This window comes from Ruditapes philippinarum, unplaced genomic scaffold (assembly GCF_026571515.1).
Source record: "Ruditapes philippinarum isolate M1 unplaced genomic scaffold, ASM2657151v2 ctg4643_1_1_1_1, whole genome shotgun sequence".
In the NCBI taxonomy this organism is placed as follows: Eukaryota; Metazoa; Mollusca; class Bivalvia; order Venerida; family Veneridae; genus Ruditapes; species Ruditapes philippinarum.
In genome coordinates this window covers 28,249-100,337 of record NW_026863858.1, presented here as the reverse complement: position 1 = coordinate 100,337, position 72,089 = coordinate 28,249, and the positions used below count along the sequence as shown (strand labels likewise).

Below are 72,089 nucleotides of genomic sequence, written 5' to 3'. Positions count from 1 at the left end.
TAAAACAATTTTTCATGGAAATTTATGTCATTACACCCGAAACTATTTTCTTACAACGGAGTATGAAATTATAACTTCATTCATAACGGCAAAATTACGTCATCCTAAGCATGTTTTCGTATAGCACGCGACTCATCTGGCACCCCCCTCACCTAGTCAGATGAAATTTCCAGCATGGGAAAAACAAATGGAAACACCAGTCTGATATGCAAGAAAAAAACGAAAGGGGAATCTTTTGTTGAGTGAAAATAACGAGGGGTGGGTGGGGAAGGGGAAATTTTCAGGGGAGAGAAAATAACGGAAGGGAATTAAACAACACAAATTATTATAGGAAAATTTTCCGAGATAACAAGTCACTCAGGTGAGTGAGTAATTGTCTTGGACTCAAACAAAAAGCAGTTATTTCATATATGATTTAAGAAATAGTTAAAACAGTTTCTGACTATACCAAGGGTCTATTACAGGGGTCTTTTTGTAAGTCTTAAAAATAAAGAAACATCAATCTTCGGCGTCGTAGTCGGCCCATTAAATATTTGAAGACAAACGGAATTGTACTTATGATGCTGGGAAAGTTCTAGGTGATATTGAAAGAATTTGACGTTTGACAAATTATAAAATTATTTTATGTGTCCGATGTGACAGCATTGGGATATCGTTTACAATGATATACATAACGAAGTGTTATAATAAACTTTTTAAGAAACCAATTTGAACCATTTTAACTGAACAGTATTTATTTAAGCTCAATCTTTAACAAGAGGGTCATGGTGGCCCTGAGTCGCTCACCAGAAACAACTGCTTCTCAGTGTTGCAATGTCAATATATTCTAATATTAAATTTGAGCATAGAATATGTTAAAACAATAATTTAAAGAAATGCCATGACCTGGGGTATTTAAGCTTTAGCTTAAACGGGGCTAATCAAATAAATATGAGCAAACTTGATAAAAGACTACCTAAGAATGCTACAAAGTTCGGTGATCATCTATCAATTTCTTCAGTAGGAAATGATGTTCGAGGTTTTTTTCTATTTTTAGCTTTAGTGGCCCCTAAAAGGGGCTAATCAAATTAATATAAGCAAACTTGATAAAAGAGTACCCAAGAATGCTACAGACAAAGTTTGGTGATCATCCATTAATTAGTTCTGTAGGAGAAGATGTTTAAACGTATTTCTATTTTTAATTTTAGAGGCCCCTAAAAGGGGCCTATCAGAATAATATTAGCAAACTTGATAAAAGACTACCCAAGAATGCTACAGACAAGGTTTGGTGATCATCCATCAATTAGTTCATTAGAAATAGACATTTAACGGTATTTCTATTTTTTTAGCTTTAGCGGCCCCTAAAAGGGGCCAATCAAATTAATATGAGCAAACTTGATAAAGAATTACCCAAGAATGCTACAGACAAAGTTTGGTGATCATCCATCCATTAGTTCTGTAGGAGAAGATGTTTAAAGGTTTTTCTATTTTTAGTCCTAGAGACCCCTAAAAGGGGCCAATCAAAATAATATGAGCAAACTTGATAAAAGACTACCTAAGAATGCTACAGACAAAGTTTGGTGATCATCCATCAATTAGTTCTCTAGAAATAGACGTTTAAAGTTTTTTTTATTTTTAGCTCTGCTGACCCCTAAAAGGGGCCAATCTAATTAATATGAGCAAACTTGATAAAAGACTACCCAATAATGCTACAGACAAAGTTTGGTGATCATCCATCCATTAGTTCTGTAGAAGAAGATGTTTTAAGGTTTTTCTATTTTTAGCTCAGCTGGAATGACATGAGCAAATTCAAGTGTGACTGTCACAAGGATGCTACAGACCAAATTTGAAGTAAATTTGCTTAGTAGTTTCAGAGAAGAAGACGATTGTTGACGCATGACGACGGATGACGGACGCCGGAGCATCCCCCTTTGATACGAATAGCTCACCCTGACCTTTGGCTCTGGTGAGCTAAAAACAGCGCACGGTTAGGGTTAGTGTTCGGATCACCTGAACCTTACCAGTACAGGTGTTATTTGAAGAAACATGATTGAAATGCCAGAGGGACTGGAACCCAAGAGCCCTTGAATGGTTGATTATGAGACAGATTAACAGAAAGACAACTGACCCCTTTAATTTATGAAGTGTTTATAAGAAGCTACGTAACGAATGCTGAAACTTACAACTTGCTATTCGTATCGAAATAGTATTCACATTAAATTTAATTTTAAATTTAAATCATAATAACTCAATATACGTTGTCGGTGTAACAATGTAAAGCAAAATTTAAAGATTATATAACTTTGAGAAATAAATACATTAAATGAAATAGGAAATAAATAAATAGACAAAAAAAAATAGAAACAGAAACGAAACATTAAACGCAAATAATACATAACGTAAACGAATATTGCCAAATATTTATGAATTAAAACAACAAACAAAATGTGAAGTCAGTTAAAAAAAACAATATATTAAAGTTGTTGAATTATATAAAGCTACCTTTGAATAACTGCTATTTTGATCCTGTATATATTCATATATGAAGGTAAATTATCCTTGCATACAATTGGAAAGTTGTTTCACTAGTAATTTTACTAAATAATGAGAAACATTTACCGAAAGGAAATATATTAAGTGTATAATATGACTTAGTTATTTGATCTAGTAACTGATTTTATAAGTATTCGGAAAATGTTCACACTGTTTAAAATTGTAGTACTTGACTATAGTTACAGTATGTCTGAACCAGGTATACGTTTTCCAACGAACGCTTGCTGCACGCTTGCTGCAACAGTAACTGATAAACCTCTGCCAAGGCCTGCGTGACTAGGCTTTATACTATTGGTATATTGCCGACTTTTTTAATTCCCAACATAGATGTATAGTAATGTTATGCATTTGTTTCCGTTTCGTTTATTCAATATCGCAATTTATTAATTATAGCGACGCTATACTATTATAGAAGTGTAATTTTCTGGAGTAAATGCATGGCTAAAGCACAGACTGAATAAGGCCATTACAAAGGTGTCCCCATTTCTTTTACATGCACGCCATAGAACACGATACATGGGGACCTTGTCTTTTAAAGCAGCATACCAGATTCAAGCTGATTTTCATGAAAATTAAAAAAAAGTTATTTAAAAGTAAAGTATTGTGAAATGAACAAAGAAAGGTCTTTATTTACTTATAATTGCAATCGGCGCTTAAAATCGACGTAAGTTACAAAAAAAGAAGAAAAAATAGATCATGTACAAAAATAGCCCTCAATGCGTAAGTCACGCAGTAGAGATAAAACATAATATAAAGACTGCACAATCAGTAATTTATCGCACATAATATGTAAATTAGTACTTGATTCTTGGTTCATTTCTTAAAATTTTAGTACACTTTTCTCAAGGTTGTTTTCCTTGAAATATTTTGACTTATCTGTAGGCGTGTAGCTTTAAAGTATCGTTCGAAAGACCATTCCTTTTGCTACTAGAAGAAAGGAAGATAAAGACATGAGACCTCAGGATTACTAGACCGGTGCCTATCATTGAACCCTAGATCTAGATCCGCTTTATGTTTGGCTTATACAGTTTTTATTTTAGTTCGATTGTGTAGGAAGCTATAAGCTTATGGCCAAACAGAACTGAGCAATGAGTGTAAAGTTTCTTGCTCAAGTAAACAACGACTTGCCCCTGACGGGGTTTGAACCCATGTGGCTAGCAATCATAAGATTACTGATCCGACGCGATAACTATTCGGCCATGCCGCCCTATGTTTCATACATTAGTATGATACATACATAAGTATAATAATACTTAACCCTACATACGTCATAGTTGACTGTTGAAACATGTCATGTATTCTATATCACTTGAAATACATCCTGTGAACACTTGTCTTCTCCGGATATCATTGCAGCCTGTTGATTTATCGATTAATATCTTAACTGGAGATTCAATAAAATCAATAAATGATCCGCGTCACGACAAAACCAACATAATGGGTTTGCGACCAGCATGGATCCAGACCAGCCTAAGCATCCGCGCAGTGTGATCAGGATCCATGCTGTTCGCTATCAGTTTTCTCTACTTGTAATAGAGTTGGTAAGCGAACGGCATGGATCCTGATCAGACTGCGCGGATGCGCAGGCTGGTCTGGATCCATGCTGGTCGCAGACGCACTGTGTTGGTTTTGTCATGACGCGGCTCAATTACGTTTCTTATTAGATTTAAATAAATATAACGTAGATTTTATCATATGAATAAAAATACTGGCAATTTCGTAATGTTTGAGTATCCATATTAGATGGTTTTTTAATCAACTGAAATATATTATACTGAAAAGTTGATTATATAAATTAACTCAAAGTAGATTTTATCCCATGTACAAGCAGGTTATTGACGTTATGACGTTATAGATGACGTCACTTTCGTTCGAGTGCCTGTTAGATTCTACCAAATTAAGAAAAATATTTTGAAGAGATAAAAATCAAGTTTATTAAGTGTAAAATTGAATTGGTTTTAACGGAAGAGTTGTAACATAGAATGTCTCTGCTATTTAAAACACATGAATATTGTATGCAAATGAAATAAAATGTTCTGAAACAAATAGGTAGGGTTTAATCCCTTTATAATGATTGATTTTGTGCATGCGCCATTCACTTTCATTCCCTTTTTAAGGCAATTTATAACTACCAAATTTATTTCATTAAAGCATTTTGGATGTTAACTGTGTTCTTTTTTAAAACTTTAAACACTTGGTTTTTGGCAGCAGATGTATAAATTTTATACAGTTTAATCAAATCTGAATAATTATATGGTGCTCTCTCGGTCTAACTGGATTTGAATTGGTCTGATAATTTGATCATAAATTTGCATGCTTTCACTTTACTATACTTAAGGAATTAAATCAACCGAATCTTCTGATAAAATTATAAAAAAATGTTATCTTGTTAGTAAAATTACTTTATTTCCTTTCATTCATACAATCCAAAGATGTATTTGTATCATTACTTTGCTACTAAATAATGTAAACTTTGATAATTATAAGATGTTTAATTTTATTTGAATGTATGTATTTTGTCGGAGTGAAATATGCTATGTTTTTTATTTTTATTTTTTTATTTTTGTACAGTTGAGGAATGAGGACAGAATAACGTAATATTAATTTAAGGTCATTATCTATCTGTAAAACAATACGAACCAATCCTTATCTAACTGTGCCAATGTTTTTGTCTGTACACAGAAATGGCGAATAACGGAGTTTTATTATACTTACTTATAGCTATAGCTTTAGGTAAAATTGTTTATAAGATTTACGAATATTGTATACTTAAAACATTTCTATGAAACTTGATTGGAGCAATAAAGTGTAGAATACATTATTTTTGAAGTTCTTTTGATACCAATGCGAAATGAATTTAAGAACTTTCAAGGTTATCTAGAAACCACGTCATGGTGATTGTTCCGTTAAATTTCACGTTGTTACCTGAATACATTGTGATCTTATGAAATCATAATCATAAAATATAGTTCAGTGAATATGGAATATATAGAGTGTAAGTTCAATACTGAATTTATTGAAAAAGTTCTAGCGAACATAAAACTATTTTATTCAACAAGTTCAATTATTTCAGGAATGAACCTTCACGAATATAATGTTCCTGTATTTATCACATACCCAAAATAAAGTTTGTTTAAAGTGAAAAAGAATCATTTTTCAATGGCGCACCTATAGTGTAACGTTATCATTTAGCGCGTTTGTATAACGCAAGTGACGTCACGCCAAATTATATGCACGGGCGTGCAACACCATTTTGACGGACTTCAAAAACGACACGGGTATGTGATAAATCTCACAAAAAGACGCACGCAGAACAATGTTGAAAATAATGAAAATATTGATAAATACTGATGTCGTATTGTAAGATATGTTTAAACAAAGGCAACTTATTTTTTAATCGTTATTTGTTCGTATTCCATAAGTATATTGTTTTTTATATATATTAAAACTAGTCTGTAGTAATACAAATAATAGGACAAAGAATGCGCAGTTTCTTCATATCTATATGACATTTCCATGACGTCATGAAAATCTATATTCCGTTTCAAAATTCTATATTTCACTGGGTTATATAAGAGTTATATCTAATCGATATAGTTTAGTATCTCACCAAAAAGCATACAACAATATCTATCTACTATAGGCCAGGTTTATTCAGACTGTCCGAAAGGTTGGATACATCACGACGAATCCTGCTATCTCTTTAATCCTAAAGACAAATATAACTGGATTGAATCTCAGGTGTGTATATCCTAAAGACAAATATAACAGGATCGAATCTCAGATGTGTATATCCTAAAGACAAATATGACTGGATTGAATCTCAGGTGTGTATATCCTAAAGACAAATATAACTGAATTGAATCTCAGGTGTGTATATCCTAAAGACAAATATGACTGGATTGAATCTCAGGTGTGTATATCCTAAAGACAAATATAACTGAATTGAATCTCAGGTGTGTATATCCTAAAGACAAATACAACTGAATTGAATCTCAGGTGTGTATATCCTAAAGACAAATATAACTGGATTGAATCTCAGGTGAGTATATCCTAAAGACAAATATAACTGTGTGTATATACTATACTTTTTAAAAATACTTTGAGTTATCAAGGGTTTGTATATAAAATATTAATAATTATTCCAGTAGTGTATATAATATACTTAGTTATTAACAAACATGTTTATGAAAGACAATCACAATGCAACCAATGTGCTTCCAATCTTATCAATTTAGCCTCGTAATAAATATCTTGCAATGTTCCCTAAATTGATATATACGTAAAAACAGTCTACAGATTTGACAAAATCTCTCAAATCGATTATCTTTTAAATGTATAAATTTCAAAGTTAAAAGTTGACTAGAACATTTTACTGTTTGAAAGATGTGGTATTTTTCGAAGGTGCATATCAAGTTTGACTTAAGGTATGAAATAGTTTACCCTCTTTTCTTACAGTTGTTATGTGCCGGACATCAAGCATATCTAGTCCATGTAGAGGACAATGCTGAAAATATTTTCGTTAAAGGATTAATTTCGCAAGGACTAGGCGGCGGTAAGCTCATAAATTAATTCAGTGTCAAACTTACCTACCGTATCATGGAACGAAATATTTAAAGAATAGTGCAACAGATTTTGATTACGTCGGTGTTAGAGCTTGCTTTGACTTCTCCCATACATAGATAGCTCAATCGAACCAAGCCCGGTCTTTCTCCCATTCATAGATAGGCTCAATCGAACTAAGCCCGCGATTACAAACAATGATTTTTATTACAGAAGAACAGGACTGGTGCAGTTAAACAAGTATATGTCACGTTTTATATAAATATCTAATTATTTGTCTTTTGAAATTTAAATAACAAAAAAGACATTTTCTGTAATACGGCAAACGCGTACACTCTTATTTTAAGTCGAAAATGATATTGATTAAAGAAAAATAGTTCTGACCATGTTCAGTATGATAAATTATGTTTCGAGGTAACAATATGTCCATCGAAAACAATATTTCCCTTAAATACAATATTTCCCTCGAATACAATATTTCCCTTGAATACAATATTTCCCTAGAAAACAATATTTCCCTTAATACAATATTTCCCCTTGAATACAACATATTTTCCCTGGAATACAACATTTCCATTGAATACAACATTTCCCTTCATTACAATATTTCCCTTGAATACAATATTTCCCTAGAAATCAATATTTCCCTTAAATACAATATTTCCCTCGGAAACAATATTTCCTTTAATACAAAATTTCCCTTAATTAAATACAATGTTTCCTTCGGAAACTATATTTCCATCGAAAACAATATTTCCCTTTTAAATACAACATTTCCATCCAGTATCATTTTACTTAATGATTTTTACTTTGATGGAAATACAACAACGTCTCCAACTCTTTTAAACAATATTATTATAATGACAGTGTCTGGGGCCAGTGTCTGGATGGGCGCGTCAGATGACGTGGTGGAAGGTCAGTTTCTGTGGTACGGTACAGACGAACCTGTCACATTCACCGACTGGGGACCAGGTGAACCGAACAGTATCCCCTTACATCTCGACGAGGACTGTCTCACGTACTGGGGCGACTGGAACTGGAAATGGGCGGACTACGATTGTCATCAACAATGTAATTATGTCTGCGAAAAACCGTAAGTTTGATTAATGTATTATTTTTATTTAAATTACAGTTTTCCGTAATTAGATATAATCTCAATAATTTTGACAGAGTAGCTGTGTGACGTCTAGGGTCCATAACCACATCATAATTTGTGATCACGAAAAAACATGCTAACATTTCTTATTATATGACGAATATGTGAATATTAAGGTATTTGCTATCGTGCATTTATTTGTTAATTTAGTTTCCCACAGCAGAGCTTGCAGTGCCTTAAGCTTCTTACTTGCGTTTGGAGTTGAAGAAAAAAAAAAACATTTGTTAACACGTTTGTAAATGGACCGACGTGCATTTAACGCATTCACCAACACTCATATTATTTTCAAAGCTGCTTGTTTTGTAGAATACATGAAATTTTAGCGAAATGCCTAAAAATGGAGGACATAAAAACTATTTAGTTTTTCATTGATTTATTTTTCAAACACTGACATAAACGAACCATTTAAATACATGTATTGTAAAACGACTACATTAACATTATTAATTGCACATGACGAGAACAATGAAAATAGACATAAGTTATATTTTATTTTTTCAAGAAATTGTAAAAAATGATTAACAAAGTAATATCAAAAATAGTTCGCTAACTACAATATTGATAATTGTAAAAAATGAGTATAAGAAGTTCGGACTACTTAATTTGCGCCAACTTACATATCAATGCCCCAAATACAGATGTCATCAATTTGCACCAACAAGAAATTCAGTTCGATATTTATTCAGTTCGCTTTTCATTCATTTTGCTTTTCATTCAATATGCTATTAATTCAGTTCGCATTTAATTCAGTTTGCTATTTATTCAGTTCGCTTTTTCATCCAGTTCGCTATAAATTCATTTCGCTATTAATTCAGTTAGCTAATAATTTAGTTCACTATTCATCAAGTTAGCTTTTCATTCCGTTCACTATTTAGTCAGTTCGGTATTAATTCAGTTAGGAATTCATTCAGTTCGTCATTTATTCAGTTAATGTTTTGAGCTTCACTCTAAAAATAATTAATGGTTTAGTCCATAATGAAGTACATTTAAGATATCTAGCCTGTAATGGTTAAACTTTCAAATATCTTTATTTCAGAATGGATGATGGCAATGTGATAGTAGGATAGATGGAATAATATATGAAACTATTTGTGTTTGTGTTATAACCACTGAATGATGAAAATAAAACCTTCAATTATCATATTGACTTTTGTTTCTAAAATATACCATATTTACTTTTTTTGACCTTGTTGTCAATGGTTTATTATATACTTAATGAAATATTGAGAAATTGTGATGAATTAAAATGCGTAGTTTTCATTTTTCGTATTTTCACTATAAAAATATATGTTTCACTGCAGTGAAACATATATTCAGTATTTTCACGGGTGTCTTGCCGGACTGCTTTCTCTTAAATATAGCCAATACACAAAAGGGGAAGTCTTTCAAATTGTAACATAAAAAAAGAGGAAATGTATATATTAAACAAAAAATGCAAGTATTTTTTTCTATAAATACAGGATTTATTTTCATCTTGTGGTATACAAATTATCATATTTCCCTTGTGGCTATCGCCACTCATGAAATATATATTTTCATCTTGAATTTATAGAAACAACTTAAATATCCTCTTTGTATATTTTTTTCTCTTTTTTTGTGCGTTATTTCTGGGTAATCTTTAATTGTCTGAATCTTCTTCTAATGTTACTAATGAGAGAACATATTCGAATTATACGTCACCAGTCTAACCAAGTTCTTTCATTTAGTAAAAAGGAAATAACATAAGAAATTAGCAAAATAAAGTGAATTGTGAGTTCTATAATTCGATAAAGGTTAGTCGTCTGTTTAGCTCAACAAATCCGATTTGTTATCCGTTTGATCCTGGGACAAGGGGAAATTATCTCCGTGACATCTGATCTCATACTTATAAATTTATCATGCAGAACACGAACAAAACAACCATGCTGCTGCTCGTATATGTAAAAGAAAGAGTCAGGACGGTGTGTTACCGGAACCGAATCATTATCTCATATTGTCCTCAATATTTTATGGTAGAAAAGAACAGTAACTCTGACAGAATTGGCTAATAAATACCGCTGTGTATTAACGTTTAAACTTTAAACAGATAATGATCAAAATAGCGGTGGATTATATGCTAACTTTTATTTTAGTTTTACTTTCGGACCTGTTTAAACTGTTTAAACATCGGCTCGGAGTTTTATCTAATCACTGATAATTTATGTGTATCTTTAAATTTATGTGATAATGTATAAATATTTAATCAGTATGGATTCATACTGGACATGTCAACCTACCAATTAGGCCGACTGGATTTTCATATGACTGACGTAAGTAAAGATTATGTCATTCTTTCATTAGTAGAATTAAACGGAGTAGAACAAATACGAAGTAACGATCTCATTGAAAGTTATGTCGCAAACTGTTTGCCAACCAGGAACTACATTTGAATAACTTCAGTAAATTTGTTCTCATTTTTGACCTTACTCACAAGGTTCCGGTTATATTTACGGTGTTCCGTTAGGGCCATCGCCGATAAATGAAAAATATGAAACGCGAAAAGTAAAAAATACGATCGGTCGAAGACGAAAACACGAAGTGACGAAGACGAAAAACACAAAGAGGCGAAAACGCGAAAGCACGATGCGAAAACTTGACAAATTCAATTTGATAATAATCGTGTTCCCGTCATCATGTTCCCGCGTTTTAGTCGTCGTCCTTTCGTGTTTTTGCGTTTTCGTCCCTTCTTGTTTTCGCGTATTCGTCTTCGTCCCTTCGTCTTTCGACTTTTCGCGTTTCATATTTTTCTAAGGCGATGGCCCTAACGGAACACCGTAAATATCAGGGCGTTAGATTCTGCGTTGTAATATACTGGTATACCGAAATAAGTCTAGATGTCAAGAAGCCAATTGGTTACACACACAGTTATTAATATATACATACATGAATACAATCTCTTCTTATCCGTTTATAATTTTATACACATATGTATATAATCAAACTTATGTATCATGGTGAGCCTTAAACCTCGTGCAGTTATCATTTTATAAAGACAGTGTTAGTATAAAGACAGACAGTTAGTAAAAAGATAGGGAGTTATCGTACAGACAGGAGGTTTGTATAAAGACATGAGTTAGTATAAATGTATGTCATTCATAACTGATTCGTAAAGATACATCTATGCGATGATGTAATGAATTTGTGTAGATTAACTACGTTACTTTCCAAATATGCATAATTTACTTCCACTTTCCTGTTACTCATATACTTAATGCCTTAATTGTCCGTCTATAAATATATATCCAATTCGACAAATCTACGTTATTTTCCGTTTATGCATGGTATGTCTCAGAAAATTTTGTCGGCTTTCTTAATTTCCATGGCTACCTTATTATCGGTAATCGGTTACAAGAAAGCATGATTTGTGGTTCTAGTCATTTACTGTTGTTGTTTTTTTGTGTGTCTTTTTTTTTAAATCTGAGACTAAAAATTGCGATAGTAAACCGATTTTCTTGAATATATAATTGTTGGATCGGTTATAATATGGAAATATTTTCTAACAAATCATCGCACTTTACTTTTTACATTTTAATTATAGGTTTTAATTTTGGAATAATTATATCTTCTCCGACAACCACACATGTAAATCATAGCTACGTTTACCTTGTAATTATAACTTAAAGCTGCAGGCCTCCAGATAAGCCAAAACATTTTAAAGAAAATCAAACTTTAGAAAAATTTAATAAAATGAAAGAGATTCAAGATTCAAGTAAAGATTTATTATTGATTTTGCAGTATTTATCACCATGTTTTTAATGCGTGACTAACGCAGTGAGGGCTATATTTTTGCATAAATTGACCACTTTTTTGAAAAATTTACGTGCATTGTAAGTGCAGTTCTGTTTCAATGTCTAAATTACTTTCTTTGTTCACTTCAAAATAGTTTAACTTTTAAATACATTTTTTAAATTTTAAATTTAATTTCTAATTTTTTAAATTTCTTAAATTAATTTTAAGACGGGTTGTCGCCCTTTGATGACGCCATTGGGGAATACGTTGGATAAAAGACATAAAGATCTGAATCCTTACTAAGATTGAAATTGCCTAAATTTTATATTATTGTATAAGATACTACATTAAAATGATTCAAATGTATGGAAATATTTACCATTATAAACGTAACGATCTGTTTCTTACCATGTTCTCCTAATATAAGCTTAAACTTACCAGGTGCTTTTAACTTAAAGTCAATTCATTTTAGAACATTTTAGAAACGTACTATATGAACTTTTGAAAGTTCTAAATGTTGCTTACTTAATGACCAACGGAAAGTGGAAAACCAAACTGTTTTCGTTTTATAGATTTTTGCCATTCCTACTTTTGTATATTTATTGTGTCTATACACGAATATACTATTTTTGGTAAAAAGCTGCAATATACGATATTTGAATTAAGCATACTTTCAAACAACAATCATTCTAAAAGAATCGTGTTTTTTACTTACAAATATCTTTCAAAAATAACTGAATAAATGAATCTGTGAGAAATAAGTTTTTTGTAAAATTTGAATATTCAAACAGGTCATACAAATATGTTATAGAAATTTGACTTTATGTAAATTGTTTTTTGAGTGGGAGCACCACACTAAATATGGTATTCCGGTATATACCGGACAAGGCGCTTACAAATATGATAAAATGTTTAAATCTCGTCGTTTAACCCAACGGAATGAACTTTAAAACGTCTAATTCATCTCGATTTATATACGATAATGAATGAAAAATGTAAGCATCGTTTAAAAAAAAAACAACAACAACAAAAACAACAACAACAACAAAAAAACGATATTTGTCTATTTTGTGATCATGTTTTCTGCAAGTGTCTAGAGGTTACTGTTATTATTAGAATTTCGACTTTATTCGTTAGAAAACGAAGTACGTTACGATAAATGGCGAGATATGGCGATAATTGTCGATTTCATGAGGGGTCTTATACCTTAAATCCTTTTTTTTTAATTTTGCAGAACGATGATCGAATTTATCGAGCATACCGTGTTTACAATTGTCCTTGCGGTTCTTATCAGCATATATTACAAGAAAGGTCCGCAACAGTTCTTCAGAGTTATTGTCCTTGCTCTTAAAGAGTTGCCTGGAGTAAGGGCGATAATTGATCTAGTCCTGAAGAATGAGGTATCTAGTTTCGTGAATACAACAAGCCTAGCCCAAGATGTTGTTAAAAGCAAGGCTAAAGTCCGTATTCCGGAAAAAGGTAAGAACACGTATCTTAGATAGGCCTATTACATCCCACTCCCTTGGTTTGGATAGATACTGTTGTAAGGTTATAGTTATATTAAATCCTGGATATGAATAATATAGTTATATTAAATCATGGTTATGAATAATATAGTTAAATTAAATCATGGTTATGAATAATATAGTTATATGAATAATATTGTTATATTAAATCATGGTTATGAATAATATAGTTATATTGATTCATGGTAATGAATGATATAAAGTTGTAATGGCTATTATATATGTTTTATTATATTTATCACATAATTTTGTCCCTGATTTGGACGAATCATTGACGCTGGCGCAGCGGGTATTAACAAGACATATATTATGTGCAGTACAAGCAAATATAACGTATAAAGCATCAAATCTTTGTTGATATGTATAAACGAAAATGTAAGCAAAACACAAAGGTTAAATTTTCATGTTTTTTCACATTTCATTAAATTATGCAGAATCAAACTCAGTTATCGTAAATATAAACAGCTAACTGTATTACTTGGTTATTAAATTAGCAAACAAACTTCTTTAAACCTTAAAGCAATTTCTAAATCAAGCATTATAAAGTTGTATTATTTCGGTGCAGACAGCTATAAGTGTTTGTTTTCATCAGGTAAACTCACCAAGAACAATTTCTGAAAAACCAATTAATTTTACCTTTTTAATTAGCAAGCTATTGTGAAAGGCTATTTACCACTTTAAACTAACTTTATATTTTTTTGTAACAGGATTTAGCGCTGAGGATATGCGTGTACAGATGAAAAATTTACAGAAACGTAACGCTAATCCCGAACGTGACGGCAACGTCTTTGCGTACCAATACACGTTGTGTGACGATAACTACAGGCTTCAACAGGAAGCATTTGATATGTTTTGTGGTAAGTTTAAAGGCCCATATATGCCTAAGATAAATAAGCTTTTATTTTTATTCCTCAAACGCTTTTTAATTTTAGTGTCCTTTTGTAGTTTCCAAAAAGATACTCATTGGCCAATAGCCTTACCTGGACAATCTTTTGTTTCTGTTGCTTTTTTAAAATAGGTACAGCTATAATGAATTTGTATTGTGCATGGAAGTCAAATACTATTTTGTTTACATTTTGCTACCTTTATGACAAAAATGTCATATTCAGTCTGTATTCTCTTGGTAATAAGAATCTAACATGCTCTAAAACCATTATTTAAACTAATGTTTGACCTTTCTATAATAGTTAACATTTATTCATTTCTGAGGCATAATGTGCCTTTAAAGCTTCTCAGCTGTTATATTGTTATCATTACAAGGAATAATCTTGTACATTGTATCTATGTGCACGTTAGCAGTTTTCAATGGTAAGTATATAGCTGTGTAGATACCTCTTAAAAACTGAACACATTAAATTAATATGTTTTCAGGTAAGTCCATCGTAAAAAGAATGGGAAGAGCTTCAAATAATTAGTGAGAATTTCAAGTAAAAACTTTCAGGGGTGGGCAAGTTGCAAAACAAAATTCCCTTTAAAAAAAAAAACGTGCCCACTGAAAATTTCATGGATTGCCTCCCCCTTACTTAAATTAAAAATTGAAAAAAAAAGAATTAAGGCCACTGATACAAATTTAAAAAGCTTTTAATATAAGTTTTTAAAAAACTATAAACTGAAAAGAATCCAATATAACACATTTTTCCCAAATCTCTCGATCAATTTTAAAGCGTCTAGAAACCGTCTAGTAGATTACCAAAATTTAGAATACACCACTGAATTTCAGAAAAAAAGGGGCCCAAACATAGAGCAAGACGAACGGGAAAAGGGAATTTTTCATAAATTTATGCACGAAAGGGCCCTAAAACCCAAATCATATTCCCTTTTTTAAGGTAAAAATTTAGAGACTCAGCAAAAAAACTGTAAAGATTTACAATAAAGAAAACACCCATTTTAAGGGCTTATTCGCTAACCACGTAGGACTGGCAAATTATGTGTCTAAGAAACACTGCAAAACGTTTGTAACATGAAATGAATATTGTGAAAGCAATTGGTAGATCTATTGTTCACTGTACAAAATGATATATTTAAAAACGCTGATTTAATTTTACAGTAGCTATCGGCCTTTCGGTCTTCTTCATCGGCATTTATTATACATTCAAGTACATTTGTATATTCAGACAAAACAAAGGATTGATTGTATGTATATTAAAATATTTAGCATTCATATATATTTATAATTCTCTTTCAAAACTTCAATCTATGACCATGTTTAATCAAAGCTTGCAACATTTCAGTTTTTGCTGTTCTTAAACGATTATTTTTTCGTCGCTATTTCTGAAAAGAAAATAAATTAAAAAAAAAAAAAACAGAAAAAAATTCTATATAATTCAAAAAGCAAACGTTTCAATGTTTAAAATGTAACCATAGCTAGGTGCCAGATTTCCTGCGAATGAAGAACAATCAAATATTTCACACGGAGTACCAAGTTCAAACTAAAAACCGAGGTTTTCAAGACACTGCGAACAATTCTTCATTGATGTATATAAATATTCAATTTCACGAGAACCATCTTTTTATGTCAAAATCTTTATACTATTCATATTAGAAAATAATACGTAAAATCAAAACATGTGATATTTTTTCATACTAGAACCATTCTCTCGGTTATGAAACAAACCACAAGTTAGACTTGGCAATCTTTTTTTCAAATTCTTATCTAACCAATCACGTTGTTTCAGTACAACGTGACTTACAATCCTATTTTTTCAGTAAATCTATTGTGACATTTGCTAGAAGCTTGTATAATTCCCTAAAGGTCGATTGACAGGGTTAAAAATATGAATATAAATGAACAAATGACAGATGAAAATAATCACGATCAAAAATTCATTGCAACTTTATATTACTCTTGCAGAACAACAACAACTCTTAACAGTTCCATTGACGAACGGATTTTTTAGTTGCAGACGACAGTTCAAAATAGAACCCGTCTGCGACATGTTTCTTCATGCGACATGTTTCCTCATTTCTTTTAAAGATCAAACTTTTTTATTTAGATTAATGGAGACAGAAGTTGTTAGTATGACAGCTGCAATGTTAAATGGTAATAGTGAAGTCGTCGGGTTTCTAACTTCCGGCGGGACAGAGAGCAACCTAATGGCGGTAAAAACCTTCCGAGACATGGCGCTAGCGACAAAAAAAAAATCAAAAAAACCAAATATTTTACGATTAAAATTATATTCATTTTTTTTAAAAACTTAAAAAACTAGACGTTTACTTTTGGGTTTCAAAAATATATACCCTTTCATAACACGGGGTAAAAAAATTCGATAAAATTTATATTAAATAAAAAAACACCGTTGACCAGGGAAAATAATTAAAAAGCGGAAAATTTTACGTTGTTTAAATGTGGAGACTGAATAGTTTTACTTGTTTTCTAAAAACACTTGGTGAATGTCGAATTTGATAAACTATGCCTTGTTTAATGATTAAAAGGCGCGAGATAAAATCACTGTTAGTTTTTGAGCCTAATTCAGGTAACTCTTATAACAGTTTAATTTCATCATTGCGCAATGCACACGATTTCAGCAATTCAAATTAAACAGTTAATAGAATGCATTAGATAATAAATTTGAATGTTTGCAAGGTAGCCCCTAAATAACTTGTACACCCGAACTATAGATAAAGCGGCTCATTTTTCGGATTGGATGTAATACATACACCTATGGCTTCGGACTTTCAGGGCTGATGTGAAAGCTATGGAAAAGGTTTTATATCTTTCTAAAACTTCTCAAATACCTACCGAATTAGAAAAAAACATCCATGATAAAATTATACAAAATCCCATAGATGCAGCAACCTTTTTTTTCAAAAATATTGCAACGTATGTTTATTATACATTTTGTTTGTAATAATAGTTAATTACACATTATGCCTCAGAAACAAATAAATTTATACTTCTTTAAAATGCCAAACATGAAATATATGATGTTAAAAATAATGGTCTTAGAAAATGGTAGATGCTTGTTACCTGGCAAAAGTAGGGATAAATATGAAAATTGTTGTCATAAAAGTAGCAAAATGTAAACGAGAAATGTTTTGACTTCCGTATAAAAAACTTGTTCACAATAAATGCACTTATTGCCAAAAAAGAAACAGATAAACAAGATGGTTAAGGTAATTGGCCAATGGGTAACTCTTTGTATACTATAAAGTACACCAAAATTTAAAAAAAAAAAAGCTTTCAAGATATAAAAATTCAAATAAAATTCTAAGGCATAATGGGCCTTTAGATATTTGCACTGGTAAAGTTCAACTTTATAAATCGGTTGTATAATATGAAGGTTCGTTGAACTGTTTACGATAAAGGAAAATAGTCACAGACATGCTAATGTGTTTTCTACCAACGGACTGACAATGTCAAAGACCTTCTTAAGTTTATTCCGGTCATATATTAATTTGGTATTTCGAAATTGCATAATTGAATTTTACGTAATGAAAGCTACTTTCAGGGGCAGGTAACTAAAGAATAAAGAATTGGGAGCCCCGTTTGGTTATGAATTTGTTTAAGTTATTATTTCAATCAAAGTTTAAGAAAATTCTATCAGCTTGTTAGGAAATTATTTCTTTATTTATGAAAAAAAATTTGGAACTATAAGATCGCAGATAATGACAAAATTGATTCTGCTTTGTCCGTTAGTCCCGTTACCCCGTAAACAGTCGGAGTTTTTTTTTTTTTTATCTAAATTCCATTTCAGTTCAAACTTTCATTGCAGTTAAGTATATACATGCATCTATCATGATGAAGATATAGTTAGTCCAAGCGTTAAAAGTTTTTATCTAATATCCAAAATTCTCAGTTCGCACAATTTAGAACTAACTTATCCGTACTTACGCTAGGGGCTATCAATAACGTCCAAGGTGAATTCGGGCACAGTACTACTTCAAGTTATCGGTACATGAAATATGTATCGGATTTGAAAACTGTAGTAGTATAAGTTTCAAATAATCAAATTATCTGTGACTATACTAAATACTGAAATATAGGCTATCAATTCGGACACCGTTATGCTTGTAGCGTCGGCTCCACAATTTTATCAACTGTAGTACAAGTTTCAAATAATCAAATTATCTGTGATTACACTAAATATAGGCTATCAATTCGGACACTGTGATGCTTGTAGCGTCGGCTCCACAATTTTATCAACTGAAGTACAAGTTTCAAATTATCAAATTATCTGTGATTACACTAAATATAGGCTATCAATTCGGACACTGTGATGCTTGTAGCGTCGGCTCCACAATTTTATCAACTGTAGTACAAGTTTTCAAATAAATCAAATTATCTGTGATTACACTAAATATAGGCTATCAATTCGGACACGGCGATGCTTGTTGCGTCGACTCCACAATTTTATCAACTGTAGTACAAGTTTAAAATTATCAAATTATCTGTGATTACACTTAATATAGGCTATCAATTCGGACACCGTGATGCTTGTAGCGTCGGCTCCACAATTTTATCAACTGTAGTACAAGTTTCAAATAATCAAATTATCTGTGATTACACCAAATATAGGCTATCAATTCGGACACTGTGATGCTTGTAGCGTCGGCTCCACAATTTTATCAACTGTAGTACAAGTTTCAAATAATCAAATTGATTGTGATTACACCAAATATAGGCTATCAATTCGGACACTGTGATGCTTGTAGCTTCGGCTCCACAATTTTGTCAACTGTAGTGAAAGTTTCAAATAATCAAATTATCTGTGATTACACCAAATATAGGCTATCAATTCGGACACTGTGATGCTTGTAGCGTCGGCTCCACAATTTTATCAACTGTAGTACAAGTTTCAAATAATCAAATTGATTGTGATTACACCAAATATAGGCTATCAATTCGGACACTGTGATGCTTGTAGCTTCGGCTCCACAATTTTGTCAACTGTAGTGCAAGTTTCAAATAATCAAATTATCTGTGATTACACCAAATAAAGGCTATCAATTCGGACACTGTGATGCTTGTAGCGTCGGCTCCACAATTTTATCAACTGAGTACAAGTTTCAAATTATCAAATTATCTGTGATTACACTAAATATAGGCTATCAATTCGCACACGATGATGCTTGTAGCGTCGGCTACACAATTTTGTAAATTGTAGTGCAAGTTTCAAATAATCAAATTATCTGTGATTACACTATATATAGGCTATCAATTCGGACACGGCGATGCTTGTTGCGTCGACTCCACAATTTTATCAACCTGTAAGTAAAATTATTTAAAATTATCAAAAATTATCGTGAAATTACACTTAACATATGGGCTATGCAATTGGGCAGACCGTGATGCTTGTAGCGTCGGCTCCACAAATTTTGCCAACGCTGTCATCGGACCCTATAGAGGAAATTGCTGGCAACTGGCTCTGAAAAAAACGACTACCTCTACATGTGGACGTTGTTTTGTGTTTTTATGTTTGCCAGGAAGTATAATTAAAATTTTTTTTTCGTTTAGTTTTCGACAAGATTTGAATACACATAGTCAAACAGAACATACACACATATGCAATGAATATGGCCATGTAAAACCGACGATCTACTAACATAAATCGTGTTTAAAATAATTTTTACGTTCCATCAAATTTTAGTACAAATTTAAAATGACATAAAATAAATTTTTACCAAAAAACAAGGGGAGGAAAACCCCAAACCCAAAACGGGCCCAAGATTGCAAATCACTTTCGACTTTTAAAATTTTTTTAGTATATTTATTAAATTTTTTTTGGGGCGCAGACCAAAAAAATAAAGGTAGGGGAAAAATTTTAGAAAATCCCAAGCTGTTTTAAATTGGGAAGTGCCCAAAGTAGTCCGTTTTTTTAAGCCCGGGTTTCTTCCCCTTTTATATTTTTAAAATAACGCCGAAAAATTTAGGGGGGAAACACTGCGTAAAGATGGTAAAGACAGGCGCATTAATTTTTTAACAAAATAAAAAAAATTCCCCAAATGGTCGAAATTTTTAATATTGGGTTTTTTCTTAAAAGATAACATTTTTAAGTAAGCTCCATCATTGTTAAAACAACAGTTAGCGTCGTTACAAGCCCTAATATAGAATAATATAGTTTTCTTCAGGCTGTAAACAAATAACTTCACCGTGGCCGAGGGGTTTGCGCGCTTGCTTAGGAAGCGAGAGGTCTGGAGTTCAAATCCCAGTGAAGGCAACTCATTTTTTTCAAATTGTTTAAGTCAAATAAACATTGGATTGAATATCAGTGTTTAAATTAGTCTTATAGCCAATTTACTACAGTTAAAACGCTGGAAAGCATTGGTGGCACTTTACAAAAACAAATTGGTTTATAATCTTATAACCTTCATCTTTCTGACATTCTGAGACCCAAACAAATTCAGCACCTTCTGTGCTTTGATTTATAATCCTTTGCGGATTTTTTTCTATTTAAAGTGATTCACTTGACCTGCATAATAATAAATGATGATGATGATGATGATAATAATAATAATAATAATAATAATAATAATAATAGTAGTAATAATAATAATAATAATAATAATGATAATGATAATAAAAAAAATAAAAATAATAATAATAAAACCCGGTAATAATAATAATAAAAATAATAATAATTATAATAATGATGATAATAATAATAATAATAATAATTATAATAATATAATAATGATAAATAATGATAATAATAATAATGATGATGATGATAATATTATAATGATAATAATAATAATAATAATTATTATTATTATTATTATTATTATAATAATAATACAATAGGAATAAAATAGGTTTTAGGCATTTTGACGTATATAGCACCTTTGGTAGAGGTAAAAATATTAGTAGGTTTATTTATACATGTAATTAAAAGTCTTATCTTTTTGGTTATCCCCATAAACAACTCTAGTAAAGTCGAGTTAGATCTTACATTTTACATGTAAGTTTTATTTTTTATCTATTTTTTTATTTGTTTTGTTATTGCTATCAAGAATCAAATAAAGTTATAAGTGGTTTGATTTTGTTTGCCATGTTATGTCTATAACAAACGACATAAATTTTAGGGTAGAGAAACTGGGGTATCCTGTACCGAAATTTGATTTCCGGGTTCCAGGTGTGACTTCAATGTCTGCAGATGTTCACAAATATGGATTTTGTGTGTGAAGGTATGTTTAAATAAATTGAATACTTAAGAACAATAGTAAAAATATCAGATGTTTAAATTGGGGGCCTAGCGGCGTGGAGTTAGCGGCCTAGCGACCCGGCCTCATAACAGCGTGAAGTTAGCGGTATAGCGACCAAGCGACCTAGTAGCGGTGTGAAGTTAGCGGCCTACAGCCCCAGCGACATAGCGATGTGAAGTTAGCGGCTAGCGAACCAGCGTCATAGCAGCGTGAAGTGGCGGCCTATCGGCCCCAGCGACCTAGCGGCGTGAAGTTAGCGGTCTAGCGACCAAGCGTCATAGCAGGGTGAAGTTGGCGGCCTAGCGGCCCAGCGACCTAGCGGCGTGAAAATAGCGGCCTAGAAACCCACGGGCAATAGCAGCGTGAAATTGGCGGCCTAGTGTTTTAGGGGGATTTAAAGATACAAAAAACAATATAGTTAAAAAAAAAGAAAAAATAATGCATTAAAAAAGTTAAACCCAACATTTTTTTTTAATTTTTACATTTAAAAAAGTGGGGAAAAAAAAAAGTTTCAGTCCCGACCGGGTCTTAAAAACGGGAAACCCCCGAAATACCGACCGGGGGCTTCCCCACTGACCGTCGTTTTCCAAACACCCGTCCAACTGCACGACCAAAAAAAAGATTGTTCTTTTGGAAACCCCGGACCTAATCATACCCAAAAATTTAACAGAAAACAGGGAAAAAGGGCCAAATTTTTTAAAAACTGATTATTATTTTGGGTCTTTTTATTGTACAAACAAAATTAATGTTACGAAAGTTAATGCATTTTTTTCATCCACCCTCGTATATGGTCGCTTACATAATATCCCCTAATTAGTAAACAGTTCAATACCGTAAGATATATATGTATCTTCAATGCAATATGACAAACATTTACACTTTTGAATCAATATTTTTTACTACAATTATTTACAGGGTGCTAGCGTTATTTGTTACCGAAATTCTGATATAAGAAAATATCAGATCTACGCCTATTCAGAGTGGCCAGGAGGTCTATATGGTTCCCCTTCAATGGCTGGTACCAGACCAGGTAGTATACTTTACTAACGCTTTACTGAATTTTGTTTAAATATACGAACTTTTTAAAACAGACAATCTGTTTAAATGGTTTTTAAGACTAGCATTAGTATTTATTATCCCCATCGATAATACTGTACGGGGTATCTTAAAATGATTGAAAGCTAAGACGCCAGGATTCGATAAACTTTGCCACATGACCACATAGACGATAGATATATAAGACCTTCATGGCAATAAATGATTTTCTTCAGGAGTTAATATTGTGGGCAGGTTACTACAATGTATTTAATAATTGAGCCGCGTCATGACAAAACCAACATAGTGCGTTTGGCGACCAGCATGGATCAAGACCAGCCTGCGCATCCGCGCAGTCTGATCAGGATCCATGCTGTTCGCTATCAGTTTCTCTACTTGTAATAGAGTTTGTAAGCGAACAGCATGGATCCTGATCAGACTGCGCGGATGCGCCGGCTGGTCTGGATCCATGCTGGTCGCAAACGCACTATGTTGGTTTTGTCATGACGCGGCTCAAATACATCTGACACATTCCTGTCCTTTAAACAGCCTCATATATCCATATTTTTAAAAATTGCACACATGTGTTTAATAATGTTTCAATAATGAATCTAGATCATGCTACATGTTTAAATACTGAAAGAGAGCGCTAAACGTAAAGGTATAGCTAAATGAAAACAAATAAGTATTTCGACCTTAATTTAAAATCCTAATTAACTATAATAATATCAAATGTAAATATAACAAAATCTGCAAAAGGAAGTTCATGTATACGGAAAATGAGTATATTTTTTTTGGAAATGTAACAAGATACCAAAAATAAACACTCTTTTGGAGAGAAAAACTGATATCATATCTGAGGCATAATGGGCCTTTAAGAAACGGAATAGCTGAACGTCTAAACAATTCAATATAATTATAGATATGGTTTATTGCAAGCTCAAGCACCTATTTCTTCAGATCACTTTATCATACGTTGCATGCTGATTTAAAGGAACTCCATTCAGGTTCAAAGGCTTAAAACATAAATTCGAAAATCTTTCAAATATCTAGTGAAGTACATAAAATCGAAACATCTGCAAAGGTACTGCAGAATTAAATGTAATTTAATGTAATGGTATATTCTATTTTATGTAAATAAAACATGATTTTGAGTATTTAGGGATCTATAAGTTTGGTTGACATTTTTTTATCTTGATGACAAGTAATAGCCTTTGCACAAATCATTGCAGATTTATACATCAGTAATACTTATGCTATCATTGCAATATTAGGGACTACAAATCATGGGGGACCCTTGTATGACAGCGTTCGCCATATCTGCCAGTAATCCGAACATCAATATACAAGCTGTTGCTGATGCCATGGAAACAAAAGGTTGGAAAATGGAACGAAATCAACTGCCAGATTCTCTTCATTGCTCTATACTTCCACATCATGAACATGTTGCTGACAAGTTTTTAGATGACCTTGAGGAGGCGGCCAAGTATTGCAAGGTAATTGTTTGATTTGAAACTTTCGAAAATATAGAATTGAAGTATTTAAAGATCCTGTAACTCAATCTTTTATGGTTTTATATCATAAATATAATGCTCAAATGAAGATTTGTCAATATTTTAAGTTCCAAAAAGCATTATTTGTAAAGATATTACCGAACTTATAAAATTATGTAAATAAAGGTAGGTAATTAAAGATTTATTTTCTATAAAATCAAAGTCAAAGTTTACAATAAGAAATGAATGCATATATTTTAATGATAACATATAATGTGAACACATATTTGCAGTGCATATTTTACATATTCTTCGATGCTTGAAAATTGTTTTAGAAGCATAGTTATATGCATATATAACATTACACTTAAGTGTGGTAACAACCTTAATTACAACACACAGGATTTTTAAATGAAGTTATGTTTCAGTCTTTACGTGTGAGGTAGGGTCGTCTTTATAAAGAAATATTAACTTGCATTATTGCCAGACAGACACCATGTATCCAAATTAATTTATGTTAAACTGTTTAGAAATAGAAATCAGCAGTAGTTAGGACGAAATGCTGATATTGATTTATGTAATTTTTGCATATTTATTCTAAGACTCTTTTCGATCCCTTTTATAATTGCTGTTAGACTGCTTTGAGTTGAGGAAATTTATATTTCCGTATTATACCCAGTTTTATGATATTCTTCTCTCACACCACTTGCTATTATTATTTATTGACATCTCGGTATACATGTATTGCACCTCGTTTTTTCACATTTTTTTCACACCGTTTGCTGTTATTCCTGTTTTTGTTTATAAACTTACAGGATAATAAAGCCCTGGCAAAGAAAGGAACGGCGGGTGTTTACGGTATGATGGCGAATATACCGGACAAGGGAATCGTCACGGACTTCCTGGTAGAATTCTTTAGCGAGGTGTACAAATGTAAATGATTAAGTGATATAAAAATAATCTCAAAATAGCAGCACAACTCAGCAGTGGTAAAAATGTAAATGGCTAACACCAAAAACTCCGGCAGTTCAATGTTTGAGGATTGATCCGTGAAAGCAAAAACAGGATGTTTGTTTGTTCACTTAAAATAACAGACATATTTCAATTCAAAGTGAGAAATTTGATACATATTATTAATGACATTAGGGAAAGAGTTTGAGAGAAACTTATTGAAAACAACAACAACAAAGTTTTTCGTAAAGTTTGACAATTGCCCTCTGGGAGTTTGATTTATCGACAACACTGCAATAAACTTTTTATTTTAAGAAATGAATTTGATTAACTTATATGAAAGTCTTTTCGAACTGATTTTAAGTTTGTATTTTTGAAAGCATATTTTGAATACCATAAAATTCAAATAAAATATATTTTGTTTTAATTATTCCATAGATATGATTTAAAGTTTCGATGGCTTAGTGCGAAACAGCAGTAACTCATATTACGTAATGAAGGCATTACGTCCGTTTTGACATTTGAATTAAAATAATAAATATTGTATTATGAATAGATTATGTGAAATAAAGTTTTAATAAATTTAATTTTGAAATAAAAACATTTTAATGAACAAATGTATGTGTTAATTTGAGAACTTTGATGATGAATATTTGACAGTTAATATATGATTATCGATGTTTCAAAAATATATTGTAATTTGTTTTTTAAAATTCTTAATAAAATGTCTTTGTAAATTACTTTTTGATAAATGAAATGAATGTAAAATTATATTCGTAAAGGAACAAAAAAATTTTTTTTTTACATAATTGCTTATATGGAATATATTTTTTGAATCTTAGATTTAATATTTATACAGTGTTGCCCTCACATGTTCAAGCGACTTTTTATTATTAGTTATTATTACAAATGTATTTGTCTCATGTTTTGTATTGTAAATATGCAAACTGGGAAATATATCCAATAAACTTGATACTTATTACTTAATAATTTTCAAATGATGACTTTTTAATTTAGAAATATTTTGTAATGAAGGATCAATGGTTTAAACAGAGTAAAAAGTATGCAATTGCAGTTCTAATATTTTGTGATGTGCTCATTTTATGGCCCTTTGATTTTCCTTCTTTTTTATATCTTTCCTTTTCCTGTTATTTGTTTTGATAAAAAAATATCGCAAGTCATTTATAATGATGCTACAAGAGGAGAGGTTAAGAACCTTTTTCAACAGATAATTATCACGCGCTCAAAAAATTTACACCAGCTCTTCAAAGAAGGAAATTAAAACGGTGCCTGTGGTAGTTCTGTATATTCGTTTTGTTGAGGAACGGTGAGTGTTAATAATTGTTAATATTGTGCGATAGAAATTGTGATAAGTAAACGATATTTCAATTTTACAAACAGGAACTCCAAACGGAAACATGTGTTTTCCTTTTTTAAAGGCACATTATGCCTCGAAAACAAATACATTTTCCTCGATAAGAAACGGCAAACATCAGTTTTATAGCGTTTAAATAATGGTTTATGAGCGTGTTAGATCCTTATGGCATGAAAAAATTAGTGCTGAATGTGATTTTTCTTTGGTAATAAAAGTAGCCAAATGTAAACAAAGAAGTATTCTATACAAAATACTAAATCACTATAACTGTACTAATTGCCAAAAGTCAACAGAAGAAAGAAATGGTTCAGATAAATGGCAAACCAAAAACTTTTTTAAAAACTATAAAAGCACATCAAAAAGAAGACAGAGAGAATAAAAAAAATAAAAACATTATTTGGACATAATGGGCCTTAAAAATGCATAATTTCAATCTTTAAAGATGCCTGTGAGTATGGTAGAAAACGATCTATAGTTACTGACAAAACATTTCAAAGTCAAGCTTATCATTGACAAAGATGTCAGACTTTCACTTACCCATGAAAATACATGTTGCCAATATCGCAGGGGATATCAAAACAAATAACTGCCCGGCGGATACCCTATTTTCTAACCTCTTAACTGAAGAATGAGCGAGTTAAATGCTATCAAAAATAACTGGAAATGTTTCCTAAATGTGACAACCGTCGTTTTATTTTTTCTGTCGGCCATGCATTGCCAAACGATTTACAGGTGTCAAGAAAGTTATAATGTACGTTTAATTTTTTCAAAAGCTGCGGAACTATTTCCAGATTTCTGTTTCTAGAACCTGTTCTGACAAATCTAAAAAATGTAAAGATGTCTTGTTCACTAAGAAAAATTGTAAAAACATTTCAATAAAGTTCGTCCTTCAAAGTTCGTCCTATGAAAGGTATGTATTTTCTGCATGTCAACGCTCCTTCAAACAAAGGAGCAGCTTTAATTGATATTTTCGAGAAATATGATTAACTATCCTTAAACATTCATCGTATTCTCCAGACTTGGCACCCTGTGACTTTTTTTCCATTTCCCTCCTGGACTGAAAAAAAACCAACAGCTTGCAGGTCATTGCTACAGAAATGGACTTGGTTCGACCATTTTTCTGATATTGATATTTACAGGTATACTAAGAGGTGTACTAAGCATTTGAAAATTGGAATAAACTTCTAAAACTTTGTACTTATGTAGAAGAAGATTATTTCGAAGGGTTGTATTGGGAAATTATATTTGCTCTTTTGTTAAACTTATTGGCCATACTGCATTACATTTTAACCCATCCTCATATATGTCATTCACATTGCCAAAAAGTGAGATAACAGAAAGCGCTCCTATACCGAAATAGATTTCTCCTGTTTACTTACTTTATACTAATGTTACTTTAAGAATCATGTATGTATATGTATTATAACAGTATCGATACAAAAAATGACCAAATTCGGATAAACCATAAGAGCAGTTAGGGCCAAAACTAAATACACCAATTGACAAGACGACAGGCTTTTCTTATTAGTAGAATTGCGACGTATCTTACTGTATAGAACGAATGTAAAATGGTCTGACTTGTGGTAAGTGACAAAACCGAAAATTTAAATACCTTTAGTGATAAACAATGTGTTAAATATTAATGAGACAAAGCTAAGATCTTAAGCTTTTCATTGGTGTAATAAATTTCAAAATCGGATTTTAAATCGCCACAAACTAGCGGTTTAAAAACGGCTAAATTTGCATTGTTTTAGCATTAATTCGAAGATAAGGGAAACAACTCGTGTTTTTTTCACTCGATATACCTCGGTTATTTACGTAGTTCATATACAGATTGTCAATCCTTTAAAGAATCATTACAGGGTATCGGTCATTTACCAGACTTTACAACATGGAAATTAGAAAGGCGCAGGCGATAAAAATGCAAAGTTGAATTAGGCAAGGGAGTGTAAATGTTATCTTAAATATGTGTGAAAGTAAATATGTAGATATGTAATGTGTATAAGGTTCAATCAGGAAATAAAGAATGTCGGTCCCCTTACACGGATTTGATAATCTTTAATAGAAGACAAGGATATGTACATCCAAAATACAGGGCAGAAATTTGAACATCTGAAATACAAGGAATGGGTATGGACATCTGAAATTCAGGGTAGGAATTTGAACATTTGAAATACAAGACATGTGTACGGACATCTGATATACAAGAAATATAAGAAATTGGTATGGACATCTAAAATACAAAAATGGGTACGGACATCTGAAATACAAAAATGGGTACGGACATCTGAAGTACAATAATGGGTACGGACATTTGAAATACAATAATGGGTACGGACATTTGAAATACAATAATGGGTACGGACATTTGAAATACAATAATGGATATGGACATTTGGGTACGGACATCTGAAATACAAAAAATGGGTACGGACATCTGAAATACAAAAAATGGGTACGGACATCTGAAATACAAAAAATGGGTACGGACATCTGAAATACAATAATGGGTACGGACATCTGAAATACAAAAAATGGGTACGGACATCTGAAATACAAAAAATGGGTACGGACATCTGAAATACAATAATGGGTACGGACATTTGAAATACAAAAAAATGGGTACGGACATCTGAAATATAATAATGGGTACGAACATTTGAAAAACAATAATGGGTACGGACATTTGAAATACAATAATGGGTACGGACATTTGAAATACAATAATGGGTACGGACATTTGAAATACAATAATGGGTACGGACATTTGAAATACAATAATGGATATGGACATTTGGGTACGGACATCTGAAATACAAGAAATTGGCATGGACGTCTAAAATACTACAAGAAATGGGTATGAACACCTGAGAAACATTTAAAATTCCAAACATTTGTACATGTACATATTATAGATTAGATTTCTTCATTTCTCAAAGATAGAGGACTCACATGTTTTACACATTCAATTTAGTTGAAAGACAGAATTGACGAGTCCACGTCAAGCAGATTATCCATATGCTTTGTTCATGTAGGTGTGGAGAATGGGGAAGGGGACAGGGGGAGAAGGAAGGAGAAAACAATGATGCCACTTAGAAGTGATATTAATACACGAGGAAAAATGTTTATTGTGAATGCCAAAATTTTAAAGTCCTATCAAAGCTGAGAGACATTTTCGTTGGATATGCATATATGGTATAAATCGTATACTCAATGTTGTACAGTGCGATAACTACATATAGTCAGTGTGTATAATATATAATCTTCATCTATAGAGTTAAAAGGTAGACACTAAAAACAAATGTGAAAGATATTCTACAAAAATATTACATGCATTATAATTTGACAGGTTAAGTTCATTTTCTAAATCCGGAGGAATTTAGAATAATTTTTCTGCTCATATGTAACGTATAATTGTTGTAATACAGCAAGAAGAAGAACATTTACTTATCACTTAAACTACAAGTTTCTCGTGATTAACATTCAGGCATGCACTTATAATGGTATGAAAAATACAATGTAAGATAAATTGGATGGACAAAACTAAATATGAAAGACAACAATAAAAAAGATGATGGCTTATACATACTTCACTATACATACTTCACTATACATACTTCCCTATACATACTTCCCTATACATACTTCCCTATACATACTTCCCTATTCACAGTTAAAACTTTTCATAAGTTTAGACCTGTAACAAGGTAGACATTAAAGATCTGTAGGTTTTATTAAATCTGCTTTAAACTGTAGTCCTTTTTTTCGACTTGGAACTGGTGCCAGAATTGACAATTATTGAAGAAAAATGTAAGATTTATGTCATTCATAATAAAATTATGAACATATTTAGGTAGAGTTTTGCCTTCCGTTCTCCCGGTTGATGTAAACCTGACTTTTTAATCATGACGTAGACCAGATAAGGCCAGAAAACGAAAAAGCTTGCAACTGAAGCCCGCTCTAATACAAGCAACTTCCAAGGTTATGCAAAGTGTTTGATTAAACGGCTTATAAACTGACGAAGATTCATTATTTTATGGAAAGCTTATATTTTCCCCCGTAGACTGGTGCATATCCTAAAGAAATTGGTACAGAAATAAAATATTTACGGCTATTTTCTTTTCCAATTCGAGCAACATTTGTCTTGGAAATGATGCCGAAAATGACGTCAATGTCACGTGGTATTGCCACACTGTTATAACTTTAAATGAAAGTCTCATCCCTTTAATAATAATGTCATAACTGTAACTCTTTTAATACAGAACTATTTTAAGTCATATCATATCCATATACTAAGATATACATGTTGTATGCACATAACATTAATAATTCCCAGTTTCTGTTAAATAGATATGAAATCCTAACATTAACATTAACATTGGTACTAATGGATGGAATTCAAAATCTAGTACTAAAAAGAAAACTATAATGTATAAACTCTATTATAGATACTATTATTAGCCAGCTAACACTGGGTATAAACACCTATAACCTGTAGACTAATCAATACATGTATTATCATTCATAAATTTAAATGCAAGTCTCATCCATCATAACTGTAACTCTTTAGATACAGAAATATTGTAAGTCTCATCATACGGGGAAGTCAAAGACCGGGCCCGCGAAGCGGGTCCGGGCTTTGGCTTGCCCGGCTATAGACTACACGTGTATATTTAAAAGAAAATCAAATAAAAAACAATTAAAAATATATAGAATTCTATACCTATCAATGAAATTTTCAGTGTCAGTTCTAGTCGGGCGCCGCCATTTACAATGTAACTAAATGATAAAAGGCGGCGAACACCAATATCTTTTATTTAGTCGTTAACGCTGTACAGACGTTTAAAGTATTGTTTACGTGACGTCACAATGTAGCGCAAAACAGCACGTGCAAAACAATCAAATCAAGTACGCTATTTTAATGTCGCAAATGTTTTAAGTTTTACATTTATTTCACTTTTAATAATCTTTATTTCGCTCGAAAAATTATAGAGTGAAATAACATAAAGAAACAAAGTTTTATCAACGTTTTCAAAACTCGTTATTCATTTAACGACAGGGGCGGAGTCATATTTAACACAGTGCGTGTGACGTCACACGCACTCGTCACTGCATTTGAAATAAAAAGGAGCGATTATTTCATACTTTTTCACGTTAAAAGTACATCGAGCTCGCTTTGAGGCATTGTCTTTTTCATATGACCTAAGATAGACAGAAAGAACAAATAATTTAGTAAACCTGAGTTACTTCCCCTTAAAATAGAGAAAACCTGAAACCCAAAAGAACACCCTAAACAGCAAAATTATTAAATGTTGCAGGCTCAGTTTTATTAAGCCATGCAAAGTTATGGTAAAGTATTCATAAAAAGTTAGATGGCCATGTGACAGCAGTAATTGCATAAATTCGGATAGCTTTCACCATCCGGATACTGGTACACTTTGTAAAAACAATATTCTGTGCAATAGATAAATGTAATATGGATAAAATCAATAAGATAATCGTTTACAACAGTTCCATTACCAATACCAATACTCATTTGCAGGTGAAGTTCTTCTTGTAGGAAAATTTTGAAAATATGTAAATGAATGAAAAAGAAAACGGCATCAATGTAGACCACAACGATATTCGAAATCCGGGTTTTAGTATTGCCAATAAAGCTAAGGGACAAGCTGTTAAACTGAGCCTGCAATTTCGTGAAAATAATATCACAATGCACATGCTGTTTACATAAAGTTATTAAATACAAATATAACAACATATTTGTTTACTTGATTTTTACGAATCATAACACAACATGACATTAACTGCTAATAATAACAGCTCCTTCCATAGGCCAAAATAAAGAGCATTCCATAAGAGACGACGCCGCTCACCGGCGTCGCCAATAAAGTGTGAAATTTGATATAAAAACAATACACAACAAGAGCTGTCGGTAGGACAGCAACGCTCGACTATTCTTAGTGCTTGATAGTAAAAAAAAATGCTTGATACAATTACCTCCTCCTGTTTACAGGTTGGGGTAATGATGGTGAAAAAGTGTGCAAAGTTTCAAAGCCATATGTCAATGGACTTTGAAAATATTTGAACTATTACAATAACTTTAACGTAAATTCTATGTCCAAAAAGGGGCATAATTCTGTCAAAATGCTTGATACAGTTACCTCCTCCTGTTTACAGGTTGGGGTCATGATGGTGAACAAGTGTTCAAAGTTTCAAAGCCATATGTCAATGGACTTTGAAAATATTTGAACTATTACAAAAACTTTAACGTAAATTCTAAGTCGAAAAAGGGGCATAATTCTGTCAAAATGCTTGATACAGGTACCTCCTCCTGTCTACAGGTTGGGGTCATGATTGTGAACAAGTGTGCCAAGTTTCAAAGCCATATGTCAATGGACTTTGAAAATATTTGAACTATTACAAAAACTTTAACGTAAATTCTAAGTCGAAAAAGGGGCATAATTCTGTCAAAATGCTTGATACAGGTACCTCCTCCTGTCTACAGGTTGGGGTCATGATGGTGAACAAGTGTGCCAAGTTTCAAAGCCATATGTCAATGGACTTTGAAAATATTTGAACTATTACAAAAACTTTAACGTAAACTCTAAGTCAAAAAAGGGGCATAATTCTGTCAAAATGCTTGATACAGTTACCTCCTCCTGTCTACAGGTTGGGGTCATGATGATGAACAAGTGGTCAAAGTTTCAAAGCCATATGTCAATGGACTTTGAAAATATTTGAACTATAACAAAAACTTTAACGTAAACTCTAAGTCAAAAAAGGGGCATAATTCTGTCAAAATGCTTGATACAGTTACCTCCTCCTGTCTACAGGTTGGGGTCATGATGGTGAACAAGTGTGCCAAGTTTCAAAGCCATATGTCAATGGACTTTGAAAATATTTGAACTATTACAAAAACTTTAACGTAAATTCTAAGTCGAACAAGAGCTGTCTGTAGGACAGCATGCTCGACTGTTCTAAGTGCTTGATAGTAAAAGAGCCTTTATATTGTTAAATTTTTTAAGTTCACAAAAGGGCTAATTTTTTTTTATAAATTCATGTTATAGGCCTTAGAGAGAGTCTAATTATACAGAATTGGCTTGACTATTCGGAAGGTAATGTCACAAGGGTTTTTTTATTGAGTATAATAATACTAATTACCTATGAATAAATAAATTTGACAGAAAAGGTACAAAGGTTTGTTATTAAGATGTTTTATCAAGTAAATCACTGCTTTATTATTATGAATGCATAAAATTGTCCCAAAAAAGGCACAAACCCTTCAGTAGTTATTGAGATAACAGCTTACAAGCAAAACTTTACCATGAATTTCTAAGTTGAAAAAGGGGAGAAAAATCAGCCTAAATGCAAGATAGAATTATGGATCTTTGTCAGTGACCTACAATTATGACCCTAAATGCATATGTGAAGTTTTAAATAAATATCTTTAATAGTTATTGAGATATGTAAAACTTGCATGTAAACATTAACCAAGAAACTAAGTAGAAAAGGGGATATGAATCAGCCTTAATGCAAGATAGAGTTATGGAACTTGGTCAGTGACATACAATTATGACCCTCCAATTATGACCCTAAGTGCATGTGTAAAGTTTCAAGTAAATACCTTTGAAGACCGTTAACCTTTAACCAAAATTTCTAAGTTTCAAATGGGCAAATAATTCTGCAAATATTGCAGACAGAGTTATGCAATTTTGCAAACTGATGTACATTGTTACTATAAATAAGTATTTTAAATTTCAATTGAATATCTCAAGCAATAATTGAGATATTTGACTTTACAAAAAAACTTTAACTAAAATTTTTTCAAAGGGGCATAATTCTGTCATCTGGTAGGCAGAGTTATCCAACTTGTCAATCTGATGTACATTGTTACTATAAATAAGTATTGTAAGTTTCAATTGAATATCTCAAGCAATAATTGAGATATTTGACTTTACAAAAAACTTTAACCAAAATTTCTAAGTTAAAAAGGGGCATTATTCGTCAATATTGTAGGCAGAGTTATCCAACTTGTCAATCTGATGTACCTTGTTACTATAAATAAGTATTGTAAGTTTCAATTGAATATCTCAAGCAATAATTGAGATATTTGACTTTACAAAAAACTTTAACCAAAATTTATAAGTTAAAAAGGGGCATAATTCTGTCAATATTGTAGGCAGAGTTATCCAACTTGTCAATCTGATGTACCTTGTTACTATAAATAAGTATTGTAAGTTTCAATTGAATATCTCAAGTAATAATTGAGATATTTGACTTTACAAAAAACTTTAACCAACGCAGACGCCGACGCCGACGCCGGGGCGACTACAATAGCTCTCATATTCTTCGAATAGTCGAGCTAAAAAGGGGCATAATTCTGTCAAAATGCTTGATACAGTTACCTCCTCCTGTCTTCCTGTCTACAGGTTGGGGTCATGATGGTGAACAAGTGTGCCAAGTTTCAAAGCCATATGTCAATGGACTTTGAAAATATTTGAACTATTACAAAAACTTTAACATAAGTGGTTACGCCGACGCGGACACCAACGCCGACGCCGACGCTCGGGTGACTACAATAGCTGTACTTATTCTTATCGAATAGTCGAGCTAAAAATAAATAAATATAGTGCACTTACCAAACTTACTATACGTGACAAAGCATGACGTGTTTTTATAAGTGTTGTTATGATGGCAGGATGCTTACATTTTGTGTCAGGAAAAGCACTACAGTAAACTTCACTTATAGCGAACACGGTTATAGCGAACTTCCGGTTATAGGGAACAACTTATTTTGGCCCGCATTTTGGCCTTCTTTATTTAATACAAAAATATATGGTTATAGCGAACACGTTATAAGGAATTATCGCTTATAAAAAACTCATTTCTTAGTCCCAATTTAGCTAATAGTACAGAAAATTACACTTTTATAACGAACTCCAAAATATTGGCTATCCGTAAATAGATCCTGCATGTTCAATGCACGGATTAAAACTCGGGCGAATGTAACGTTTATCGTTGTATGTACTTCAATACATCTATTCAAATGAATTTGTATAGTTTTCTATTTTGGATATTTTTAGCATGAGCTCTTTTCACCAAGATAAAACGGTTATTTATTTATTTTCTTCAATAGTTTTGCTCGAGTAAAATAATTATAATAATTTATAATCGGTTTTCAACATAATCATGCATGCTTTTTAAATGAAAAGAAATCTATATCTTACATTAGTAAATGTCACCCTTAAATTATAATAAAAGATATTCAATATAAAAGGAGGGAAAAATGGAAAATCTTGTTTATTCTCAATCATGGAAAGAAAACGAAAATATTATATTTTATGTAAAATTGAGATAAGGAGTAAAACTAAAACTGAAATAGCAATGATTTTCGAATTCCAAAAAGTACGCTCTCGGGTAGTGTGTCTAAAATATGAATAAATGACAAATATTTCTATTTCTTAATCAAATTCTCTTCAAAAATGGCGGACAATAGTAAACAATCAGTTCGTTATATGTAAATCTGTTCGCTATAAAAACTCCTGATACAACGAACTAATTCGCTATATGCTTACAAGGAACTCCGGATATAATGTCCCAGTGAGTTCGTTATAAGCCGAGTTTACTGTATACATATTTAGCTATAAATCAAAAGAGAAAGACAAGAGCAAAGGTGCCTAGTATCGCACCGAAAATAAAGCAAACATGCTTCAAAGGGCGGGGCATGAGAATAAAAAAGAGCGGGGAATGGGAATAATTATGTCAATCTCACGAGGATTCTTCAAAAGTCATTTCCAAAATGTGAAATCAAGAAAAAAAATATTAAAGGCATGGTCAAAGAATTAAAAAAAAAATGCGGGAAGGAAAAAGACACGAGAGATGAGAGGTAAAGTGTTCACCGCAGACGACAAATTAAACGAAAGACCTTATATGTAGAAAGAACAATAATTGCAACAAGGCATTATTGTATGTGAAAGAAAACGTACCTAAAGTTATTATTGTAGAGGGGCAAGCTTATACATTTTTTAAATGCGAATGTTTTCCGATTCGAATGTCGTTTATAGTGTCTTTATTATTTCAATAACCCTACTTTTACTGTATAAACATAATATGACCTTTCACTGAGTTATTTGACCTTCACCTTAACATTCTTTATGTAAAGAATTATAATTGATTGAAATATCAAATTATAATAGGGAAAATAAAAGCTAATTGCGATGTGACATGAAATACCCGATATTTGATATATATTTGATTTGAATAAACCCAAGGTTAACAATTATTGTTAGAAAATGGGGAAAAAATTCAAACACACACACAAAACGTACAATGCACAATGAAGCCGTATCAATCATTCGCACATCTAAAAATAAAATATAAAAAAAGTTTACGTCTCCTAGTTTTACAAGGCTGTAATTTAATTTCATACCACTTATTATTTACATGAATAGAGAAATGAAAACTATCGAAATTATGATATCAAAAATGGGTGTAAAAAGGCATAAAATTGCCTTTATAATCACTTTAAAGTTATTGATAATTCTAAAGTAGATTTTACAAGGAATGTTATTTTAAAGTTTATGGAAAGTCAGTACATTAAATACACCATTTATTTTGGGAATTAGATTTTATTCAAAAGTTGATTTGGTGTTAATTGGATGACTGTTGAATTAAGTTGTTAAAATATTTGAAAGTATTTTTAAGAACACGGTATTATGGGATGTGTTGAATTAATAATACGACGATACTGAGTTAACATGAAAGTAAATGTACACTTAAAATCGTTAAATATTTGATCAAAGCTTAGCGCGGCTTTTAAAAATTCAAATTGGAAATTATCTTAAACAAAACATTTTAAAGATAAAAATAATATCATTTTAATGGATTTATGTTTGACTTTATACTTAGGCGTCCATTTTTATGAGAATATCTTTGATCCGTTATCTACCTATGTAAATGGTATAATGTGTGATGCTACGTTATAAAGTAATTAAAAATATATTTCAAGTACGTGAAAGAAAATAAGGACAACAAAGTTTAGTTTTGAGAGACTAAAGAGCATTTAGCGTCACAAAAAAACGGAAAGAAAGATATTTGATAAATAAAAGTTGTGGATTAAAGTCTGGGTTAAAAAGTATGTCTGCACCAATTTCAATGTCGGAAATAGAAGAGGGATACGAAGTGAAAGATGATTCTAGACCATTCTTCCAACGTCAACCATGTATGTATAACATGTGCTCTATTATTTGATAGGAAATATTGTTAAATTTTGTTAAAGCAGCATGCCTCCAGGTGCATTCTTATTTTCACAAACATTTTGAAAATTTATTGAAATGTAAAATATTGTGATTTCAAAGAATCCAATGCGTTAGTCACGTCGTAGAAATATGGTAAGAAATACTGCAAAAGTCACTCATTATTCGCACACATCATGAAAATTATCACATATACCTGATTCTTAAATATGTTTGACTTTTCTTAAAAATCTTAGTACATTTTGTAAAGTTAGATTTTCTTGGAATATTTTGGCGTATGAGCAGACATATGCATGCATGCACCTTTAACAAATTTAAAGCTCATTTGATTTTTTGGTGGAGCGACGTGAAACTAAAGCAACACAACAACAACAACAACAACAAAAATAAAATTATAATGTTTTAGAGCTAATCAAGACTTAATGCTCTTTGCACAATTGCCATGTCCACTTTGCAAACACTATATCAATTGTAGCCTACCGGTAAGATACTTTGCTGCAAGTTACTTGATTGCTTGTGGTATGAGTGAATTTATTTGCTTGCCTTTCACTGAGGCTGACTGTGGACTCATTGAGCTTGCATGTGGCATTAGGTAGCTTATGGGTTCACTAAACTTGCCTGTGGATTAAATGAGGTTGCTTGTGCATCAGAACAAAATTACTATCATATGGTAGGGTTGACCATCAGAAATAGAGAACATTAAATGAATACGAGTTCAATACTAAATTATTGAACAAGTTGAATAAAAATAAATTATGCGAATCTCTTGCAAGCATGATATTATTTCTCTCAGTGAGTTCAATAAATTAAGTAACGAAAATAAATTATATAATATTCTATTTAGGACCTCTCCAAAATAAGAACTGTTAAGAACTGTGTTAAAAGAATCACTAGTGCATTGACGCGCTTAAGGTATAACAGTAACATTTTTGCGCTTCTTTACGCTATGTTTCTTTACGCAAATGACGCAACGTCAAAATATATGCACAGCCGTACACTACCTTTTTACGGAGTCGCCAAAAGCGGCACGGGTATGTGGTAATTTAGCTTTGTATATCACTGATATCGTTTTTGCGTGGTACCAATTTATTATTACACGCGCTATACAATGCATACCGAATACAAACACATTATTTTTTAATGTTTCAATTGATTTCAATTGATTGTCAACTAAAATCGTTTTCCCTCCCAAGGTTTTCATGTACTTGAACTAGATTTTTAGCAAATATTTAACCATTTGAGACGCTGTATTTATTCTATTCCTACATAAAAAGTTAATTGATTAGAATCCGCTACGATTAATATTAATCAATGAGCTTAGAATTGTTATAAATGATACAGATTTTTTAAATTGATGGGAGGATTTTTTTGTGTGCAAAATTAAAGTAAGAAAATCAATTAAGATTACCATTAAGCGAACTATGTTGCATTTTTTGTTACTCTGGTCTGACATTTTACACAAAGGCCATTTCTTTCCCTAGAATTTAAAACTTATTTATAAAAAATACCACACGAGTAAGTAAAATGTTAATCAGTCCAATTGCGTTTTAAACTGAAATTAAAACATGCTTACATTTATCAATTTACTAGAAAATCAACTTAGAAAATATACTGAATGTTTAGGAAAATTTAGGAAAATAGAGGGTATTAAAGTTTTCTTCCCCTATAGTTTTCAATAAATACGGGAAATATGTTTCACTGCAGTGAAAAATAGATTTTTTCACTGAAAATACGGAAAATGAAAATAGACATTTCATTTCATCAATATTTCATTTATAAGTAACGTTACAAGTACATGTATATAACAAAGTAATAATATTCACAATTCAAGTCATGACTTGCATGTTTAATAAAATGAATGACTGATTTTGCGGTATCTATCACCATATCTCTATGTCGTGACTAACGCATTTAGGGATTCTTTTGATATTTTGACATATATTTTGGTAAGTTATGTGTAAGTAATATGGATCTAAAGTGCCATGGATCTATGTGCAAAACACGTTTTTGATGACTGGACAATAGTTTACATTTCAATACATTATCTTAATTTTCATGAAAATTAGCGAAGATCTGAAGGCATGCTGCTTTAACAATTCTAACACGCTTCAAATTATTCCTCTATCAAACAAGTAGGGCAGTCAAGAGAAGTTAGTGTCTTATTACACGATGCACAACATAAAAAGAAAATTGATGATAACACGTCATATGACGTCAGATATCAATTGAGCCGCGTCATGACAAAAACAACATTATGCGTTTGCGACCAGCATGGATCCAGACCAGCCTGCGCATCCGCCATGCTGTTCGCTATCAGTTTGTTTACTTGTCTGTAAGCGAACAGCATGGATCAAGATCAGACTGCGCGGATGTGCAGGCTGGTCTGGATCCATGCTGGTCGCAAACCCATTATGTTGGTTTTGTCATGACGCGGCTCAATTAACCAAATGACGTCAGGAAAATTAGTTTTACGCTCAATGAAGTTCCACATATTCTTATCAATTTTCTTTTTATTTGTATGTTAGAATCGAAACATATATAAATTTTCCTTACATCATAGTCTAATTATGCACAGTTTATCGTTCAAATGCTTTGTTATTAATATATGGTTCGGGTAGGGAAATCCGTATCTAAAGTGCCTGGGCCTGCCAATCGGTGTGAACTCGAATAGCCTCGTTACCACCAAATGGACAGGCACCGTCTGTACAGATATTGTAATTCAAACATGAACACGTGACATATATCGTCGATATTAAGGGGACTTCACTGAGGTTTGTTTTGACGTGACGGGGCTGGAAATATTCTTTTACAATTTGACGAAGGTGTAAACCAACAACTTGTGTGTAAAATTTCAAATCATTCGCTCACTCAGTTTTTTTTCACTATTATTATTCTAATTGTGAAACATGATCCAAAATTCGAAAGGGGCTCACAATAGCACAAAATACGATTTTCAATTTATTTCTTAGTATATGTCTTATTAATATTTTGCATATATTTCTGTTTTAAGTGCCCCGCCTGATCTATGTTTCATTTTTTTAGGCTTTTGGACCTCAGTGGAGTTTCTTTAATAGTACGTGTTGTACTTAAAATATATCTTTAAATGTAATTGTTTTTTTCAAGGTGAGGTCGGCATTTATATTTCTGTGTATGAAGCGACACCTATCGACGAAAAAAGCATTGGTTTACCACATTTTTTCCGGATGAATACAACTGACATATTGTACGAGGAATTCCGAAAAAAGGATATTGTTAAAATCAGAGCAACATTTGAACACGGAAGAAAACTGACGGACACGTACATAGAGAGATTTGAACCAGGTTTGTAAACATATGACACGAAATACTGATTGAGCCGCGTCACGACAAAACAAACATAGTCCGTTTGCGACCAGCATGGATCCAGACCAGCCTGCGCATCCGCGCAGTCTGATCAGGATCCATGCTGTTCGCTTACCAACTCTATTACAAGTAGAGAAACTGATAGCGGACAGCATGGATTCTGATCAGGATGCGCTGATGCTGGTTCTGTCGTGACGCGGCTCAAATGTATATTCAAATGTTCGAAATAAAACGTTTAAGATACACTGTGCCCATCATTGAGTAAAATATCTTTATCAAAGACATATATTGATTCTTACTGAATATGCCTAATTTGAATGAAAGAGGGAATAAACTACGTATTGGAAGCTGTGTTCCTTAAAACGAGTCAAGTAAAGTTAGTCTTTTCTTTAAAAAATGTCTGTTTTTTTAATGAAACTTTAATTATATTCAGATCGTGACTACCTATAGTATGTATAGAGTTTAAAACATAACATATCTACTTTGTGGAAAGTCAAAACATGTTTATTATATATTTATAAGGAGACTGTGAAACAGTATTCACTATTTTCTGATGTAAAAATTGAGCATAGTATATCTATATGGCAAATGCATAATAATTTTATTGTTTGGAAACTGTAACAAAATAACAAGAACAAAATACTAGTATGTTTAAGGAAATTGTATTGATAGCATATCTGAGGCATGATGGGCCTTTAAATTATAAATAAATTGTTCCAGATTCTAATCATAATCGACCATTGCATAAAACGAGCAGGTTAAAGGTGAAACCAAATTAATACTGCCGTTTATAGCGGGAGAATAATGGCATGTCGCTTCTAAGACGTCATGTAACGACATGCCGCTACATATGACGTCAAAACCGATCGACGCTATGGTATATCCCTTCTTTTACTGAATATTGTGAATCGTGTTCTTACACAGTAACATTTCGCGTTAAGAGTTGTTAATAAAATCCACGTGAACAATTCTAAATTTCATTTTCAAGATTTATTAACGCAGAATTCAGCACGTATTTCAATTATCAGAAGATCCTTATCCAACGTCTTTGTTGACCTTTAAAGTTTTTGTTACGACTTTTCGGTCTAATGACTACGCAAATAGGTCGTAACTAATTCAAAATATAACACACATTACAACGTGACATATACATGTTACCAGTCATGTACAATGAATTGTATCATAGTTTGTGGACATTTCTGTTGAAAATATGTCAGAGGAAAATCGTATTCATGTAAATGCACAGTGCGTTAACTGGAATGCCGATATTAGTTATCTGCATTTCAGAGCATGCTCGTCAATTAGCCCAGTTTTTCTTGGGGGTCACTGATTGCGATGACAGGGAAAGGGATAAAACTAGAAAAGACACATTTAGAGGCTCGTTCATTGGTTACGCTACTTTTTTCTTGGGCTTCATATTGAGATTACAGGGAAGGTGTTTTTATTTTTGCCTCTGATTTAAAAGAGAGAGAGAAAAAACATCAACATTTTCGGCAATCTGATTTATACTCAAGGGCTACGCCTCGTATTTCGATGTTTTTTTCTATTACTTGTAGTTCATTTAACCATGTAGGAACAACGTACATTTAATGTTTGTCATCTGCTCAATGAGAAAACCTTAACGCCAGAATTTTCTTCAAAATATTGTTTACTTAACCATTCATTAAAAACGTAACATCTATCTTTATAATACTGCACGTTTGTAACGTCGCTTTTCATTGGATAATCGTGACGTTTATATAGTTTTATGTACTCGGCTTCTGTCGATTCATTAAGAAATCTTCCTTTTTTTCTCTAAAAAATGATGCGTGCTGTATAATAAATTCGTAATAAAGATTGTTGACAGGTTATATGGCCGTATATAAACGACTGTTTGCAATATAACCCTCGCCTTGCGGCTCGGGTTATATTTGCAAACAGCCGTTTATATAGGGCTATATAACCTGTCAACGATCTTTATAACTAATAATGTAAACGTCAAATACTGAAACTAGTTAGATGCTAGTCTGAAGCAAAACGAAGTAATTCAAACAGACATAAAATCTATGACAGTTTGATTGATTGATTTATTAATTGACAACATTGATTCTTTTGATAATTGATTATCAACCCTTTCAATAATAATTATAAACCTTTAATAATAATCAACTCTTTTGATGATAAACTTTTTTTGATAATAATTGTCAATGAATATAACTGTTCACTTATACTTAAGCTGCCTGGTCGCTCAGTCGATAGAGCTGCAGAACGATATTCAGAGTGTCCCGGGGTTGATAAACGGTATTTCGAGCATCCCGGGCTTTGATATACGGCCAAGCTTCAATTTATCTATCATCCTCACATGTATTGTTATTGACCGACGAGCTAAAAGTCAAACGTCATCATTTAATAAAATTGCTATCTAAGATTCTTTGTTTATAACAAGTTATTTAGCACTGTTTTCATAAGCCAACATGTACGTGCAGGGATGGTTGTACTTTATGTTGTTATTTTGTACTTTTAATAAAAAAATGACCAAGATCTAGTACTTGCATTTTCTATGATCAATCAATTAATGATATAAGATACGTAAAAAAATGTGTTTTCATTTCATCTCAAAACAAGTATGTTTAAGCATTTATAAGAATGTTTCAAACCTTTAAAACGTTGATCTAAGTCGCATTATATATTGTCAGAAAAAATAGCCCAGATTTGGCACAGTTTTCCATTATTTTAGACGTCATACGAGCACGTGACCAGGTACTGATACATGTGTACTATTGAGGGACATTTTGTGATCAATCAAGAACTCTTTCTCCTTAAATTTTACATTTTATTTAGATTTATTTTAACCATTAAAATAACCGATTACGCTTCATTAAAATGACCTATTTCTTCTTTCAAACAGTATCTTAGATAGTAAATACATAGAAGATATTAAAGTTTTTTCCATTTATACAACAAGTGATGGGAAAAAGAAATATTTCATGGGTGGCGGTAGCCACGAGTGAAATATGATAATTTTCATGCCACAAGATGGAAATAAATCCTGTATTTATAGAAAAACTTGACTTTTCTGTTTATTATATACATTTTTCTTTTTTCTTTACTCAATTTGAAAAACATCCCCTAAAATTTGTGTTTTGGCGGAATTTAGAAAAAAAGTAGTTCTGTAAGACTCCAGTGAAAATACAGTAAATATATTTCACTTCAGTGAAAAATAAATGTTTACAGTGAAAATACGGAAAATGAAAATACGCATTTTATTTCATTAATATTTTCAAAATTGCACTCATATTTCAATATATAATAAGTTGATATAGATCTATATGTTTCCATCATAACTGAATTGAGAACAAAATATATCTTATTCATAATCTTTTCCCCGAGATGTCATCTCCCTATCCAACTTTCCTCATCCCTTCTACACCTACATCACACCTTCTCTCTCCCTTACCACCACCCACCGTCATTCCTCCCTCCGCAATGGTTTCACCCATTTCCTTTACACTCCCTCGCTCACAACCTTTCTTCTGTTAAAATATTCTCTCATTTGTATTAATGCAAGAGGTGTACTACGGGACATTATTTTGCAGAAGAAAATTCAGTTCAAAATGTTTGTCATTTTACATATTGATATATACATACATGTATATCTATATACTTGTCATTATACATTTTGATAAACATGTATACATACATGAATGTCTATACTTATTGCATAAGTATTAAACACGTTGCAACACGATCTTTGGTTATAATACCAGCAAAGAGATTCAGTCAGTAAAATTCTGTTGACTATCTCGACCAAGAAAGGTTATGCAGGTATATAACCCTGACCTTTTGTATAATTTTATATGACTGTGTCAATTTATAACGGAATTCTGAAATTCATTGATGTCTATAAATTATATTTTCAGGAATTGTAATGGCAGTAGGTTTCGACACTGTAGAATCTCTCAATTCTCTATGGGCTATTCACCGGCGAGGGGAATTGACGTCATTGATACATGACGTCTTGATTACGTCAGATGTACTGAAAGCAGCGTCCATCACTGCAATTACCATAGAGACAAAACTTTGGGATGACGAGTATGATGTGTGCAAACATGACATTTCATCCAGGTCTCCTGAAGTGCTCGACATCCAATATAGGCGTATTTATATTTATTTATATATTCATTAGCATCAAAAAATAGATCTCATATACACAATTTAGGGCGTTTTAGTCACACCAATTTTTACGAAGCTCTCAATCATTCTATTATTGTATTCTAACTGATTAAGATATCAGTTAAGTATATGGTTAAATCGACTCGTATTTCAATGAAAAGATAAAATAAATCATAAAAAAAAAAAAAGTGACTTTAATGATATTTTTTTGTTATTGAAAAAGAAATTTGTGGGCATAAAAGGGTTTTGGGCCAATGGGTGTTTTGTTAAAATCGCTTTTTTTTATGTTTTTTAACCCATTCTTTTTTCACTTTCTATTGTTCCTTTTTTTCCCCCCCGAAAAGGGTTTTTTTTTTTGATTAATTTAGCAAAATTTCTTTTTTTCATTTAAAAATTTTTCAACTTTTACTTTTTCCAAAAAAATTTTTTTAATTTTTTTTAATTTTTAAATTTTAATTTTTTAATTTAAAATATTTTTTGTTTTGTTTTTTTAAATTAAAAAATCAAAATTTTTAATTTTTTTTAAAAAACTTTTTTTTTAAACCCCTTTAACTTTTTTTCAATTTTTTCTTTTAAAATTTTAAAAATTTTTCTAAATATTTTTTTTTTCAAAGGAAAACTTTTTATTAAAAACCCTTTTAAACGGTTAAAAGGTAATTTCCCCAAAAAAAGCCGGAAATTTTTTTTTTAAAAAAGGTTTTTCCCTTTTTGGAAAATTTATTATAAAACAGAATTTTTGATATTTTTAATGTTATTTTTTTTTTCAGAGCACGACCTAGATATGGTGAAGAGGTTGAAGTCTTATCAAAGTGTCATTGCCACTGAACTCTCGTCCATGCGAGATCTCGACAACGAGATGGAACTAAATCGAACAGATTTTATGAACTGTATTCGTAATCTGCTACCAAACGACACGGAACAAATTTCTACTTTAAGCGAGTATGAAGCTTTAGCTAAATCACAAAAGGCGCGAAAAATGTATTACAAAGACCTGCTCGATTTATATTCCACGATTATTAAAACATGGCGCGTCTACTACGACACATTTCTCTCGGAAATGGCCACCCCTTTTTATGAAAAATTTAAACTTTGTAGGGTAAAAACAAAAGAAAGGGAAAAATTTAAAAATCAAAAGTTGTTAAAAATATAAAAGGGGAAATTTCCAAAATGTTAAAATTAAAAGGGGCCACTTAAAAGGAAGTGACGCATCCGGAAATGGAAAGGAAAATTATCCAGAAAGAGGCTCCTATGTTTCTCGGATTACTCAGCCTTGTTCCTTTGGGGGTGGACAGGTTGGCTGAGATTGATATTTTAATTGACGAATACATTCGGGAGTTTAAACTTGGTAACGAATTGGTCTGACAATAAATAAATGATTAAAAATAAAAAGAAAAGCCTGCCAAGATTCACATGTTTAGTATTATTGTGTAAGACATATAAACAAGACACTATAGGGCCAGTTGTAAATAATAATTTGTACATGTACATTTATATAAAGATCTGTATTTGTAATAAATAAATAATTTGTACTAAAAACAACTAAGCAACTTATTGCATTTACATTCTTAACTTTTATCACTCCAGCCTTGTAATGAATAATTCGAAGGGGAGCGGTGGCCCAGCGGTTAGGGTGTCTGCGCCTCAACCTAGAAATCATAGGTTCGAGCCCTACTCGGGTCACGATCAATGATTCCTCATATGACACCAGTACTTGTTAGTTACAGGAAGCGGACTCGAAAGTGATAAATACGAGCTGCAAAAAATTTTTGGTTTCGAAACGAGCAAAATAAAAATTTTTTTTAAACTAAGGGATTAATTCATATTTTTAAAAAGCTCAGAAAAGGGAAAATTTTTGAGTTTCTGAAATCCTAGATCAAAATTTCCCAAAATCCAGTTTAGTTTCCCAATTTCCCTGACGAGACCCTGATTTTCGTTTTAAACAATTAAAAAAACCAAGGGACCGAAATCGTGTATAAAAACAAATTCAAAAAAGAATTTCCGACGAACTCCGTGACAGTTATCACAAGAACTCCTGACAAGTTATCATAAGAATTCCATCCTTCGTGTAACAGTTTGTTCCTTGTGCCAATATCAAGTTAATATAACATGCATGTCCTTTTAAAGAACAACAAAACTATATGTTTGCTAGGAAAACTAATACATTACATTTTATTGAAATATCTATACAATATTAATACTTTGCATTTCATATAAAATGACAAAGTTAGGTATCGACATAGAAACAATTTGATTGTGACGGAAGTGTACCTTATAATTCATCTGATCACCCCCTTTTGTTTAACTTCGCCATTTGCATCAGTTAATCAAGATAGAAAGAGTAGACATTTTAGTCATAATATGCCTGAAAGAATTTCGGGCATATTATGTTATAGCCCCCTGGCGTCCGCCCGTCCTTCCGTCCGTCTATCTGTCCGTCCGTTAGCAATTTGGTTTCCAAAGCATATCTTTAGTTCCATTTGGCCCACATTATTCAAACTTCAAAGGGCGATTGTCCATATTGGGGCAAGGACTCCATTGACACAAGGTCAAAGGTAAAGGTCACTATTACCTTAAAACTGAAAACGGTTTTCGTTCAATAACTTAAGTAATAACCAACCTACAGCTGTAAAATTTTATAGGATGAACAGCCATGTCCAATGCATGACCCCTGTTAATTTAAGGGTCAAAAGTCAGGGTCATAATGATCTTTACTCTTTACACTAAAAAATTGTGGTTTCTGGAGCATAACTGAAGTTCCATTTGACCCAAAGTGTTCAAACTTCATAGGATGAGTAGTAGACCCCTATTATTTTTTGGGTCACAAGGTCAAAGGTAAAGGTCAATATTACCTTAAAACTGAAAACGGTTTTCGTTTAATAACTTACGTATTAATCAACCTACAGCTGTATTTTTTTAGGATGAACAGCCATGTCCAATACATGACCCCTATTGATTTAAGGGTCAAAGGTCAGGGTCATAATTATCTTTACACAGAAAATCACAGGCACGAGTATCGGACCTGGGAAGAAAAAATATGACCAGATTGATAAAAAAAACCTGTGTTCATCTTAAAAGTGTCAAAAAACAAAAAAATGTAAATAATGACCCCCTTTAAAAATATACTATAAGTTAAGAGAAGGCCGGAAACTCCAGATTCGAGCCTACGAGCAAGGGATTCATTTCCCGGGCCGTTGTGAAAACAATTGGCCAGACAATTAAAAAAAACTTTTATCACTATTTCACGTTTATATTAAGCTTCAAAATGAGACCAAAAATAATGTCAGGGCTTATAATAACTGCCATCTTAAATGTACTATAGTCTGTCCCATCAAATTTGAACATTCCATTTTTTATTAAATATAATAGTTAAATCATTTAAATTAATGTCATGTTAACCCTGACGTCAATATCTCTAGGCATTTTTTCCAAATTTTTTTAAAATCAGAATAATTATGATCAAAATGTTAAAATTATATCTTTTTCCCGTTGACTTACGTTGTAACATGACGTGACGTCCATTTCAAAAATGGCGGCGCCCATATTGACGTCATTTAGGGTTCGTCTCCACAAAATATTAGCGTGAAATGTACTCGGTAATTATAAAAAATTTGATTATTCTTATTTAAACTTTACTGATCAATAGCTAAATGTCATCATTCAAAATGAAAAATGAGAACAAAGTTATGTCAAAAAAGGCAATTTTACTAGCAAACCATTATTTTTAAAATAATCAAAATCATTTGAAGTGAAAATATCAGTACCGCTTTATAAACTCTAACACACAAAGATTCAATTTAATTACCATGATATACTGTCGTATTATATTTTTTCAAAAGAAAAAGAACAATTAAGTGATTTTATTAAATAGCTTTTCAATCAAGCGCGTATCTTGAATACCGCAACGCGTCGTAGGGGAGCGGGAACACTAGCCAGAAGACTATAAAAATGGTTCTTCGCTAATTAATGTTTAATTTACATAATTCTGTATCACATTCTGTGTCAAATCTGACAAGAAATAAATAGAAAGGAAAAATGATTCATTATATGTTCACCATTGGTTTGCTTGTTACCACAGTGTCTACTTTAACACGCCTGGTAAATGATAGAGCTACCTAGGTATACGGTAAATCGCTCTATCGCTACTTCCGATCGCTAAAATCAAGTGTCAAGTGTTTTTATTTATTTTCATTTGCTCTTCACCAAATATCAAAAAACGGAGAAAGCTGTTTTGATGACAATTGGAGGACAAAATAATCTGTTTCATGATGAAACGGCCATTTCAACGCCGATTTTTAATATTTGGTGCAGAATTTACAAAATATATAAAAAATAAAAACACTTTACACTTGATTTTAGCGACATGCACTAGCTCGGAAGTAGCGATAGAGCGATTTAAGAGGTAGCTCTATCATTTACCAGGCTAACTCCCTCGCTAACGAGAGAACACAGACTCGCGTTCGAGGAAAATGTAAATTATGAGAATATAATATCATCCTTTCTAGTTTGAGCAATTTTAAAAGGAGGGCCCATATAATTTTTTTGTAAATACAATTTAAAATTTCCGTCTCACAATTCAACAAAATTTCCAGAAATACCGGCAGTGATTTGATATTATTAAGAATAAGTTTGAATTGGAGTGTTCAATAAGCGACAATAAGTGTGTGTATTTTGTAGACTCAAAGTGTTCCACATAATTATTTTTGTTAATATGAAGGGGAGATCGAGTCAAACAGAAACACCGAGTGACGTTCTCAATAATTTTAGCCTTCCTTAAATTTGAAAATGTTTAGTGAAAAAAAATAGATCTAGCATATTTTTTCGCGGGAGAAAAAATACCGCGTATTGTATATTTTGTAGGTTAAAGATTTACAGAAGTCTTGAATAACGAGATAATATGTAGGGAAATCATTTCTGAGAAATACATAAAATAGTTTAAAAAACATAAAATCAACGAATGTTATTTGTAATTAATGGAAGAAGTATATATTGTACTGTTGTAGATTCATGTCATTTAGTGTGTTTAAAGTTATTTAAACTTTATCAATTTCAGTTTTATTATCAATATAATTATGAATTGAAGGTGAATTTTTTTAGTTAAGTTGCAAAATATGGGTAGATCTATACAAAAAAATATTTTAAAGGTCATCAAGACAAATTCTCAATGCTTGAAATTATCTGTTTTGAGACCGCAATCTGTCAATTCACCCATAAAAAGCGCGAGGCATTTTTTGTTACGTCATATATTTCGTAAATAATGTGTTGTTGACGTAATAATGTTTTTTCGTCAGGAATCCATTTTTTCAAGAGTTATAAACATTGTGATGTTGACAACTAAAATTGATGGGCCGTTCTTGAATTATGGATTTGGAACATGCTGAATTATGATGTGTTTCATTTACATATTTCATTTGCTAACCCAGATATAACTCCACAAATTGAACAATGTTTTAATAATGAGACGGATTAACAGTTTAAAAAATCTGGATCATCATTACGACATTAGTGTAGGATTCATGTCATTCAGGAGTTTTGAAGTAAAAAAATGGGATCTACGGAACTGGAAAGAAACTGGCAATGAAGGAATCTGCAGAATGCGAATTTGCCGTGACGTTTATAAAGATCTATTTCGAAATTCATAGAGATTCTATTCAAAGTAAAAGTAAGTGCAATTTCTAGATCTACTCCATGTGACTCGGTGTTCTTGTTGCTATTTTTTATTTTTTTTTAAGTTTTCCACCATGCATTGCAACTAAACTGTTACATCTTGTAGATTTAGATCCAGCTTTGTAAAATAATCATGAAACGACCCCGAGAACCTCATGTATATTTTAGAAACATGACACGTGCTTTCTCCCGTTCATCTTCAAATGAAGAGTACTTCGGCAATGGCTACGGAAAATAAACAACAGAGATTTACCATAGAGAAATCAAAATTTGCTTTCACAAGAAAAGTAGACACTTTAGAGTAAAATCCTGAAAAATCTCGAGGGTGACTTCGCTTAAGTTTACAAAAATTAATAGTAAATTTTTTATTCAACCTCGTTTTGTTAATTCACACCAGGCTTTTAAGCTCGATGATTATTATTAATCCGAAAAGTTGCGATTGTCCGTTATTGGAATACCTCACCTTTTATCATTGAGTTAATTGAAAATGGCGGCGCCCAACTAGAACTGACACTGAATATTTCTATAATTCTATATATTTTTAATTGATTTTTATTTGATTTCCTTTTAAATATACATGTGTAGTCTATAGCCGGGCAAGCCAAAGCCCGGGCCCGCTTCACGGTCCCGGCCTTTGACTTCCCCGTATAAATTCATTTTATGCGAATAGATTCAAGGGGGAACTAATTAAATCAGAACTAATTCGTGGAATAGGCACTTAATGATATTAACGAAATATTTAGTACGATGAATATATATTATTACCCCTCACTTTTTTTAATTGCAATGTAAATAATTATGTGTCAAACTGGAACATGCAGACGATTTAAGCATGCAACAAAGGATTATTTAACAATTTTAATCAGTGAAACGTTACAGATATGGCGGACAGACATAGGATATCATCGTTATTTTGTCAAAAACCATGCTAAGAATATTCTGGAAACAGAAGGATCAGATTTCACAAATCATAACCATGTAAATGGGTTAGTGTTTTGTTTCTAAATAAAACATAGCTTATTGTATGTTTATGATTTGTAAATATCATCACTTGCTTAAAGAATAAAAGAAAAAGAAAACTTCTCAAGTAGGCCTAAAGTACACTTAAAACTTAAAAGGTAAGGCCAGTTTAGTTATTGTTACTCTTGGTTTATTTTTGTTACAGTTAGATTTCATTGACAATTTCAGATCATCACAGTATTTCTGTTCGGGGTAATAAAATAAATAACACATGGGTTTGTGAGTAACAGTAAAAATATCATCCCTCGTAAAAATACTGTTACCCTCGGCTACGCCTCGGGTAACAGTATTTTGCTTGGGATGATATTTTTACTGTTACCCACAAACCTATGTGTTATTTATATACTAAACTCCGCTTTTAATAACGATACTGCTTATAACGATTTGCCGCTTATAACGATATACCGCTTATATCGATACTGTTGCAGCGGTCCTGACTCTTTTTTTTTTTTTTAAAAATCGGTTGCCTCTCGGATAAAAAGATATCCGGATATATTGATATGCATGTAAATTGAACTAGTGCAAGATCGAATAATCAGGCCAGACTGTGAAAGTATAATTATCGGCTATTCCAGCAGTTTTTATTTGTTTGGGTCGTCAGACCAAACAAATAATGGTAGCGAAATTTCAGACTCTAATGCTGTTAATTGCAAGTGCCGAAAGTAGTCCGCTTTTTTGAAGCGGTTACTTCCCTTTATATGTAACACTTAGGCCGAAAAATTTAAGGGAGATTACTGCGTAAATATGGTCACATGACAGGCGGATTAATTTTCAAGCAAAATAATTCCCGAATAGTCGAAGATTTATATTATTGTTTTATTCTTTATAGATATACATGCTTATAGTAAGCGCCATGATTATTTACACAAGTGTTAAACAACAGTTACATGTAGCGTCGTTACAAACCCTAACTAGAATAATATGGTTTTATTCAGGCCGTTAACATGTAAATTCACCGTGACCGAGGGGTATGAGCGCTCGCTTAGGAAGCGAAAGGTCTGGAGTTCAAATCCCAGTTAAGGCAACTCATTTTTTTTCAAATTGTTTAAGACAAATAAACATTGGATCGAATATCAGTGTTGCAATTAGTCTTACAGCCAATCTACTACAATTAAAACGCTGGAAAGCATTGGTGGCACTATACAAAAACAAATTGTTTTATAATCTCACAACCTTCACCTTTCTGACAGTCTGAGACCCAAACAAATTTAGCGCCTTCTGTGCTTTGATTCTAAACGTTTTCCGGATGAGACTTAATAACATGTAGTTAAACTTGTTAAACTTAGATGTCATATTAGTAGTTTTGGTAATAAATAATCTCTATTGTATAACACTATCTTCTCTCTGAAAATCTTGTGGTTACAAGTTAGTCTTAAAGTTTTTCTCTTTTGTGACTGTAATATATACATGTTGACAAATGGTATTATTTAATTAGATAGGTTTTAACATTTAACATGTTGATTATCAGTCGCCACCGGTGTTGAGCCAAGCTAATCTCTGTACTGTTTATAGCTTAATATGTGTACTTCGATATCAAAATCCCTTTAAAGCAGATCCATGCTAACATAACACATTCAAAACAGCACTTACTCCTCGTAAATTACCACAATTATGTTAGAATATGCACAAAAACTGTTTGCGTTAGTCACGCATAACTTATGATACTGTAAAATCAGCCGGTTGTCGCTCATAACATGAAAATTAATGCATGCGTCTTGAATATTTTTACTTTTCTAAAAATTTTTTTTTTTTTCAAGTGTAATTGTCATGACTTGAGAAGAGTGTCACATTCACGCACTTCATATAAACACAAATATAATATAAAGACGAGTGCCATATTAGCTGACATAAATACCATATGAGCCGCGTCACGACAAAACCAACATAATGGGTTTGCGACCAGCATGGATCCAGACCAGCCTGCGCATCCGCGCAGTCTGATCAGGATCCATGCTGTTCGCTTACAAACCCTATTACAAGTAGAGAAACTGATAGCGAACAGCATAGATCCTGATCAGACTGCGTGGATGTGCAGGCTGGTCTGGATCCATGCTGGTCGCAAACCCACTATGTTGGTTTTGTCGTGACACGGCTCATATATTATTAGTTAACTTTTCAATATGAGGCACGCTTTCACTTCAAATGTAAGGCTAATATGATGTTCACGACATTATGAACATTAACCAAGGCCATTATGCAAGAAATACGGACTTTATGAGAAAACTCGGCTATTATGAGATTTGAGAATTTTGATAGGCTCCACAGCTCGGCCATTTATTTTAATTTGAAAAAAGTCGCCATTCTGAATTGTTGCAAGGTAGGTTTCCGAGACATTTCTAAAACATGATTCTCATTCATACTTTATGTGCCTACACTTACTTCGAAGCAGTCTAAGTTCATAATGGGATCAAATGGATAACACTGGTGAACAAAAAAATAAAATAATAAAAAGATAATTAAAATAAAAAAATAAGATTCAAATCTTGTGAAAAAGTATGCTCTGTAGGAGCACATTTGTCTCGGGGCACATTTGTCTTACGTAAGACCGATGCAGTCGCATTTGTCCCACATGAGACAAATGGGACCTCAAATGTCTACCCCAAAAAACTCATTTGTGTGACAAATGTGCTCCGATCAAGTTTTTTAAGGGACAAAAAAGCACATTTATCTCATGTGTTTTTAAGGGACAAGAAAGCACATTTGTCTCATGTCATTTTTTTATGAATTATTTGTCACATATTTCCCCACGGCAGAAATTCATTTTTAGAATCGAAGTTCGCCGTTTTACCTCAAGTGTAATCATCAATAGGTTTGCTTATGCTTTCTTCATGAAAACCTACAGTGAACTATTAATTATAATATCTCGAATTCAAGAAATTGATTGGCTTAACCTGAAGGCGTACACTGAAACATACTAAATCCCGTTCACGATGGTACAATGGTGATAGCGCGATGGCACGATGGTACGTTGATGAAAACGCGATGGTGCGATGGTGAAAACACAATGGTACGAACGTGAAACAACGTTGTACGATGGTGAAACAACGACTGTACGATGGTGAAACAACGAAGGCTCGATGATGAAAACGTGATGGTACTATGATGAAAGACGATGTTACGATGGTGAAAATACGATGGTACGATATGATGAAACTGCGATGGCATGATGATGAAAACGCGATATTATTTTCTCTATCGTGTCATCGCATCATCGTGATTTCACTATCGTGCCATCGTGTTTTAATCATCGTACCATCGTACCATCTCAATTTCACCTTTGTACCATTGTGCATAGCTGTTCAGGGAGACAAAAATGTTATTTATGTCCAAACGGAACACCATAATCAGTTGATATTGAATTATACAATATCGTGACTAGTTTCGCACCTCGCCGAAATCTCGCGTCTCGCTTCGCAACTCGTTCGCCGACGCGAGACAAGAAATTGATTCCAGGCCATATACCGCTAAGAAGTATTCCCTTTTTAGTCTACATAAAATCACTTAAAGGTCCATTATGCCTGAGAAATGCTTTTATTTGTATTCCTCAAAAGCTTTTTATTTTTTGGTATACTTTTTAAGCTCCAAAAAGTTACTCATTGGCTAATTACCTGAAGCATTTTTCATCTGCTGCTTTTTTGCAGTTTGTACAGTTGAAGTGATTTAGAATTTTATATTGAAGTCAAAGTACAACATTGTTTACATTTTGCTACTTTTATGACGCATTATTTCACATTTTTCTCGAATTTCTTTGGGTTACAAGCATCTAACTTCCTCAGAAATCATTATTTGAATATGAATAAATTCATACTTGCCATATCTTAAGAAGTAAAAATTTATTCATTTCTGAAATCTCTTGGTACGGGATACTTCGACATTGCGAGATCTCCTGTTACCTCGCTTCGTGTTTCATCGGAATGTAGCGTCTCACCCGATTCTGAGTGGCCCGATATTCAATAATTATGGAATTAGCCGGATTATTGTAGGAACTCATGCATGTTGTAAGTGCCTTTTCAATGGCGAATCTGAAAGCCGCAATTCTTGGAAAATGATGAGTTTTTATACATATATTTCAGATGAAAACAAAATACGAGTGTTAAGGTCTTCTTATTTTCTCCATGGATCATTTAAGGGCCTCCGTGGCCGAGTGATTTCGAAAAACCACTTGCCCCTAACCGCTGTAGGTTCGACACATACACGGGGCGTCGAACTATTTATGCGAGGATCCCGGTTAGGGTCCAAATGCGCAATACTTATGCGCGTGCGCACGTAAAAGCTATCGCGTGCGCACGTAATAAATAAGAAAATTCTATGTCCCCTTTATGCCACCGCAGATATCACCTGGTTTTTGCTAAGAATATTTCTAGTGCCATAAATCATTTATAAAACTTTAAGCATTGAAAATAAACGTATCACAATTGATAACGATAAGAATAGACTTGTTGCATATGTGTTTACGCTCTGGATGCTGCACTTGTAAAAATTTTCATTGTGACATGCAGAACAGGGATATTCTTTAATTTAATATATGACTCCTATGCAGAGGCAGAAAGTTTTTGACTGACCGGAAGTATCCTAAAAACGGTATTATAAATACATAAAACACAAAACAATGGCTGGTAGCCGGTATACAGATGGACATAATTATTACCTTTTAAGAATTTTATGGAAAAAATGTGAGACAAATGTGCTTCTATTGTGTGTCGAACACATCTGTTTCATTTCCAATTTGTCGCAAATATGAATGTTTACGAACACATCGGTCACACTTCGTGAGACAAATGTGCTCCGAGACAAATGTGCTCCTACAACGCTCCCTTGAAATATATAAAATATACATCCTAAAAAAGGCTTGAGTTTAATATTTTTCCATTAAATTTGTGTATTTACTTATTTACATAACACTCTAAACTGATAATTTGTTTCGTACACTACATAACAAACTTTTTATAGTCCAATTTATAACTCATTTAAGAAAACAGTCAAATGTATGCCGATTATGTCGCGATTTCTTCTCAAGGCAACATGAAGGAGAATGCCGGCATGTGATCTTTGTATAGACATGTTTCTGAGTATTTTAACTGGCTGTGACTTAAAAAAGGATTGGAGCACCACACTAAATACCGTATTCCGGTATGTACCGGACAAGGCGCTTGAAAGATAAAATGCAAAAATCTTGTCTTTTTACCCAACGGAATGAACTTTAACAGGTCTAATTCATCTTTTCACACCGAATCAAGTACGATAATCAAAGAAAAATGTAAAATTCGGCGAAAAAAACGATATTTGTCTATTTTGTGATAATGATTTCTGCAAGCGTCTACAGGTACTGCTCCAATCCTGTATTGAGCTAAATCCATTATAACTTGTCATATATATACGAAGCGTCATACCTCTGAATGCAAATTTGAATGCCATTGTGGAAAATGAGAATTGAAAGAGAAATATTTCCCATGAATTTTGTATTTATTTAAAAGTTCAGTGCTTTAAAATGCACTAGCAAACCTTAGTGAACACATAACGATTATTTATCAAAATAAACTATTCTAAACTAATTGATAATCTTTCACATTACATCAAGTTGTTTATGAAGCTGTTGAATAGCAATATTATATATTCTTTCTTAATTGTTTTTGCCTTACGCAGAATGGGCACGCATGAAATTCAACATCCGTTTCTATGACAAATTCGTATCGTAAAACGGCCTTGATGTTATTCGGCAAACAAGTTGTTAAAACTGGACTTTTACAAATTTAGATTTTACAAATCTAACACACAGTGTTACATTTTTATTTGATAGACGCCCTGAAAGCTTTAAAAAAGATGATAAACTTATGAAGAGATAACTTTTGAGCTATAATGGAAATTATTCTTCTTACACATTTTCTTATATTTTAACCAGATTTATAATTTGTATTGTTCAACAATGTTCAAGTTTATTTGCTGTTCATAGGTAAATAAGAAAAAAAGTTTGCTTCAACCTTTAACCAAGCTACAAATTCTATCTACTTCTTATATGCAGCAACATATTTTTATGTTTTCTTACTTATCTTTGAATGAATTCATTAATAAATGATACATTTACTTATTTATTCTTTGCAATTTCCATGTTAATTAACTGTTAATACTCCTATAAAAGGTTCATATTAGGTAAACTCTAATTTTGTTTCAACCTTTAAAGATCCTGTAACTTAATTTTTTATGGTTTTAGATCAAAAATATGATGCTCAAATGCAGTTTTATCAATATTGTAACTTCCAATAAGCATTATTACGTAACAATTCTACAGTTTCTATCTATTCTTATAAGATAGTATTATATTGTACGTATATTTTATATCTTCATACTTATCTTAGAATGAATGCATGAATAAATGATAAAAAGCAGTTTGTGTTGCATATTTTTGCACCATACCTGAACAAAATACTCTAAATATGCAATTGTCTCACTTGTAGTCCTTTGAACATCAAGTTGTTAACTCAGATGCTTTTGAACCTGTTTAAAACTAGAATTATGCCAATAGGCATATGATTGAACAGAAACTCTCTGCCCTAATAAAAATGACATTATTTCTTTAACTTGGCAGAAAGGCATACTATTGGCAGTACGGCACGTATGCACATGCATGCCGATGTTTTGCCCGTACATTAATTGTACAAACCTCCATGTTCATCGGCCACGTTCTTGTGGGTTTTAGAATCATGTATCATAACATATAATTATTGATATATACATACGAAATAGCAAATTATTTGTTATTTCATTTCACAAGCAAATTTATTGGTTAAAGCAAAACAAAATGCATTTTTATTTAAAAGAATATAAAAAATTGAATATGATATGAGCACGTCCTACAGACATATTGGAAAAATAGAAAGGAAGGCACTGGTTACAAAAAATAAGGAAGAATAGAAACGGCATACAGAGCAGGACAGCGGACGAATAAACTACATGTACTTAATTGTTGTTTTAAGAAAACATGCTGTATAGCAACCTTCGAAAATGACAAAAAATCTGGTATATTTAGGCCACCTCAAAATAGTGTTACATATGCACTAGAGCAAACCAACAAACCCTCCTAAAATATCATTGAAACACCTACAGTATCAAATAACATATATTGTTAACAAAAAAGCATTTTATCGTTTTAACACATGCGAATAAGAATGTTAAGCAACATTGAGACATGAAATGCAACACCCGAAAGCTGTTACTGCACATGTTTAATTTATGACACCCGCTCATCTTTACTCCCGGGTGTTTTCTTAAATGATATAGCCCTATTGATAAGAGAATTCTATTCGACATAAAAATCCATTTTTTTACTTGAGCTGTTAAACATTACTCCCGGATATGAAACTTTATTCCCGATTAGTGTTTTTATAATGATTATGAGATTGTGGTGTGAATTCGAACCAACGTTATATAAAACAATCTAATCTGTTCCACTATCCGAAAATGAGTAATAATTTATTTTCCTTCGGTAACATTACTACTACCATAAAGTAGCTGTATTTATTATATGATTCATATGCCTTAATGCGACTGTAGAACGTCTTTAAAGTATCCCTTTTTCAATGCCATATAATACAACGATGCAAATATTTTTTCTGTAAAAATTAGATATCTCCTAATAATAATAATAATAATAACTCATGACCTTAAACTCCTTGAAAAGTGGTAAAATGCTTAGCACCCTTTAGAATATGCATCACCACTTGTCGAAATTTAAAAAATGAATTGAAGGACATTTGGATCTGAATCTAGAAGTAGATATCGTCAGATGGAAGGTAAGCAGATTATTTTATGCGAAAAAAAAATGTTCACCACAGCTATCTATGTTGCCTTTTAAAGTTAACCTAGCGTCACAAATAAGAAAAAGAGAATAATATAGGATTTTAATTTCAAAATATGTGTAAGAAGAGGTTATTCAAATACCACCAAACACATTTAATCCAGTATATCAAGTGAAACATTAAATTCTAAAGAGTGCAATAAGTCTATTTAATTGTGTAAGTGAAGTGTTAGACGTGCAGAAAATCTAAAATTTTGAAGAAGTGTGTGATATACGCAATGATAAATAATGTTTAGACGCTCATCCATCAAAAAAGTACAGCAAATCTATAAACTCAGCTAGTAAAGCAAAGAAGCATTTTCAACAAATGCACTAATTAAAAAACAATTGCAAACTGTCAATTGTGAGTCCCAGTAGTGTTAAAAGCATAATGAAGTGCTGCAAGTCCGCCAAGTACAATCTATCTTAGAATGTATCAAATTGTTCACAAGCTACGTACAAACATTCATTAGTCTAATATTACGTAACTAATGTTTATAAAAAATTTTAATAATATTTGATACCATTTTCAACAACAGCTAGTACAAAATTTAAAAAAGCCCAGTCTATTTACGCATGATAATGTGCATAATTTACACAAGGAAACCTTGATATAAGGTGCAGGCGGTAATAATATACTGAATACATCCAATGACGGTTCAACAATTGAAACAGGCCATACGCATGCGCATTTTCCAGGTTTATATAAACATGAGCCCAAAAATATTTTGTATTTGTGAGGACGGCGCTCTGACTACACGAAAAGGTTGGTTCTTTTTATTCGTATTGTATCTTCGTTGGGGTTATTTAAAGTGTTTTAAGTGTTTTATTGAAAGTTCATGCATAACTATCTTTATAATATGTTTATATACTTGATAAAATTTGTTAACTTATTAAAAAACCTTCCTTTTATATGCTGTTCTCTGTAATGACTATGAAAACCGTCAAAACTCTTCCACGTTTTGACTTTTTGAAAGCTATTAAACAAACTTGAATTAAATTAACTCAATATTATATGAAGAGTAGATTCTAAAATATCAGTTTTGATAATAACTCCATTGATCACTTGAGCAACTTTAAACATCATATTCGTTGTTAAGCCTTTGAACTTCATTTTTTTCTGGAGAATAGACGTGGTGAATAATTAAAAATTTTGCACATTTGTAATGGGGTTTAACTACTTGATATGGTACATAAATAAAAAAAATCCTGGGTTGTTACGCATTAAACCTTAGTAGTCTTTCATCAAATATTTGACACGTATTTAACAAAAAGTAAACATTTCCTATATCCTGGAACATAACATTTGGTGAAAAAAAATAAAACTAAATAATTTAAATCGTACTTAAAAATGGTTCTGGCCATTCTTTATGACAAATTAGTTTATTGGAAAATCAGTGTGTCACAATCCTTTACTTTTGGACATGTTAACTATTCATATGTTGCCATGGAACAATAACGTTATCTATATTTGAGATGTTTTGCTCTTATTTTATACAAAATGACTTTTATATACTCTAAACGCCATAAAAGACTTAGTTAATTCATTGTTTAAATTTCATTATTTACAGAACATCACCAGCTAGGGACACCTGTATAATCTGCAAATAAGCATGGAAAAACAAATCAAATTTTACTGCAAGGAAATTGTTTTTCTGTTTGTCATCGTTTGCTTTGTCAAAGGTAAGTTTGGTACTGAATGCACACATTCTACACTTGTTTCCTTCTTGTTTTATTTGATGGTATAGATATTGAGAAAAAAAATTGAGCATATTCTAATAAATAAAATAAAACATGTTTTAATCAATAATTCATGCTTTTGTATTGGCCTATATATTGCATTTATTGCAAATGTTTGTATACTAAATTCTTCATAATATGGATGGATTGTAATCGTAACGAAATATAAACATATACTAAATTCCAGTTTCAATTCAGGTTTGAATATCATATTTCAGCTGATACTGATTGTAGCACAAAAATAAAGCCCATTCAAATTCGTAAATGCCCAGACGGTTTAAGGGATGACGGTACAAGCTGCTGGAAAGACACTTACCCACGAGGTGCTGGGCGTATTCCTGACAAACTACCATGTCAAAATGGTGAACGCGACGATGGAACAAGCTGTTGGATTGATTCATACGGAAGAGGAGTGGGTCGTCCGACTGACAAAGCTCCATGTGGACCTGGACTCAGAGACGATGGGACAAGTTGTTGGAGTGATGCTCACATATATGGGAAAGGATGTTGCTGTACACTTTGGGGGTGTTGCAACAAATGCCAAAGTGGATATAATGACGACGGATGTACGTGTAGAAAGCTCGATGTAGGAATAAAGACCACTTTATTCGATAGACTAAGCTGTAAAGCAACAGAAGATAAATACGGCGTTCGCTGCTACCCAAGATGTAAAAGTGGCTTCTCTCCTGTTGGTTGTTGTATTTGTCAACCACATGGTGGACCAAGAATAGTTCTTGGTCTGGCATCACGCCATAGGTGCCGCGAAAATGAAGATTTGCATGGTGCCTTGTGCTACCCGAAATGTAAAGAAGGATATAAGTCGGTAGGATGTTGTTTGTGTGAACCGATAGAAGGACCAGGGATCAAGATAACACATCCAGAACGCCAGTTTTGTGAAGGCAACGATCTGAAGTTCAATGGTATTTGCATTGATACTGAAGGATGTTCGCCATCTGAGCTCGCCAATGCGATGAAAACGAATACAACTATGTCTGAAGAAATGCTAGATCAATTCATGGAATAATAAGAAGATGAATAAAAAATGACATGTCACAAAAAACTTCGTCAACTTATTTTGTCAATAAATCGTCTGTGTTCTCGCTTCACTTGAATAATGTTTTGTAAAAAAATGGTAGAAACAAAAAACTAATCATACTATGATATCGAATTCTAATACGAATTAAAATAAATGTATTGCAATAACCAAAATTAAATTTGTTCAATAGTTATTGTATTTCATTACCTTTTCCTTGCCATAAAAGTTAATAGCATTGGATTCTTAGCCACAACATTAGACAACTTATACCAAACATATTATGAATCGACTTTTTGGTCACCAATATCAAATTATTGTAATTATAATTACAAAGCACAAGTACAAATAACTTCAAATTTCTTCGTCATTAATATAAAATGAAAATAAAGATAGGAATAAAAGTAAGAATGTGAATTTGATCAGAGTAGCGCTTTGTAGGAGCACATTTGTCTCGGAGCACATTTGTCTCACGAAGTGTGGCCGATGTGTTCGTAAACATTCATATTTGCGACAAATTAGAAATGAGACAGATGTGTTCGACACACAATAGAAAGGACACTCGAAGCACATTTGTCTCACATGTCTCACATGTCTCCATAAAATTCTTAAAAGGTAAAAATTATGCCCATCTGTTTACCGGCTACCAGCCATTGTTTTGTGTTTTCTGTATTTATAATACCGTTTTTAGGATACTTCAGGCCAGTTAAAAACTTCCTGTCTCTGCATAGGAGTCATATATTAAATTAAGGAATATCCCTATTCTTCATGCCACAATGAAAATTTCTTCAAGTGCAGCATCAAGAACCTAAGCACATATGCAGCAAATATATTATACTTATCGTTATTAATTGTAATGCGTTTATTTTCAATGCTTAAAGTTTTATAAATGATTTATGACACTAGAAATATTCTTAGCAAAAACCAGGTTGTATCTACGGTGGCATTCTAAGGGGGCATAGAATTTTCTTATTTATTACGTGCCCACACGATCGCTTTTACATAGCCACGTGATACTATTACGTGCGCACGCGAAAGCTATTACGTGCGCTCGCGGATATGAGCTGTGTCATGTCAAAACCAACATAGTGGGTTTGCGACCAGCATGGATCCAGACCAGTCTGCGCATTTGCGCAGTCTGATCAGGATCCATTCTGTTCGCTATCAGTTTCTCTACTTGTAATAGGGTTTGTAAGCGAACATATCGTCATATCGTTCCACCGTATTTGCACCATCGTAACATCGTCTTTCACCATAGTACCATCACGTTTCATCATCTAGCCTTCGTTGTTTCACCATCATACAATCGTTGTTTCACCATAGTACAATCGTTGTTTCACGTTCATACCATTGTGTTGTCACCATCGCACCATCGTGTTTTCATCAATGTACATGTACCATCGTGCCATCGCGCTGTCACCATTATACCATCTTGAACGGGATTTAGTATGTTTCAGTGTACGCCTTCAGGTTAAGCCTATTAATTTCTTGAATTAGAGATATTATAATTAAATTCACTTTTGGTTTTCATAAAGAAACCATAAGCAAACCTATTGATGATTGCACTTGACATGAGGTAAAACAGCGAACCTAGATTCTAAAAAAGAATTTCTGCCGTGGGGAAATATGTTACAAATAATTCATAAAAAATGACATGAGACAAATGTGCTTTCTTGTCCCTTAAAAACACATGAGACAAATGTGCTTTCTTGTCCCTTAAAATACTTGACCGGAGCACATTTGTCACACAAATGAGTTTTTTGGGGTAGACATTTGAGGTCCCATTTGTCTCATGTCAAATGTGCTCCGAGACAAATGTGCTCCTACAATGCTCAAGTGCCATACATTTTAATAATTTGCATTGCAATCAAAATTCAAGCAAACCATATTATTTGAGCAAAATGTCGATAAAAGTTCTGCATTGTAACAATCATTTCAATATATATTGTGGCATTGTGATTACTAGTGGGTCATATGACTGTGGTACTTGATATAACTTTTTAAATGTTTAAACAATGCCATTCATTCATATCTATAGCTCATACATTGCGCACAAAATAAGATAGGTAAATTTATTACTAGAAACCATTTTCCGGTAAATTTATTACTAGTACATGTAGTAACCATTTTCCAGTGACTGATTTCTTGAGCAGTAAAAGCATTTTACTAGAAACTAGGTACTAGTAACTAACCATTTAACAAAAGGGTAATTGGTTGCCTTAACCAACCTATAAATTGGTGAATTGTTAATAAGATATTTTTTACATAACAAGTTCAAGTAGATATATTCTTGAAAATATAATGTTAATAGAACATTAGTGATGTAATCATAGGGATCAAGTGACGAAACTGCTGAAAACCAGTAATATAAAATTGTTACTCGGCGTCATTGTCAACCTTGGACCCTTTTACTGCTATGGAAGGCACTAGTTGGTTGAGCAAGAGACCCTTATCCTGGCTGTTAACGTTATTAAGATGACTGTAATTACGATCTATATTGTAATACGATCTATATTTATCCAGTATAAAATATAAAAACGGCTGTTTCAGCTAATCATTAAGCAGTCTGAGTAACTGGAAATTTGTCTTCTAAAAAACAAAAGTACAAATAAATAGCATAAAAAGTTAAAGGTTGTTTAAGCTTATTTGCGATGAAATGAATGCACTCTTAACTATTTCCTTTGTAAAAACAGTTTGAGAGGGCAATCTAAATTGATGGCCAACATTTTGTTGGAAAAGGCCACCTATTTCGAAGTTGCAGCCTCATGTTCAGACCACTATCAAACTAAATTGTGAGTGTGTACGTTGACATTTTCTAGACAGTATGTGTACGTTGACATTTCTGTAAGTTGGTCAATTTTTAAATAAATACTAAAAATGACAGCAAGAAACCAGTTCTTTTTTTCATTAAAACATTCTCTTATATATACATGTACATTTTTACACAATAGTCTGTACGTTGTCATCGACAAATTGTAAACATTGTTGGAATGATCTCATAAAATACAAAACGTTGGACGACATCAAATACATTTTTAGAAAGCATCGGAACTGCCGCGGTCGGTAGGCTATGTAGCATTATTTGAATTGGCTCGATAGAAAAATAATCACTAAAAACTTACCTCAGCCGAGCTATTTTGGCCGTGTACGTTGACTTTTGTGGTCACGTGACCAAAGTTGCTTACCAATATGCCAGCATTATATAACTAAATATATAAATATATTCATTGGATTTGAAACAATTTGTAATCATTAACAAATGCATCATTATTAGACTGTGGAGCAAGGCCGTGACTCAATTGAATTTCAAATGGCATATTGTAGAAGAAGTAAAAGTTTTAAATAACATGAAGGATGAAAATATGCATTTCTAGCTAAATTGAAGAAAGCAAATATTCCAGCTAAGATGCTGAGATTATTTACGATAAGCTAAATATGTACTTGACACTTGGAAGGAGAAAATGGAAACCAACCGCCTAACTGCTTAAATTACCCACTCATTCCGGAAGTAGTGTATTCTGCCATCAGTGATAATAAATACTGTGTCTATTTACTGATACCAAATGTTCAGTCTTTGCTAAAACGAATGACCTTTTAACATGTAAATGTATAGGACAGCACAGTGTAGGCCAAAAGGTATTTTTAGGTGTTTAAAGCACCAGCCATTTTAAAGAGGGCTGCGGTTTCAAGTATTAATTAAATTACTTATTTAAGTCTCAATAACATATATGTACATGTATATATATATAAATAAAATACAAGCAAATGGTTTAAATATATGAAACCAATCATATATTTGATTTACTAGAGACTATTAAAATACTATACATTTTAACACACAAACATAAAACAGTATCACATTTTTCATGACTATTCACGTATTATTCACTTACAGACACTGAAATTAAAATACATCTGACTTTGTTCTTTATCATAGTACGTTCTGCTTTAGTAAAGTTAGACATTGCATACTAATCTGCCCATCCCATATTAAACGGCTGAATATTTAATTCAAAACCATTGCCATAAACGATTTCAATTTGTATTGTGTTAAACTGTGTGCACACCCAAACTTTAATGTTCTATATCAACAATAGTTGTGTCAAAATTATGACTTGGCATTGTTTTGTATAACAAAGAACAAACTCTCCTTATTTTACGGTTCTAAACTATACTAATTCCTTTACCATATATATATACATATATTCTAAAGACTTTGATCTAGAAATTCTTGTTAATTTATTGCTTTTTTAGACTAAAACCTTTAACAGCGTTAGATACTGGATGTAATATAGTTTTCAAAACGCTTGACATAAACAGTAAAAGCACATGACTGATCTAATCAAACATATGAATTATTAATAAAGTTTTTCTAGAAAAAGATAAAAAAAAATGTTCATATGCTAAAACAATGTTTATATACAACAAAATATGGTACAGTTTCAGATTACCCAGTATACAAACTATCACGACGCTTTTCTCACATTTGGCAGAGCAATTTAAAATGGTCTCCTCATTCAGAAGTATCCTTATCTTTTGAACATCTTCTACACTATTAAAATTTATAAAATGTTGACATGCGTTAAAATATAACTGTTGTCTTAAATCAATTTAAAGAGGACAGTGTAGTAACACATGCATCTCATCCTCAACTACATTAATTCCAATATTGTTACAAAATGAACATTTTCTATTCTCTAACAAAACATTATTATAGCTCCCAATCTCAACGTTGATACGAAACTTTGCAAGAGCTCGATTTAATATTAATTTCAAGTACCATATTTATGTTAATTTATACACACTGGTGTTATCATTTGTTACTTCTTTTGATAATTTTTATATAGATCATAAGGATTATTTGAACCGATACAGTAAGATTGTGGCCGACATGATCGGCTCGGTCGAGTTCATTTAGGACAAGATGATTTCAATTCGCTACTCAGGATTTGTATAATTAACTCATAGATGGACAACAACATTCAGCTACTGTATTTTTTGAATTTCAAAAATCCAAGGAGTTGCCTAATATTTATATCATAACATGCAAAATATATAAATCCAAATTAATTTGTAGAAAATCGTGAAAATTCGAGCGGTAATATGAGAGTTATTTAAAAGCCGAACATTGATTTAAAATGTTATTCTTAACTCGTAAATACACACAAACTCCTTCGTTCAAACCATTACTTTATTGACGCAATGAAATATTGGCAGTATTTAATTTAAGTGCAACTGATTTCAGGAAATGTTCTCCCCTAAAATAGTCTTACGCCGACCCTCCAGCTTACATTTTTCATGGGTCTGGCGATTCTCACGCTACACCGGTATTATAGCGTAAACGTCAAGCCACATCAATGTCAAAACCATTCAAGTCCAAACCATTTCAAAAAAAGTAAAACTTAGGAAATTTACTATAAAAAATATAAGTAAAAAAAATTTGAAAAGCAGTCCCAAATCTACACCCTCTCCTAAAATATCTTAGAAATAAAAACCTGGAAAAAAACCCAATTATATCGGTAATATTAAACATTGAAATGACTTTTTTTAAACAGTATTTTAAAAAGTAAGTGTGGTTCTAAAAAGTATGGTTTTGTATAACTGTTTTAATAGCCTGAAGTTCAGTGGGCAACTCTTTTGATTTAACAACGTTTTTACTTTTATCTTTTTTATGAACAAATGTCTAACGTAACACGACACGTCCACATAAAATTCCGTTTTATTTTTTAAAAAGTTTAAAATTTGGGAAAACAGAATGCCGTACAGACAAAGAAAAAATCATGGTTTACGGCAGGAGACAAATAAAAAAACCCGGACCACGAAAAGGGTATTTAAAAGGGCTTTTGGGGCAGGGCTCAAATATAAAACTTTTTTAAAAAAACCAAATATAAACAAAAGAACACCACAGGGAAGCTCACAATTAAAACAGAAAAATATTAAAAATTTTGTTATTTAGGAAAGCGAACCTTTAAAAAAAACGTTAATCACGAATTTTTTACGTTTTTCATTTAAACTTGTTTGTTACAAAAAAACCGTTGAAAAACCTTAAACGCATGTGTTTAAAAATTTTTTATTTATATTAAAAAAACACAAGTTTGTGGGGGGAACCTTTGGTGATTTTTTCCGGTAATTTTTTACTTTTCTCACAACCCAGTGTTTTTATTTTTATATACGCCCAATACTGTAATTTTTTTATAATTCAAACAACAATCAACTGCAAAAATTGAACCAAGAAACAATAATTTTTTTGTCCCTTTCCTTGCAAAGGAAAGGGGACATTTTTTTATTTTTCTTTTATTCTTAAAGCAAGTGATGATATTTACCAGTCATAAACACACAATAAGTTGTGTTTCATAATTTCATTTACAATCAAAACACACACATATTTATACGGTCATTATATTCTGTGAAATGTGATCCTATCCAGAATATTTGGTGTTTGACACTGTATACCATATCTTTCATGTTTCATGGATAAAATTCGTTAAATAATCCTTTGTTGCAATGCTTTAAACGTCTGCTTGTTCCATTTTGACACATAATTATTCCCATTTCAATGGCAACACTTTGAATGATGTAATGCAATAAAATCAATCAGTCAACTTTTGAAGTGTCCCTCACGAAAGAACAAAATGAATACCACTTTGCACATTGGAGTTACTTACCGTTAAGCCTATCTCACACAGAACACACGGCTTATACGGTTGGCCACCCGTGTAAACCGTACATACAACCGAACTAACCGTGAGTTTAACCGAGTTACACTCGGGCCATTCGAGTGTATCCGTGTAAGTCATGTATGATTTTTAAAACTTTTAAAAAACTGGTACGGGCGTAATGTCCGTGCATGATTGTATAAACGACCGTACAAGACCGTGTAATACCGTATGAGACCGTATATATACAACCGTATTTGAAGTCCACTGTTGAGTGCGCCCAACCGTGCCAAGATCGTATATGAATTGTATGAAATCGTACGAGACCGTCTCAACACCCGATTAACATCCAAATGTCACACGATACCGGTACGATTCACTCGAGTGTACACACGGTTTCATACAATCGCCATACGACCAATACGGTTCAAGTACGAACCATACATGGGAGACACGTATATAACAGGTATACAGGGACTCACACGGCCTCATACGGTCTTACACGGCCTCTACATCAGCATGAACTGTACAACGAAAACCTCAACTACCTGCTGCCACCCTCAAATGATAGATCTACCCAGAGTGCTTGCTTCATCATACTAGAATGTATCCAAAGAAGAAGGTTCCCATGCACAGAAGGAATGCAAGAATTCCTTATCCTGTCATCAGTTGCATCTGGCATTGTTTTATATAACCAATATATACCTAGTATATAGGTGTTCTTCGTTGAAAGTTCGAAAATTTATGAAGCCATGCAAGCCATTAGAAAGTGTCAATTTATATAAAAACATACACGAATATGTAATAATTCGAGCATAACCCGAACAAGAGTCGGCGATACCCTATGTTAACCCTGTGAAAGTCGAGTAAATCGAGTAAAGGTTGTGTTTGATCGTACCAGGCTGTACTAGACCATACTTGGAACCGTGCAACAATCGTATGTATTCGTATGCAAATCGTGTTCAAACCTTGCTTGACCGAGTATATCCGTCCTTTATTCGTACATGCTCGTGCTTCATTCGAGTCTAACTCGTGCCAACTAATCCCCAGGCACAGTTGGAGCTTAATACTCGTACCAGTCAATCCGTGTGTAATCCGTATGGGAACCGTGTGGCAAACCGTGTTTTGTGCGAGACGGGCTTTAGTCTACTCCAGCGTTACTTGAGGTGACCTTTCGTGAGTTAAGTCGAGATTGAAATTAAGTATCGTTTCAGTCACTCTGGTTGTGCCTTACGAATACCCTTCATGGTGAAATTCAAAAAAGAAACACAGGCTCAATCGAAAAAATTTAAGAAAGAAAAATCCTCGTGACCAGATTTTATAATGTTAAAAATACTGTTTGTTACCTTAGCCTGGGATTCAGGCGTTGATATTTTTTGCTTATTTATAACATATGAGCTATTTTATACTCGATACTTGATATGTCGATTTGCCGAACAAAAGCACAAAAAATCGACAAATTCGAACCCAGGCTACTGTTACCTATGCAACAGTACATTTCTCTGTCACGTGGTACATTTGTTTTTAACAGTAAGGATAACTCCGAGTAGCCTATGGGAAATTAAAATTACAAAAAAGTGAGGAGTAATAATTGAGTTTGTCGTGTCTTCGCTTGAAGACAATATAAAACAACAACTAATATTATAACCCCTCACTTTTCTCGTAATGCTAATTTCCCAAAGGCCTCTGGGAGTTATTTTTACTGTTAATGCAAGTGTACCACGTGACTAAAAATTTTGTACTGTTACATAGGTAACAGTATCTTTTAAGCGGTCACGTGGTCTATTTCCTAAATAAAATGAAACAAAATGGCCGCCATTTTTTTCTCGATTCATTCTTATTTTCAACGTTTAACCCCGATAGGACATCAATTTCTCCTCTGGAAGTCCCTTTGACACTCATAAAATTTAGTTGTTTGCACCCTGGTGTGCTTTTGGCGTATAAAATATCTTTTTGCTCAATAGCCAAAAGTGAAACATCCGTTTTCAAAACGGAAGTTGATTGCAATGTAAAAATAATTATGTGTCAAACTGGAACATGCAGAGGATTTAAGCATGCAACAAAGGATTATTTAACAAATTTAATCAGTAAAAACGTTACAGATATGGTGGACATAGGATATCATCGTAATTTTGTCAAAAACCCATGCTAAGAATATTCTGGAAACAGAAGGATCAGATTTCACAGATCATAAACCGTGTAAATGGGTTAGTGTTTTGTTTCCTAAAATAAAACCTAGCTTATTGTATGTTATGGTTTTGTAATATCATCACATGCTTAAAGAATAAAAGAAAACGAAAACTTCTCAAGTAGGCATACAGTAAAGTACACTTAAAACTTAAAAGGTAAGAACAGTTTACGCCTCGGGTAACAGTATTTTTCTCGGGATGATTATATAAATAACACATGGGTTTGTGGGTAACAGTAAAAATATCATCCCGAGGAAAATACTGTTACCCGAGGCGTAGCCGAGGGTAACAGTATTTTTACGAGGGATGATATTTTTACTGTTACTCACAAACCCATTGTGTTATTTATTTTATTACCCCGAACAAAAATACTGAGATGATCTGAAATTTCAACTAAATCTTACTGTAACAAAAATAAACCAAGAGTAACAATAACTAAAATGTCCTTACCTTTTAAGTTTTAAGTGTACTTTACTGTAGGCCTACTTGAGAAGTTTTCTTTTCTTTCATTCTTTTAGCAAGTGATGATATTTACAAATCATAATGTATCATACAATAAGCTAGGTTTTATTTAGGAAACAAAACACTAACCCATTTACACGGTTATGATCTGTGAAACTCTAATCCTTCTGTTTCCAGAATATTCTTAGCATGGCTTTTGACAAAATAACGATGATATCCTATGTC

General features: G+C 32.5%; 3 protein-coding genes across 3 annotated transcripts; all 3 read left to right on the top strand.

The window, feature by feature from the left end:
• The first annotated feature begins 5,177 nt into the window (after positions 1–5,177).
• Positions 5,178–9,394, top strand: LOC132723556 (perlucin-like protein). The gene is made up of 5 exons (XM_060708292.1): positions 5,178–5,265; positions 6,176–6,273; positions 6,991–7,087; positions 7,963–8,188; positions 9,288–9,394. Exons 1-5 carry the CDS (start codon positions 5,217–5,219, stop codon positions 9,316–9,318), a joined length of 501 nt encoding a protein of 166 aa, XP_060564275.1. The 5' UTR covers positions 5,178–5,216; the 3' UTR covers positions 9,319–9,394.
• Positions 9,395–36,997: 27,603 nt separating this feature from the next.
• LOC132723553 (uncharacterized) lies at positions 36,998–46,738 on the top strand. The gene is made up of 5 exons (XM_060708290.1): positions 36,998–37,741; positions 40,899–41,096; positions 45,017–45,253; positions 46,037–46,335; positions 46,467–46,738. Exons 1-5 carry the CDS (start codon positions 37,657–37,659, stop codon positions 46,629–46,631), a joined length of 984 nt encoding a protein of 327 aa, XP_060564273.1. The 5' UTR covers positions 36,998–37,656; the 3' UTR covers positions 46,632–46,738.
• Positions 46,739–60,434: 13,696 nt separating this feature from the next.
• Positions 60,435–62,738, top strand: LOC132723550 (cubilin homolog). The gene is made up of 3 exons (XM_060708287.1): positions 60,435–60,550; positions 61,356–61,467; positions 61,743–62,738. Exons 2-3 carry the CDS (start codon positions 61,398–61,400, stop codon positions 62,546–62,548), a joined length of 876 nt encoding a protein of 291 aa, XP_060564270.1. The 5' UTR covers positions 60,435–60,550; positions 61,356–61,397; the 3' UTR covers positions 62,549–62,738.
• The last annotated feature ends 9,351 nt before the right edge of the window (positions 62,739–72,089 follow it).

What these genes read in the sequence shown, in the direction of transcription:
- LOC132723556 (XM_060708292.1), top strand. Translation starts at nt 5,217, where the DNA reads ATGGCGAATAACGGAGTTTTATTATACTTACTTATAGCTATAGCTTTA. An exon ending in TTCGCAAGGACTAGGCGGCG is followed by an intron (nt 7,088 to 7,962) that starts GTAAGCTCATAA and finishes TTATAATGACAG; the next exon opens with TGTCTGGGGCCAGTGTCTGG. An exon ending in AATTATGTCTGCGAAAAACC is followed by an intron (nt 8,189 to 9,287) that starts GTAAGTTTGATT and finishes TCTTTATTTCAG; the next exon opens with AATGGATGATGGCAATGTGA.
- LOC132723553 (XM_060708290.1), top strand. Translation starts at nt 37,657, where the DNA reads ATGTCTGCACCAATTTCAATGTCGGAAATAGAAGAGGGATACGAAGTG. An exon ending in ATTCTTCCAACGTCAACCAT is followed by an intron (nt 37,742 to 40,898) that starts GTATGTATAACA and finishes GTTTTTTTCAAG; the next exon opens with GTGAGGTCGGCATTTATATT. An exon ending in CATAGAGAGATTTGAACCAG is followed by an intron (nt 41,097 to 45,016) that starts GTTTGTAAACAT and finishes TTATATTTTCAG; the next exon opens with GAATTGTAATGGCAGTAGGT.
- LOC132723550 (XM_060708287.1), top strand. Translation starts at nt 61,398, where the DNA reads ATGGAAAAACAAATCAAATTTTACTGCAAGGAAATTGTTTTTCTGTTT. An exon ending in CATCGTTTGCTTTGTCAAAG is followed by an intron (nt 61,468 to 61,742) that starts GTAAGTTTGGTA and finishes ATCATATTTCAG; the next exon opens with CTGATACTGATTGTAGCACA.